Genomic DNA, 72,089 nt, shown 5'->3' on the forward strand with positions numbered 1-72,089 from the left:
TCGCATTAATGAAATATAGCAGGCCTGTGCACGTATATAAAGTTCACTGTTTGTTTTTGTTAAAGCTCTCCTATGTTCATTATATAATGAATATTTGCAATGTATGTCAAAATACAAATTAAACGTTTATATGTTAAAATGATTTTTCTTTGTTTTTATTGGTGAGCGCTCTAAAGGCTAAAGTATATCAGTAATCCCAAAAAATATTTTTTTTCTCAAACTTTTATTATTCTTCTTCCATTCTTGAGGACAGAACACATATGAATTGATACAATTATTGAGTAATTACATTCGAGCGTGCTCATAAAAATAGAGATTATCACAGAGGGTTTCTTAGGTAGTTAGTTTCTATATTATTAAAGAACAATTGGTGGTTTGGCCGATACCCAATTACTCCGGGCAAATCCTCAAAAAAAAAAGAAGTGTATTCCTCAAAATCGTTTTTCAGCCAATAGAGCGTTTTCATGCGACGACAGTAATGTTGATTGTGGCTATTTTTTTTTTTTTTTTTTGGGGGCTGAACATCCAAGTTTTGTCACAATGAAAACCTGTTGCTTATGAATATTATAGAAACTAGTATTGGACGTAATTGAGAGACCAACAAATAAAATGACTTATACCTTACTGTCTATCAAAAACCATTCCTCTATTCCCTAGTTTTTAAAGTATAATATCTGACCCTAATCATGGCATACATAAAAATATATTTAGTTTAATATTTTGTTGTCAGCTGCTCATTTTTCTGCTTCTTTTCTCGTATTCAGTGTTCTGAGCATTGATTTGTTAAATTAGCTTTTTTGAAGCTGTGAACAATTCCTAAAAATGATTCAATAATATTTCATTAGTCAGGAATAATTGGCTAACTACCAACTTATTTGGGGTCTTTCTTTCTTATTCTTTTTGGACGAAAGATTGCCTTACAGGGAGCGGGGATCAAATTGTCGCCAAAATATTTTTCTACAAAAAACAACACAAAATATACATTTTTTAACTTTTTGATTGAAAATCAAAACTATGACGAGCATATAGGTATAAAGTAGCCATTCATTCGATATAATCACCGTTGGCATCAATAACGGCCTCAATACGGCCTCTGAACCGGCCGCAGGCTCTTCTGACCATCTCATTGTCCATGTTGCCGAATACCTCCTTGATGGAGTCCATCAGGCTGACCTTGGTGCTATGGGGATGTCTATTGGTATGTCTCTTGACATAGCCCCAGACAAAATAGTCCAAAGGATTAAGGTCGGGAGAGTTAGGAGGCCACAAATCCTTGGTTACGACGTCATAACAGTTCTCGGTTAACCACTGCATTGAGATTTTGGACGCATGGCAGGGTGCTGAGTCCTGTTGCCACACCCAGGGCCTGTCTCCAGCCACCCCTTGGCCTTCATGGACCTGGTAGGGTCATCCTCAGCCATCTTCTTCACCTTGTTGACAAAGTCGGTGTCCCTGACCTTCCTGTTGGCGCCCTCCTCCTTGGGTGCCCTCTTCATGGTGGCATCAACATCCCAGGTGTCCTCTAGCTTCTTACGGATACGCTGAACAGTCCATAAATTCACTCCTAAGGTTGAAGCAATCGTTGAATTGGAGATTTCACCTCCATTATTAACCAATGCCATGACTACGGCGGACCTCGAAAGCTCCTCGTTCCACTTATAGCTCTTTATCTCCTCATATGATGACGGCATGATGCTAACTGAACTACGTATCGTCAGCTGGCGACAATAGCTTTCCTATTTGGTAACCGGTTTTTTATTTGATAATGTCGTCTTCAAGTTATCAAGGTTTAAAGTAGGCAACAATTTGATCCCCGCTCCTTGTATAGCCACCCTATTAAAAATATGCAATTACATCGTTATACCGAGTGGTCCATTAAAATCTGAACACTTTGAATTTTAAACTTCAATAAGATATAATCTCAAAATTAACATTAGAATTTCAACTAAATTAATACTATAAATAAATGTCTATTGGAGCTCTCTTAATCATTAATGTAGCCACACTTAGTGGCATTGATAAATTCCAGGCGGCGGCGCTCCAGATTTAGTCCTCTGTCATGGGGTCCCAAGTCTTACTGACAATGGCTTTGAGGACCTCGATATTTGGAAGACAGACACTGCAGGCCTTCCCCTCGACATTCACACAAAAAGGGTTGGGGCAGGGCTGGGGAGTCAGAATCAGAGTCGTGTAGTCAGAGTTAGAAGTCTGAAAATTTGAACCGACTCCGGCTACAACAATGATTATAATTTAGGTAAACAAAACTTAATTTATAATCTAAGGCTTATATTGAGTATTCGTAAAGTTATTTTCTAAATGTTTATAAATTAAAGGTATTATTACGTTTGGTAGAGCATAGCCACTAGCCGTACTTGTTCATTAATTAGACTTGGGATTAGTCAAAGTCATCAAAGAAAACTGTAACATTGCAGTGAGATGCTGTGTGTATTGTCGTTCCTCGGCTATGAATACATAAATTATTTTCCGAAACTTATGAATGTATTAGCAAAACATAGACCTATTTCATTTCTTGTGCATCTAGTTAAATATCTTATATTCCAAATATTTTCTTTATGCATAACACACTTATTTATAACTTATAACTACTTATAGCTCAGTAAATTAAATCTATATTTAGAGTATATAGACTCAATAGTACTTATATTGGCTATGAAACATATTATTAAAAAATAAAATGTGTGTTGGAGTCGGAGTTAGGGTTGGAGTACAGTATTTTGTGTACTGAGGCCGCAGCCCTGGGCACCAAGACAGTAAGGGTACCAAAAGTGTCAAAAAAGAGTTCAAAATAACTCAAAAGGCTTATTCAATAGAGTCTTGTAAATGAGAAGATTTCAATTTTCTTTCAATGCCGGTGTCAAAAGTGGTCTCTTCACCCTTACAAGGCTCTTTCCACGAGAACAAGAGGAAATAGCTTAAGTCAAGATAACACCACCTTTCTATCTTCCCAGGGAAACAAAGGAAGATGCCAGATAAATATGGATAGCAAACATATGGAATTTATTCGTAAACATGGCTTAATTGATAAAGGTTACTTGCAGATCGACCATGACTACAGCAAAGTGCCGAATCCTAATTCTTGCATAGCAATTTCGGACTATAAAAGAGTGGTCATCACTTACATTGTCGGATTTGTAGTGAAGAAATTGGAAAAACAATCTTTTGTGAAAAATGCAGTGAATCTTTTTGGTGTCATGACAACGAATTCAGGCTCGATTATGTCTTGATAAAACAAAAAGATTAGGGAGGATTGCATCAAACAGCACTAACATATCCTTCTAAGGATGTAATTGAAGTTTGTCTAGAAACTGAAAGGATGTTTGAAAGACTTTTAAATTCTCCAAAACGGGCATAGCTGAGGAACTCCAACCTGACTCTTAAAATTAACATTGTATTTTTGAAAAATATTGGCTTTCGTAAAAATTAGGTCTTTCAATGCCTTAGTGATCATATATTTGATTCATCTCCAGAATCTAATCTTGTATTTTCCCTTATAAAAGCAATTTCTCGATGTTATGCAAGTATAAAACTGTATCACTTGGGAAAGCTAGAAACTGAGACTATAAAAGGAACCAAGATTCATAGTGTCCTCACGAATCTTATACAGTTTAAGAATCAATAATTTGAAAAAATATCAATGATATGTTGAAAGACTTAATTTTATTGGTATATAATATTTTTTAGAATAAATTATACTTTATTAATTAGATGCTTATTTATCTTAAATATTCTAAAACATTTTTTATTAAAATTAGTATGTACTAGAAGAAACGGGAATATTTGGAATTTATAGGAAAATATCAATTATGAAAATGTTTTTCATTGTGTTGTTATAGGCTTTATAGGTTATGAATTGTGATACTCCTTCCTAAGAGTGAAAATTGATATTAATAATGAACTATTTCACATTTTACAGATTTTATATTTATATTTGTCATTTTGATAAGAGAATAATTTGAAGTAAATTGAGTAACCTTATTATTCATTAAGCCCCTAAAATCACATTATTAAGTAAGACGTAACGGCTATTTAGTATATAATATTTGAATGTTTTGATCCTTATGTTATTTGTATTCATCAGTTGTCTCTCCATTCAATTTTTTCATCAAGTAAGCGCTCTATATTTTTTATCTCTGATAGATATTTTACTATTATTATGGAAAGAATACGATATTTTTCTCTAGTTATCCTACTTTTCTTGTCCCTAATAAACCCTTATACATATATCATAAAGAAAATATATTCATCAAGAAAGTGTAAATACTATTTTATTTATCATTGCTAAATAGTAGAATTTTTATAAATTTTATTATATATTTAATTTGTTAATAGCTGTTACTTTTTAAAAGCTGTTCCTCGGTATAAAAAAACCCTGCTCTATAACGTTTCAGTACCATAAAAAAAGATATGCATAGTTCCAGAAGTATGAACATTCATATTTATATTCCTCTTTATAATATGATTTTTAAGCGTAAGAATTCAAATACGGATTTTAAATGTATCTTGTCTATTATGTAAATGTTTCGAAAAGTTGAACCTCAAAAAATAATTTTTTAGTTAAGAAACATAGTTTGAATAATTTTATGATACAGAAAATAGTTATATAATTAATAACCTTAACGATCAAATGGACTGCCCAAATGACAATTTAAAATAAACATTAATCGTTTTTAAAGAATAATTGAACCTTTTAATAATTAAATTTAACTAAAATTTACTATATGTCTTGTCTATAATCATTAATCACGTATGAAGTGTTATGTATCAATTTTGTTTTTATTAAGTTGACGTGGGAAATCTTTTGAATCATTAATGTACCTTTTACCTATAATTCTTACTTGTATAGATATTTTATGAGTGCGTACCATTTTTACCTTTTAGTCCCTAAGAAATGTAATTAATAGTGTATGTTTGTGCCCCAATGAAGTACTCATTATTGAAAACTCTTTCTCCGGTATCTTACTCTCCGGCCGTATCGGTAGCATTTTAAGAACACTATATCAAGTTTTCTTATCCAGCCAATATTCAACTTCAACTGTTTTGAAAAACTCCGCCATAAATGAGCAACTTTACTAATCAACCTATGGGAGAAGTAAATAGTAATCACTTAATTAAGTATTACTATTATAAATAAAACTGAAGTTATCCATAATTTGATATATTGCAATACGATGCATTATGTGATCTATTATTATTAATTAATTATTTCAACTTATGGAACAAAATTAAGTTCCCCCTTTTTTCTAGCTTTTTCTTCTTCTATTTTCTTCCTATATGGCCCTTTAATAATTAAATAAATGTACAAGATAAATTCAAAAATGAGCTTGTATCTTTCAAATATTACAAAGATATAAAGGTTTTTCTGAATGGACTAATCAACTTTAAACAAGGATATCTCAAGTTCTAAAGATAATAAATACATTTAAAACTGTTTTGAAGTTGTTTAAAATTATATGTTAAAATATATTAATACCATTTATCCATATCTTCAGCAACAAGTGGTTAAAAAACCATGGAATCGTAAAAATAGACAAAAAAAAGAAGACTTTTTCTGAAGGCCTTGAGAAAAAATAAGACCATATTTGGGATCAGAGCATCAAATTCTACTATTTCAATCTTGTGAAATTTTTGATGTTAAGCAGTCTTAGTAATTACTGCATATGTAAATGTCATTCACTGTAGTTTTTCTTTCTTTTAATTATATGAAGAAGGCCCATGTATGACGCGTCATCTAACTAAATTTCGTTAAGGGTTAGAATGTTTTAAATATTTTTTGAAGATTCATTTGAAAAAATAATTTATTTTTTGTCCTTGCCTTTAACTAAAGCCAGTATTTTAAATTAGTTTTGCGAATTATTTACGCATGGAAAATGGATGAAATTGTTAAGAAAATATTAAAAATTTAAATAGTGTAATTTTGGGTCAATGTCGACTGTGTATAATGTAGTAAAATTTTCTTAAATTTAACTTTTAACCACGTTCATTAACGACGTAAAAAAGGATGTTCACTAAAGGAGGGTTAAAAAAAAGATAAAATATTCATATCATGAAACATTTATCTATTGCCACGATTAATATCGTAGTGTGGTTTTCCACAAATAATGAATTAATTACACTCTTCGTATTGTATTAACCAGATGTGCTTCTTAAAACATGATGTATCACTTTCAAGAATTATAATTAAAAAAAAACTGCACATTGTATAAATATTTATGTCTGTCCAATTAGCAATATTTCCTCTAAAAATAATTAATTATTGACACTTTGACATGGAAGCATTATGTTAGTTTTTTGATGTTAATCTTCTCAAATATGTGTATAAATGTGTCAATATTTATATGCTATTCTAGAGGTGTCGATTATTCTTTAATATAGAGACAAATAAGAATTCTGCGAAGGGAAGAAACAGTTACGTAGTTTATGAGTAGTATTGGATCGGCCCATGATCAATAGGCGATACTGATGCATCGCCGATAAATCAGTCTTTCAGTCCTAGGGGCCTAGCTATCTATTTATTTACTTCTCTTATATTCTTGAATACTAGCAATAACGTAAAATAATACGCTTTAGTCACACACCACCTACTTTTAACTTCAGATATCTTGCCTCATTGAAAGACGTCATGAATGATGATAAATCGCATGTATGCATGCTTTAGACATAATCAAATTAGACATAATGCATTTATAATAATTTTCAATAAAATAATGATCCATTAAAGTGCAATTAATGCTATTGGCATATCAGTATTATACGCTTGTACAAATAAATTATACAAAAATGATCAGAATCCAGTTCAATGAACTATTTATTATTACATTGCACAATAGTTAACGGAACTTTCTTATGTATCAACAAAACCTATACTGAACCCGGTGAATATTGTATTCTTGATATTTTTATCTACACTGTTAATTTATTCGCCTCTTATATATACACATAATATTTATTTCTTGTAAAGAGTTAAGTTAAAAACAAATGTAAGTGACTTCTTAATTCAAGCAGACTTTTATTGGAAAATCTAAATAGCATTGTAATAACAAAAAGACAGTGATTTGGGAATCCTATTCCTCATTATTAAATTGCTATTCACCGTTTTGGAATATTATACTCTTGAGGATTTAATATCTCAACAAAAATAAATTATTAACTGATTGTTGCTATGTGTTTCTATTAAAAGTTTTTTAGTGTTTATTTCAATAGATATAAACAATTTAGAGCATACCCATTCAGTTTCTTCAATATTTGTCATGATTTTATACTTCTAAAGGATATGTCAGCATTGTGTTCTCATTTTTTTAGCATATTGATGAGGAAAGAGGTTGCGAGAGCATTCCTATTTGTAGTTTTTAAGATATTATTAGTAGAGATGTGATTATCACGACTGTAAACAAAAAGAAAAGTTGGCAAGTCTGATGGATAACATATCTCCTGACAGATATAAATAGTGATTCTAATTGTTTACAATTTTTAATTCACCGGTTTTTTTTTTTTTTTGAACTACAACCAGAACATTTTCTTCTCCTCTGGTGTTATCGTTATTATTTAATTTCTGAGGAGTGAACTTCCTATTTTACTACATCCGATTGAAATTATATCATTTATATATACCACGTCGTTACCTTTATTTTATCACGCAACCTTTCCCTCAGAAACATGTAGAAAAAAGGCCCTAAACCATCTGGTAGTTAGATAAATAGTAGTCATTCCCACCAACTGTTAGTCATCTCTTAAGTACCCCAAGACAATCATTGTAAATTTATTCCTCAACATTTTTTTAAGATGAATTACTCATATCCTTTTGAAAAGGGAGGATAAGTTTACTTTAATCGACAGCTGATAACAAAATACATAGGGTACTTTTGTGTTAGTGATGTAGCGCTATGATATGAAACCAGATTGAACATTTACATTTAGACTTAAAAGACGAAGAGATTTCAATGAAAAAATATTACTTCATAGATAGTAACCTTCAAGTATTTAATATATGTTAATTCGATCACAAACCATATTTATTCCTCCTTGTCCTATTTAGAAAAGTATAAAGTCAATCAACTAAAATAATAACTTTGTATATACGTTTTCAAAGTAATAAATAATTAAAATATTTTTCATGTTATTTTTCATGATTAAAGCACACAAATATGTGATAATTGGATAAACACTACTGATGACAGAGCTCAAACTAAAGTGATGATAGAACTCAAACAAAAGTTTTATACATAGATAAACATCAAAATATGTTGTCGAAGTTAAAAAAATAAATTTTTTATTTAATAGTATACTCGAAACATCCAATTCTTGCAATTTTCCTCATTATTATATATACGAAGGTCGTTTACTGGCACGTATTGAGGTTATGTTTAGTTAGTAGTATCTCTTGGAAGAACACACACCAACTCAACCAGATCAATGTATTTCTTACTGTTTGGCATTCGTTTGAATCGAGAAAGTGGAGTGATTTTCAAAAAATGGATGAAAAAGAATTTCCTGTGTTGATTAAACATTACGCCTCAGAAGACTTAAAAGAAGCTTGGTAAACATTTTGGAGACTCTGCACCTTCGATAACAACAGTTCATAAGTGGTTTAAACATTTTCAGAGTGGCAATATGGGCACAAGTGACACTTAACTTTCTGAACGCCTTAGTGAGGTTATTACTCCAGAAATAATTGATTGAATCAATTACATGGTGACGGATGAGAGAAGAGTAAAGGTGAGTGAAATTGCTAGGTCTGTGGGCATCTCGACTTGGAACCCTATTTCTATTACATTTGTGACCACAACTACTGAGGTGTGAGCTGGTTCATTGTCGTGAAGAAAGTAACTTGTGGTCCAATTGTGGGCATTTTTCTTAAAGATCAATTTTTAAACGGTCCAACAACGATGAATAATATGCACCTGTAATAGTTTTACCCTTTTCTATAAGGTGAATGAGGATTACACCATCCGAATCTAAAATACACTTGCCATAACCTTTCCACCCGATTCCTCGATTCAAACGAATGCCAAACAGAAAGAAATAAACCGATCTGCCTGAAAGTTGGTGTGTATTCTTCCAATAGATGCTACTAATTAAACATAACCTCGATACCCGCCAGTAGTTGACTTTTCAAATGACCCTCGTATTATTTGTAATACGATAAAACTGTTAAATAGTGAATGTTGAACTAATTATGCTAATTACTAGTGGATGATGATGTCATACAAAGAGAAAACTATTATGAAAGGGCAACTTTTTTTAAACACTATCTTTCTTCCAAATGTTTTGAAAGTTGAATATAAATTACTTGCAACTAATAAATCATTCTGTGTTATGCCCCTGTGAAATTCTTGATATTGAGCAATTTACTTTCAATTATAAAAACAGTTTCTTTCAAAAGAAAAGTATGGCTAAATAAGTCAGAATTCATTATACTATAGAAGGGGGTTCCGACTACCAATATACGTACATTCTACACCTTCACTAATATGAATTTATAGATAGCTTCACCAATAAAAAAATATACGTAAATAATATTAAAAATACTCGTTTTTGTATTTGTATGGAAGTTTGTAATATTTAGTAATATTGAATCCTTTTTTTATGAAATTTATTATTGACTTTTCCTCTAACTCCATAGACAGTTTTTCTTATGACCGGTTGTCCAACTATATTTGCATTTGATTCTGACACTCTACATTTGTGTTGTGCCGGACCGGTATTATTATGTATTCGTTCCGGTGTAGTCTTAGAACCGGTTCTTAGTACTGCTTATCATTATATTTTTCACCAAAATTCTTAGATATGTGGTAATTAAAAAAGTTGAATTAAAATTGAATTAGATCATTTTCTTTAATTAACACTCTCCCAGTTTAAAAACAGCTGAAACATGTTTTTGTTTTGAAGTTGAACAATTTATATATACATATATTAACTATTATCTTTCAATGGGAAATGCAACAGTAATTGGAGATGTTTATTTGTGTTTACATATTTCCATGTTTATATTATTTATTCAGATGAACTCATTCTAAAAAGATCATTCCCAGGTGTGGTTCTAGACCTTTTTTTTTTTTTTTTTTTTTTTGTGGGGGGAGGGAAAGGGGGGTGGACTTGAACAATTGATCTTCTTTATATTTATAAATATATATTTATACAAAACCTGATTGAATATTCGTGTGTGCTCAAAAAAGACCGAGAGTAACCTTAAGGATTTTTGCAGAGTTGTAAGTCCTTGTTGTACTCAGAGAAAAATTGAGGATCGACATGGGAGTAATTCTTGCCAATAACCTTGTTCATTTCTTTCTTCCCCTCTTCAGTCGTCAAATCTGATTGTATCTGATCTAATGAAACGTCATGATAGCTAAGCTGCTCTCCTCTAAAACATTCTTCAAATTGTTAGGGCTACTATGTCGATTTTAGGTTTCTTTTTTTAACATGCTCAAAATAACTATCCCCACCTCTAGTCTAGACTCAGAAACATATTAATATTTACGGGCATTTTTTTAAATCGTCATGATAATTCCTTACTTAATGGTAACCATAAATGAGTTTTCTTGGACAACCACTACTGAGGGCTTCTCTGAGATCCTCATCCTTATCCAGGAGGTTCTTTGACACGGTAAACAGTTGCTATAGAGCCATATTTGGCCCAACAACTACTTTAGAGGAAATTCCAGTGGCAAAGAAGGGAAATTCCAGTGGCAAAGAAGGGTCCCATCTTTCGCCTTTATTGTTCTTCAATTATAATAATAAGCACTAATGTCTTGAATTTAACATAAATAAAGTGAGGAGACTCTAGGCTCTCTGTACGAGGGTTGTTTGAAAAGTCCATGCAAAGTCCGAGAGATGGCGTATCAAGGTAATGTTTAGTCAGTAGCATCTCTAGGAAGAACACAAACCAACTTTCAGCCAGATAGGCCAATTTCTTTCCGTTTGGCATGTGTTGAAATTAAAGGGGGTGTAGTAATTTTCAAAGAATGAACAAAATAGATTTTCGTGTAATGATAAAACATTACTTTATGATAAACAAAGCGCCTCAAGAGACAAAAAAGAAGCTTGATAACATTATGGGGACTCTTTACCTTCAATTAGAACAGTTTATAAGTAGTTTCAAAAAATTTGGAGTGATCAAATGGACACAACTGACGCTGGAATTTCTGGACACCCAGCTGAGATTACTACGCCAGAAATCCTTTATAAAATCTATAATATGGTGATGGATGGAAGAAAGTGAAGGTGCGTGAGATTGCTAGTGTTGTGGGCATCTCGACTTGGGACCCTATTTCCAGTAATTTTGATACCACAACTTCTGAAGTGTGAGCTGGGTGCATTTTGTCGTGATGAAGGATGACTTTTTTGTGGGCCAATCGTGTCGTTTTTCTTGCAGCTCGGTTTCTAAACAATCCAATACCGATGAATAATATGCAAATGTAAAAATTCCAAACGACCCTCGTATGTATATTTACATACATCCCAATATTTTATAGAAACATTTGAGTCAATAGCAGGATCTGTATCTCAAATTTATAGGAATAGTTAATATGTTATCTATAGTTTAAAACCTTTATTTGATTCAAGAAACTTATATTTGCCCCTATATGACCGCTTTTTATATTAAATATATTCATTTTTCAATCTTTTATTGTGACGATCAATTTAGTTCTTTTAAGTTCAATTTGCAGCGCCCCCAAATTGTTGATCAATATTGAAGATAATTTGTCTAAGAATCCAAAAGTAATCCATACTTAATTTTCAGAAAAATTCTTCTAGTTTACTTTTGTGTTGTCAGAGGACATATTTGAGTCCATTGGCGCTTTTTATTTTGGGAAAGGGTTGGTCCTCAGCAGATTTTTTTTCAAGGGTATTGTTGAGTGATTTTTTTTTTTTTTTGGTCCTACAGAGGATTTTGTCCACTGGAGTACCAACATAAATGAAAATTAAGTAAACCCTTAAATTATATTTGTATATTTTGTAGATTTAGATTACTATATCGTATAATTGATTGATCAATAATCAGATTTTTTTAAACTCGTTTTTTTTTTCATACATGCAAAACAATTAAGAAAAATAAAATTCAAAGAAAATTGTTAATTTCTCTTTCTAACACTCCATGATGTTAAAGGTCATATTTTGAAGAGAGAAATGAACACATACATATATATATATCTTGATTTTTGTACACAAAAAGATCAGAATCCAACGACATCTCAGATGAAGATGAAGTTCATATCTCCGTTAGTTATTTTTGTTTTCGGTGAGGGGAAATTTTTTTTAACCTTATACATATTGATACTTATTTGAAACAATTTATCAAAATCATATTTCATTAGCTGTGGCGAAAGGAAATATCTTTGAGGATGGAATGGAATATACTTTTGATACGGAATCTTCAGCTGTGGTTGGAACCATGGATCACTCTCCGCACTCATCTGGGTTTTCTTACAAATATCAAACGAGAATGCAAGTTCATGGCGACTCTATCAAAATTTCCGTATGTTTTTTTTTGAAATACTATATTTTATATAATAACAAAATCGTAATTAATTTGAAAATATTATTTGCATTAGCTCTCTGATGTAAGAATGTCGCAGTTTAATGGTAAACATGAGGCTGGAGGGTATCCCTTTGAGAATACCAATTTCCTTGATGCCAATAAGGATATGCCTCCATTCGAAGTTAAATTAGATTCACAGGGTCTTTTTTCATCATTGACTCTTAGTCCAGCAATAACTATTTATCAAAGAAACTTCATCAAAGGTATTGTTCAAAAGTTTCAACTGAATAAGGATGTACTTAATGGCCACGGACATGGACTTATGTCAGAAGAGGTATGTCAACCCGTAATATTTGTTTGACTAAAATCCCGTATCTACAAAGATTTATTCCTAGGCATCTATTTTTGGAGATTGTAAGACTCTTTACACAATAACTGATGATCAAATTGTCAAATCCGTGTCTCACACCAAGGATTGTAAAAATAGGGTTCATGTCCTAATTGATGACTGGAAAGGTTATCGTTGCAACATTGATCCAACCAATCCTGAGAGTAGAGAAAATCCTAATGGACTATATTCAGCCTCCAATACTGTGTTCATATTTGAAAAGAAGGGAGATAGATTAAGTCCGAAGGCCATTGTAGGATCATCATCTCTTGTAGCTCAATTTTTTTGGAAGTGAAGGAGTTTCTTACATAGCCCACTCCAAGTAGGATTTTACAGAAATAGATTCACTAAAAAATTTCATTTTAACTATTTAATTCCAGCTCAACATCCATTCTTAAAAAAGTCCAAAGTTCCCCCGGAGACATTGCAGTCAGCGGAGAGACAATAACTGATCTCAAGTATGAGTTTGAAGACAAGGAATACACCTGGAAGAGTGAAAGAGATTTGAAAGCTAGAGAAAAAAATTTGGCATCTGGAGAATTTTTTGAGGATGAAATGTCTAATATTGCTGAATTTGTAAAGAAAAGATTTGATAAGGTGGCATTTATTTTCAATGAGATGTCAACGGAGAAATCATATACATCCAAAGCTCATTATTATGGATTGAATAACATTTATCCAGCTATGGTTGAGATGGATTACAATGCTTTAAAGGTAAGACGAGAGTAAAATAATATTCTCTTTGGACCATAATAATTAATTATTCAACAAATATTCCAGTCATTGGCTGAACAACTCCAAGCAGATAAGTCGGACGAAGGCGTTCGTAAAAATAATTTATTCAATGAATTATTGGGAAGTCTAGGTACAAGTGCCTCAGCCATTCTTATTCGTGACATGGTTGTGGAAAATAAGTTTGACAACTACAGGGATGCAGTAAGAGTTCTGACAGCAGTTCCATTTCATATCCGTCATCCCAATGTACAACTTCTTGATGAGTACGAAAAATTATACAGTTTCGAAGGACATCAGTTGTTGAAGGATTCCCTTCCTTTGATCCTAGGACATTTGGCACGAGTAACTTGTGAACGTGCCGGGGTTCCCCATTCTCCTGCTTCCAAGGAGTGTTTTACTTCAGTTGTTGATAAATACACTGAGAAACATTTTCAAAAAATCCTTTGTGAGTAATCCTGATACTCCCAATTTAGAATGAAACATTGATATTCATTTTCATTTAGCTTCTGATCATGTTGAACAAGTCAAGATTATGGGTATGCTGTTTAATCTCCGTTATGGAAACTTGGCTGATAAGCTCAAACCCATTATATTTGGGGAGACGGACATAAAATGTGGACAACTTCGAACACTGGCCTTAGAAGCCTCTGCTTGGGGTGCTATTTCTAATGGAAAGGGAGCAGAGTATTTCTTGCCGGTTTTTGCAAATACAAAAAACCCTCATGAACTACGTATTACTGCCCTATCTTACTTAATGGCAACCAATCCTTCATCAACTTACTTTAACGCTATTCTTGCCATCCTTTATAGAGAACACGACTATGAAGTTATCAATTTTGCCTTTTCTTTATTTGAAAAATACTCCATCAACATCGACCCATGCTTACAAAAAGTATCATCCCTTGCCAAATACTTTTTGAAATACCTAAAGCAATACAGTGACTTTCAAACAAGTTATGGCATTGGAGTCTCAAAGACCTATGCTCGTCAGTTCTATCAAAAGAAGTATGGATATAGTGGTACTTTTAATTATTGGATTGTCGGATCTCACAAATCAACTATGCCTTTGGTTGTGTCAATGTGCGTGGGAACTTCTTTGTATGGAGGTTATTCTGCGTATGGAATGTGCGTTAATCTTCGTATTGAAGGTTTGTCCAAAACGATTGTTCGTAAGTTCAAGAATCTGAGCGATGAGGTTTGGAAGTTGGATGAGCTAGAGAAAATTCTTTTATCAGACATGAACATTAAAGCTCGTCCTGACCAACCCCTCAGAGTTGAATTCAGACTCTCAGTCAAAGGCTCCCTTGTTGCCTTAAGACAATATGATGAGGATTCAATCAAGGAAGGAGGTACTTTAAGGAATCTTTTTGAAGATTTTAAGAGTACAGGAGATTCATATTCCATCAATCACCAAAGAGCCATTAGAATGGGAAGTCTGTTATACCAACAACCCTTGGAAAACGGTGTGCCTGTTTCTTACATTAATTCTTTCACGGGAGTTTTTGATATTCAAGCAAGTGTGAAGAGAGGAAACGCCAGAGGCCTTATGTATAGAGATGTTAAATATAATATGAATTTTTTTGCTCAAGGCTCAAGAATCATGATGATTCAAAATCCTTATCGCAAAAATTCATATGGAATTATCCAAGATCGTATCTACGGATCCCATTTCCCAAGAAACTTTGTTATTGGTGTTAATCCTCTGAAGAAAGAAATCAAATTATCTATTGAAAGACCCGCATATGACAATCCTCTTTTGATTATAATGCACTCATCTACCACAATTTTTACAAGATCTCAATATGTAAATGATAATCAAGACATGTCCAAATATTGTGATAGCTGTAAAACAAGATCTTCTCTCTCCTATTCTTCAGGGGAGTCAAAGAAAAGGGTATTCATGGATCATACCTCTGATGTTACAGGCTCTTATCTTCATGGTGAATATTTCGACTGCGAATTACCTTCAAGTAGAGGAAGAGTTCTATACCATTTATGGAAGGCAATGATGCCCTATAACAAAAGCCCAAGAACATTTGGTAATAGTATTCGAATGGGAATTCATCAAATACGTGCATACTTCATGTTTTTCCCCCGAGCTGAAAAATGCGGTGCTATGATGCGATGGTCTCAATCCAAAGACAAACCCGTCAGAGAAATTGAAATCACCATGCGTGCTACTGCTGGACCCAATGGTGAAAAACTCTTCTTCAAAGGTCGCAAATGGGCCATCACAACCATTGTGAAGGCAAAGGGAGAGCCTGAAGATAGAATTTACAAGTTTATTATTGGACATGAGTTCACTCCTGGGTATCTCGAGAATACATTGAAAGTCAAGTACCAAAGAAAAGGAATCTCCGGAATCATGTCTGATTACTCTATGTGTATGAATTATCAAAACAAATACCCGGACTTCTCCGAGGAATTCATGGACTATGACAAGAATGGTATCATGAAGCTAAGTGGAAAAGCCAAAGTTCAATATGGTCCTCATGAAGACTGCAATTCAGCGCCTGGAGAAATTAGAATAACATTTGAACATGCCACCACAGAAGAAGCTCGTGAAGATATGAAGAATACTTGGTATTACCAAAAGTGTATGGAACAAAAAAATCTACCTTCATGGCAAGGAAGAGGTGACCTTTTCCCCCAAACAGAAGCATGTTTCTTAACTGTGTGGGATGCAACAACTGCAAGGAAATACTCGTACAAGATTGATTTCTTCAAGGTAGTTAAACAGCAATCCACCAAAGCATATTATTTTATAGAAAATTTATTTTTAGATGACTGATCGTATGAACGCCATTGTATCTCAATTCCAAAGTGTTATCAAAATCGGACTTCTACCTTATTGGGACATTGATCCTGAGATGCTTTCCTCCTCAACTGCTGAGCCTCACATGAATTTCGATGCCACGTTCACTGACAATGATAAAATGGTGGATGTATACATGGAAACAAGTCAAGGAGGGCAACATTTCCACGACATCCCCCTCAATTTGAACTGGTATCCTATGATGAGGAATTTGAAGTTTACTTCCACTTTGAAACGTCTCATGAAATATAAGATCATTGATACTTGCACTGTGACAACTGATAGTGTGATGACTCTCGACAATGTGACATATCCGTACACACCAACCTCGTGCTGGACCCTCGCATCTGGTCATTGCTCTCCTCGTCCAAACTTTGCAGTCTTCACTAAAAAATCATCTGGGTCTCATATTGATGTCAAGATTTACGTCGGAGGTCATTCTGTCGAATTTGAATCAAGTGGTCCAAAGAAAATCAACGTACTAGTTGATGGTGAGGCTGTAATTGTTGGAGAAAAAGAATATATCCATGAAAAGGACGGTAGTGACATTTTCAAGTAAGGAATTGATAAATTATAAATCCTCCATGTTTGTGGTGTGACGATATCAATATTTGATCTCAATCAATGCACCAATTTTTCAGTCTCAATCCATGATTCTGTTTTTGTTTTTTTTGGTTTCGATCTATGGATTGATTTTGTTCCCTATCCTGATTTATGAGTTGTATAAATATGATTTATGCAGACCATTTAACTTTATAAAACATTATTTTGCAGATGTTCACATAACGTCATAAAAAATCATGTATAAAATTGATCTAGACCAAATTTTTAATAAGAACGTTCAACACCAATTTTTTCTGTGAGACAGGTGCAGACGGAAATTCGTTAAAGGAACGAATTAGTTCGATCCTCTAAAATCATGACGGTTTTAAAGCAGTATGACTTTCAAACCGAAACCCAATACAAGTATTTACTTGTCAATTCAACAGCATCAGAGAATCTAAGTAAAGTCAATTGCTATAATGAATGCCTCTTCCTGCTTAACAATTTTTTTCAAATGAGAAACAAAAGTTTTTGAATAAAGACAAAATGTCGAAACCTTTCAATTCTTAAACGACTCAAAATATAAAAGTTGTTAAGGGCATTTCGTATTCACTTGTTAGGGGTAGGAGAAACAGTATTTTTATATACATAAGCTTGTCCCATTAATAACAAAAATGTTAATGAGTAATTTAAATAGTATTGTGTGGCACAACTGTCAAGAGTCTTTTGAGGCCGTCAGGGGACTGAACCCACACGCTAAATTCAAGGATCCTGAGGAGTGCAACACTTTTAAGATCCTCATGTCTTCGTGTGTACGCACTATGATCCCTGACGCGCTGACCGAGATGTTTGCTGAGGCTGAAGTCAGGATAACAAGAAATATAGGCATCCGACAGGGTAAGTGGCGTGAGATGAACTCCCTTCTCATTTTTACGCCAACTTGGTTCGGATTAGGGATATAAATTCCTTTAAAGACAAAGTGTCCCAAATTATCATGGCCTTGCTAATACAGCCTTCACTTCGGGCACAATACTCTGGGGGGACTAGTTCAGATATTAGAAGACTTTATTAAATAGAATGTTCACTCTTACTTTGTAGTTATAAAGTACATTATTCTATCTCGTGCATTTAAGGGCTTACGCCATTGATAGGCCAACACTATTCTTAATTATTTGTCATTTTTTTTTAAACAGGATTTTGAAGTGGGGATCGATCTACAATGTATATTCATTCGCCAAGATCTGGGTCACATACGATGGACATTTCATGAATGTAATTCCTGCGCCCTCTTCTACTGGTCAACACTGTGGTCTCTGTGGAAATTATAACAAGAATAAATATGACGAATTTGAGGGCAAAAATAGTCAAAAGCTCTCCAATTCAGATGAACTCGTTGAGGAATATAAATGGAAATGCTAAAAATAATTCTCATTTAATATCATCCTTTTAGATAATTTTCCATCCTTATATTCGTTCAAGCCATAAAAAAGTTACATAATTAACATTCAATGTTTTGAATACTTTTATCAATAAAACATGGAAAAGACTATATAATGCATTTTTTTACAATACTTGTCCCATATAAATGTCCTATACGTTTATTGGTTGAACTCTCATTACTTCTTGTTATGTTGCAGATATTTTTACTACTATTACTTGAATAATGATACAACATTAGTCGTCCTAAATTGTGTCATAATTGAAACCCTAAATTGGGAGCCCAAGGTTAAATAAATACAAGGTGCACAAACCATTAAGGACAACACTGTGGCGCGCTATCTTGGACACTTAGGCAGATTATTATTGTTGTTAGACAGATTGTTAAACCTCCACCAGTTGAAAAAAATAGAATAAATTGAGGAATTTGTTGTGCAAATATTTGAAAAATTCATGGATCCTTCTTTGGAATCCGCCCAGGAGCGACAACATAACAATTTCTCGAACTCTGGGACTCAGTGAGACATTTTTTTGCAAGGTTATAAGGGAATTTGAGGCCTTTTAAGTACTTGGATCCCTCTTACACCACGAAAAAAAAGTTTCAAATGACTCCAAGACAATTTTGACAATAGTCCGTCCACACTCGCTGGATCATAATCCGATGGTGTTTTTTTTGTGTGGGGACACAATTAAATGGAAACAACATAACCTTATGCAACACCAAATAAGAAATAATCAGTTGAATTGTAAAAATTCAAGGATTTGCCATGAGACTAAGAGGAAAAGGCCTGCTCGCGCTTTCAGCCTCGTATAGTAAATGTAATTGAGGCTGGATGTCATTTTATTTAATATGCACAATCAATTAGAATCCATTAAACCTATAGAATATTATGAAACATTTTTTTTTTTTTCGATTTTCCTCTTATTTCTCAAAAAAAAGGTTCAAAGGGTTATACTTTTTTCAATCTTATAAATGGTTGTAGCGTTAAGAAGTGCAAATAAATATTAAACATCGGAAAATATGAAATAAACCTATATCTTAATTAGTGCAAAGGGCAGTGGTACTGGAAATCGAAATAATTTGTACGTTAGTGCATAAAGAAGGTGGTAGTTGTCCTTTTCAAAGTTTGGTGCAACAAATTTTTTGGCCCATCTGAGCAAATGTAAAAATACAATTGCAATATTTGCATGGAAGAACCTCAAAGCGCAGATCACCTTATTAACAGATGCACATCACTTTCATGTGAGAAATACCCAGCCATGCAAGAAGAGGATGAAAATCTTCGTATTCTTGAATTTATTAAATGTAAAAATTGAAACAAATTATAATTGGTTTGGATATTAACTATAAAATAAGTAAGCTTACAATCAATTTCTGCTGTAGTAGCACATATACCCCTTTGTGGGGCCGTGTTCTTTGCCGTATACGTATGTATAATTTTGTAATGCATGCACTATTCTATAATATAATTGTATGTACTATGGTAAAGAGCAATACATTCTTTAACTAACTAAACTACATAAATGGTTGTAGAGAAAATTGAATTTGAAAAAAAAAATAATAATAATATTTTTTGCGGCACAAATAGCTTGTGCACCTTGTATATATTCAGTATAAGTTCGGATGTATGTATGAGTTGCAACTTGTATAAATACATTGTACAAGTTGCAATTTCTTCGTACTAAAATATATTATTTAATTGCAACATAACTAATTCTATTTACCAACTATTAATTGATACTATCATTTCATTTTGATCTGTTAAAATTATATGGCTATTTATGACTATTGCAACTTTGGGGATTTAAAGTTCATAATGGGATATATAATACTTGTATTCTTGTAATTTGTATTAAAGTAATCAAAAATTACTGAAGCTTTCAATTTTCAAAAACCGTTTTTGAGAACTCTACAGCCATTTAAAAATGACATTTTTAAAAAGAAATTTTCCATTTGTAGATGGATTCAGAGGTTTTAAAGTTGGGATGCTGAATTTCATAAGTTTCATTTAATTTTTCTTTTTGCTTTCTTTCGACATATTTATTTAGTATTTATACTGTCATGATAAATTTTATACATTCCATGAATCAAATGTAATTTGTACTACAGTGTCCACGCCACGACAGCTTGAGAGAAAAAATTTGTTTAAGTTGCTAAAAACAAAACTTATATGTACAACTCACGTCGTAAAGAATGCTTAGAACTTATGCTGCTAAATATATGAACTGCATTTTTTTCTTTTTAATATGATGTGATGAGGAAGAAAGTAATTAAACCTCTAGAACACTGGTTTTTAATCTTGTTCTGGGTTCTGATCCCCATCAGTTTCTTATGAATTTTCAACGAACCCTTCTTAATTGTTCAAGTAGAGCGTGTTATCACAAATGATGTGTGTTTAGACCTCCGCCGAACTCATAGGGTTCGATCCAACCCAGGTTAAGAACCTGGCTCAACTTTACCTACACACACTCATCGCTAAACCACATCTAAAGTAGTGCCGTGTCGTTCGCGAAAGATTCGTTCTTTTGAACGACTCTATTTAGTGAACGTACGGAACTGACTCAGTTGCATGAGTGATTCGTTGGTGTATGCCGTAAGTTTGCCATATATTTAATATATCACTCAACCTCAATCAAATATTTCCATCCACTTTTACTTTTTTGTTAAGTATATATTCAAGTATAGTTCATTAGCTTAATACCTTGCGTGCCCTCTAATTCAAGCACACGAACAAATACAAAATCACATAACTCTGATTTATTTGGGGTTTCATACTCCACGAGGACTCGATTTGGACTAGATAAAATAAATTTTGTATTTCATTAGGACTCAATGTGAAAAACTCGTAACTCCACTAGAACTCGTCGACAATTCGACAAAGTTCAGATTTTAATTAGACTCAATGCTTGAAACTCACTTAGTTACCTGCCCCAAAAACTCGTGATTTTACTTGGACTCGTATCAAGAGATATTGGAATATACCTTTGAGACTTCCGTCGAGCATATCTCTCAATAATTTTAATATTATCCGTAAAAATTACTTGTGAAAATACTTATATTTTAGATACATATACCCGTAACATTGAATTTTTATTTGATTAAGAATTAACCTTATCGCATGCAATTGTTAATAAGGAAATGAACTCTGTTTGTTATTCAATTTAACATACATATATATACTATATATGTTTGAAGATTAGTCATTTGTCTGATTGAAAGAAAAAAATAATGTCCTTGTTTCATCATCGTTCATAATTTCCATACAAATTTTTACAGTGAATGCACAGGATTAATAAATTATATTAGAAGGTGAAAGAATCAACTTCTATTATTCATATTTTATCAATTTCCTTTTTAATGGTTGAGCTATATCAACATGCGCGCACATCATTGAATTAAAAAAATGATAGTAGGTTAAAGCATTTTTGGCATTGTGTTACTTTTATAATAAGCCTTGCTATTTATCCACATATGTAAAATACGACCCTTAAACAGCTCGACATCTTTAACATTGATGTCATTCACTATTTGTGGAAATTTATAGAGATCTTTTTAAATGCAATACTGCATTATTAGAGATGAGAAGATGGCAAAATGACAGTATCACTAGTAAAAAAATATCAGATAATAAGGGAAAGCGTTATAAATAACAACGTATAACTAAATTCCGAAAATAAAAATAGATAATTTTCCTGGATGAAGATATTAGTCGTTGGAGAAAATAACTAACACATGCTATAATATTATTATACAAATAGATTGATTCTGTGTAACTATGGATAGATACAATATAAATAATATTTTTAAGCAATAATCATATATATACTAATTTAATTGATGAGTTTCGATGTCACTGATACTAGAAGTATAATACTGATATGTAATTAATTGCAGTGATTGGGTTCTTGCACTTAGGAATAATTCTTCACTTCTTCACCTATTGAGTGACTTCTTTATTATATTATATACAAGATAATATATACAATATGACTTTGCATAAAATGTAACGCAACTTAATATACATAAATAAACACGCAAATCCTCATACCCTCGTAAGATTTTAAAAGAATATACATAAGGTTTTGAATGACATTTAAATCTTTTTCAAAAAAACATATATACATACACGATTTAGAAATCAATATTAAATTTAACAGTTTTCTTTCTATTCCGGTCACTCCTCCTCAACATTCTATGTTCCATGTTTTTTTCTCCAGATTTGAGATTCTCAGACAATATCCCTGATTTGTTTACCCTTAGGAACTTCCTATTTCAAATCAATTCACGATTGTTCTCGATCAATATATATGAGCTCCCATGATCTCGGATGTCTTTGATGACGGCTTCAGTGTCCCAAGTTTTGGAAATAGAGTTTTGTACCAATACATTGTTCACAATCTTGAACTCTGGTGGATCACCGTTTGAATTCTCGGTAGTTATTGTTTTTCTTTCGTTTCTCATAAACATCCTTTGAATCGATTTTTTCATAAGCATTAGGTAGTGTTGGCAAATAACCACGTTGTCTTCTGATGAACATCCTTTGTGCCGGACTAAATCCATCAAGGCAGATGGATTTAGTGTGTTTCTCCAAGCAAACAATTCTGCTTCTATATTGGTCTTATCTGTTTTCTTGATGATTGACTTAACTGATTTGACTGCTTGCTCTGCTAAACCATTACTTTGAGGATTATGCGGTGAACTTATCTCATGGATAATAATATATTTTTCACAGAATTTATCAAATTCATTTCTATACTGTGGTCCTCCATCAGTACGAATATATTTTGGGAGTCCAAACCAATGAAACCATGACAATATAATTTTTGTAACAACATCTGTAGACAACGAATTTAATTTGGCTACAGGAAAACCACTGAATCTATCAACCATTAGAAGATAGTGAACACCCCTATACTCAAAGAAATCGGAAGCCACATGTGACATTGCATATTCGGCCTCTGAATTAATGATTGGTTCATCTGGCTTACTTGCTAAAAACTTCTGACATGAATAACATTTTTCTATCATGTTTTTGATATCATTGTTGATATTTGGCCAAAAGCAGAGTTGTTGCGCCGTCTTTCTTGTTTTCACAATGCCTGCATGAGGTATATGAAGTAATTGTAAGATTCTTTCCCGCTCGGCCGAAGGAACAATAATACGATTGTTGTCATAAATGAGGAGTGTGTATTCATCATCATCAAATAGAGATAATTGATCCCAGATTGACGATAGTTGTTTTGCTGGGTGGTTGATTGGAAATTTCTTCATTTCTGTTCCCGACCTGAATTTCTGTAATATCATTTGATATTCACTGTCGTTTACTACTGCGTCGATCAATTGTTGCACACTAGGTTCTGTACACATTTTGTTACATAACACTGTGTTATCCTCAAATTCCTCATCCGACTCCTCAGGTGGGTCAAATACCGGAGTTCTAGACAAAGCGTCCGCTATCTCATGAGATTTACCTGGAACCCATTCCAATTCGAAGTTGTATTCAGTTAATTTATCCCTGAAACGTTGTAGGCGTTTATTTGGGTTATCCATAATTGCTTTTTTGAACAAACCAACAAGTGGACGATGATCACTAAGAATAAGAAATTTAGGTGAACCGTAAAATTAATACTTACAACGAGCAACTGCCCATTGCACAGCCAAACATTCAAGTTCCACTGTAGAATATCTGGATTCCGTTGAAGTTAGGCTTCTTGATCTACATTGAATTAGTTTTAAGCAGTTGTCGTTATCTCGTTGGACTAGAGTAAATCCTATTCCATTCAAACGTGAAGCATCTGTTAACAATTGAGTAACATTCGGAATTAAAATAACTGGCAATCAGCCTTGAACTAAGCAAGATTTTTTTTACTTGTTCAAAAGACTCTGTGTGGTCTTCTAGCCATCAAAATTTACAATCTTTCTTCAGCAATGATTATTAGTAGTCATGTGAGCCAAATCCAGTACAAAGTGTCCAAGTTGATTGATAAGCCCCATAAAAAATCTTAAACTTGATATATTTTTTGGTATTGGAAATTTACGTATGGTCTCGAGCTTGTCTTCATTTGGTTTTACACCTTCACCAGAAACGGAATAACCAGCAAAGTTAACACATAGTCCATAAAAAAATTCAAAAGCAATCACCTAGTAAGAAGGCTCAAGTAACCAGAGCTGTCTCCATATAACAAGTAATGGTTCCCTCCATACTCAAACAAATATGCAGACATACTCTCAAACGGCTTCATTGGTATCGGGTCCCTCATCATCGTTTCTTCTGGTAAACTAGGTAATATTTATATACATTTTCTACATGTTCTAATCATTTCTTCAATATCTGAGTTCATTTCAGGCCAATAAATCGTCTGCCTAGCTCTTCTTTTTGTCTTCTCGATACCTTGATGTGAACTGTGCAATCCCTGAAGAACTTGAACTTGCCTCTCTTTTGGAATTACCAGCCCATTACCATATAAAACAAGACCATTTTCAGTACTTAAATTATTTAATATCTTGGAAAATGGTTGTACTGAATCGTTTATACAATTGTCTTCAACTGCATTGACTATGTCTGTATATGTTTGATCTTTCATTGCCTCTTTTCTAATATCTTTTATTAATGGATCGACGAATCTTAATTCATTTTTTAAATGAGTAGCTCTAATAACAGCAACTCTAATAACTTGTCCTCTGTGATATTCAACATCTCTATCTAACTCTTCATCTTCCTCGGGATGAAAAACCGGTGATCTCGATTTTGTATCTGCTACTTCATGATATTTCCCCTTTATCCATTTCGTTACAAATTGATACATTGATATTCTCAATTTAAATCTAATTAGTCTATTCTAAATTTATAATTGTAGCTTATGTATACTATTCATGCTCGGATGATATCTAATATTTTACTTAATTATAATGACATATATCACATCAATTCTTTTATTTTATTCAATTAGAATTATAGTGTGTTGAAGAGGATGTATGACTTGACAATAACTAATTCAGCATACATATTTTATCATTAACTTATAAATCTAACTTTTCAATAATCTTTTTACAAACAATTTTCATGATTTTTTTATTTATGATAAATTTATATCTAATACATATATTACAATTTCATCTTTAAAAAAGTTTACTCAATTTATTTAATACAGGTTTTTAAAATATTAGTTTAAATCATTTCGAAAAATGGTAGGAAATTATTTGTATTGGAGGGGGGGAATGATAATTATTGATTGATTCATAAATACAAATTTATATATAGCATACGATAAATATGAGTTTTTGTATTAGTTAACAGAACCTTCTTCATTAATAACTTAAATCTGGATCTGGCCTTTAGAAAGTTTGCAGCAGGGTTACTCGCCCTGGTAAAAATCGTCTTGGATAAAGCATGTTGGGCGAAAGAATCACCTTCCTTGATTTTACGTAAATAATATAATCTCATTATGTCATGACTAATGAGTTCGAACCAGAGACAAAATAGGTAATATTCATTATTAATGATAAATATAAAATAAAGGAAAAATAAATAAACACAAAAGCAAGTCGAATGAAAGATGTGCTAATTATTAAACTGTAGACATAATGCATTATTCATACTGGAATAATAACTAGAAAAGTCTAACAAGTATGACATAAGCCCTTGTTGTCTTTAGAAGCAAAAATCCGGATGTTATTATTACATTGGGTGTCCTAAGCAGTGAAGGCCATGTTATGGATCCTTATTTCTTTAGGCTTGACGTCAGAATAAACCAAAATATTTACATGGATGTCCTAGAAAAACAAGTTGTAGGCCAAAGAAATACTTTGTATTCTCAAATGATAAGAACCATTGTACTTTTATCCCATTAGTGATAGCCACAAATGTTTGCTACAAAAAATTAGTACTTAAAATGAATGAACTTTATCTTGATTTGAAAACAATAAATCCTTGAGATATTCTAAATATTTCCCAGCAGACCAGTTTTTCAATTAATTCAAACATATTTTAAAAAGTTCAGAAATGTATTAAACTATTTCTTAGACAAATTAATGAGAGCATCGATAAATACAATTTGAAAGGTCCATAATGGTGATCGCTATGTGAGGTTAAAACTAGAATGAAATGACAACTTTTGTTGGATATTATTATCCTTCTCCTGAAAATTGAAAGATGAATAAAGATTAACTGGAACCAAACAATTATTCTGAATCATGCCCAAAGTGCTATATTTTATGAAATTGTTAATATTGAGAGATTTAGTTCCAATGGTAAATTTGGCATCTTTTAAAAGAAAAGTATAGACTAAATAAGTCAGAATTCAATTTATTTGTACGATGAAATAGGATTTCTGACCGTATATATATGGACATAGTTCATTTTCAATCATAACTAATCGGGATGCAATCTAGAAAATGAATTTATAAATAGCTAAATCAATCAACTTAACAATAATTTCTATTATTATAGCCGCTTACAATAACATTTCGGAGTAATCTCTAATACTTATTTGATTCAATTTGGAGGTCAGTAGAGTGGTTTTGATAGTTTGAGTATCCCAATTATTTCGTTGGGGTACAATTTTTTTTTCTTCAAAATGATAAATAAAGATTATATTTTAATGTATCACTTGAGAAAATGAACTTTAATGAAACTTTTGAAATTCAACAACATAACTTTAAAATTCAAACTTCTGAAAAAAAAAGTCATTATTAATGCCTATAGATAGAGTTAAAAAAACGCCTTTTTAATACTCAAAATTTACAAACATTTCTTATGATTGCAATACAACGGAACATCGAATTAAGAGGTAGCCCCAAAAATTGGATACCCTACTGCACAAGCTAAAATAAAAATTTGGAAAAAGTTGACCTTTTTGTTTGACCTTTAAATGACCTTAAAACTGTACTTTATAATTTTAAAATGTTATAAAATTATTGCTTTAAGCATAAAAAGATTTGAATAATCACGACATTCGCGATTTTTTTCTTATTATTGGAAAATAGATTAAAAAAATACGCATTCATACAATTTATCTGAAACAGTCTGTATTTTCAAAATCAGAATATAAAGTTTCAGGTCCACAGAATGGCTGGAGCATGTTTGATTAACATGTATAAACATCAATAGAAAAACTCTTAAATATAACCAACAAAAGTGGTCTGAAATCATTACATCATTATACAATTTGAAAATGGTATCCTTTCATAAATTTATAAATTTTTTTTTTAAATTGATATAAATTTTTTGAAAATTGAACATGAGCAAGAAGAATTTTTGTAAATCTACTTGTCGATAAAACGAGTTCCACTCATACTTTACTATATTAGACTGTAAAGAAATGATACCAGTTCGGAATTTGGTGTAGGAGGATATATTTTATTTATCTAAACAAGAAAATATCCTTCAATCGTTAAAAAAAAGTACCTTATGGAGGGATTTTGATTTAAACATATGTAAAATATTTAAAAAACAAGTATTATTTTTTTTTTCATGTTATTCCTTAAAAATTACTCAGTCAAATCGAGATCCAGCCTGTTACACATACTGAATCATAATGGGCATATATGAAAATAATATGATGATGGAGGAGGGCCTGGATTTTTGTACTTACTACATGATCATATATTTTTTATTTTCCAATACTGTTATCATTATTAATATTTTTTCAAAGAGAGAACATATAATATATATTTATAAAGTAGCCACTAGTGCATGAAAAACAAAAAGTAATTCTTAGGATTTGGTGCAGAGTGATACCTAGTGGTCCATTAAAATCTGAACACTTCAAATGTTTGTGTTAACTCTCTTAATCATTCATGTAGCCGTCCTTAACAGTAATGATAGATTTTAGACGCTGCAGATTTAATCCTCTGTCATGGCGCTTGCAAAAGATGTAGTCAAAAGTGTCAAAAAGAGTTCAAAAGACTCATTCAAAAGAGTTTTGCAACGGAAAAGATGGGTTTCTTTCATTGCTTGTGTAAAAAGTTACCGTTCCACCCTCACAAGGTGGAACGGCATTTTTGATAGGCCGCTTGACAGTCTGCCTTGAAAACCCGAGATCTCTTGCATGGGCCCTCTTGGACTTGAAGTATTAGGCTGAGCTATTTTCTTTAACTCCTCTGGGTCCATTTTAGTCTTTTCGACAGATCCATTCTTTTTCTCTAACGTTTTGGACTTACTGACGGTGTAGATGGTGGTCCTAGAGAGGCCCAGCGTGAAGGATTACCCTAATGGAAATGTGTTGATGACTTTCAAGTGTCATTTTCATGGACCACCCGATAGGTGTAAGTCCTTATTGTACCCGGAGTAGAATTGAGGATCGACATTGTTGTAATTTCCGACTATTTTATTGCTTGATACGGAGTGGGGTTCGAGTTTATTTCCTTCATATCATAGCTGCTCACATCTAATTTAATGAACCATTATGACATCTATGCTGTTCTTCTACAAAACATTTTTCTAATTAAGAGGGTGACCACGTTAGTTTTGATTTTTTTTGTAACATTCTGGAGGATAATATCATATTCATCTATGATTATGAGACTACTTCTCTCCAATTAAAGTCAACTAAGCTATCGAAGATTTTCATATTAATCAATACTTTTTTTGTAATCATTTCGAAGAAAACTACTAAATGAAGATTATTTAAATGTAGATAATTAATTAACTTTTTACATAATCATATTTAGCAATTACTCTAATTCATGATAATTTGTATGATAAAATTAGAATTTCGATGAATTTGTTATAAATTATGGACATAGGTATTTAGAGGGTGCACAATATATCTGTGCCGCGAGAAGGATTTTTTTCAAACACAATTTTCTCTCCAACCACTTGTCAAATAAAAAAATAAAACCAGACAGGATTCTTATAAAATTAACTCCCGCCTTAATTACAGTCTCTAATAAAGGCCGATAGCGCGAGTAGGCCTTTGTCAATAAACTAATTTTTTTTATATAACGTGCAAGTTTGAACGAGGTATCTAAGTTCCCGCGTTTGCTCAAAAGAGCATGCCTAGTGGTAGCGTAGATATCATGCACATCCTATATTATTTTGAGATTTAACTAGGGTATATAATGTTTCTCTATTTGAAATGTACTTCCTTCAACAAATTACTTTTGTAATTATGTAGTCCAGGGGAAAAATAACCCTAAATTTGACTGAAAATTTAAAATGTCAAAGGAAACAATTTTCAATTGTATCCCTTATCTTCACAGTGTGATCTGATTTTTACTTTCATATCTTCTTAACTCTGTGTTGGTGAACGTCATCCTTACGACGTGTTTAGTGAACCGGATATCAAATAAACTCCAAAAATAAAACATATTTAATTACATGATAAATAGTTGATCGATCATAATCATTACTTCCTTCTTTATGGCTATTTTATAAATTTTTAATGGTAATTAATATGCTAAGAATAATTGCATAAATAAAATACATCGATATTAGATAAATTTTTACATTTTAATAATCTTTATATATCCGAATGTTGGATATCAAATTAGTACACAGTAGTTTGGATGATATTGCGTGTATTATATGTAATATTAGCTATTACGCCTCAGTTCTCATATTGGAAAAAAGAATAATATCCCTTAATCGCTTAAAAAATATGAAATGAAACAAAAACCCCTGGAGATGCATATTTTTTAAATATATCTTTCTTTAAAACTATACATTGAATATTATCTATAATTTAAGCTATGATATTCCTCATCACTATGTATTATGAATAAGCTATAGGGGTCTAAGGATAAGTATTGTTTTCCATCATTTCTCAGCCTAAAAATGGATATATTGAGTTCAAATCAAGATACATAATCCATAATAACACTATATAATCATAAAATCCACTTTTGCATAAGCTTTATTAATGTTTTTTTCAGATTGGGAATTCTTTTAATGGAAAAAAAAAACTCTGAACGATAATAGTCCTGAATTACTGAGAGTAAAACGGAAATCAATTTTGGTTTCGGCGCTCATAGATATATTCGACTACTGTCATTAATTCATTTGTACAAAATCTGACTCATTAATTGTTCCCCTGTGACAATCAAATAAATCAAAAGTAAAACAACAAAAATAAAAGTTTTAAGCAAACGGTTGTTCAACTACTAAATATTTTGTATTTTTCTTCATAAAATATTTTTTGAGACATATTTTTACAAGTTTTATTAATAATACTATTATTTTCACATTGTGTCCCAGACTTTTAGCTGCTTTAATAATATAAAAACTGATTTGCAACTTCATAAATTTATAATAAAAAACTAAGAAAACATTTTAAACAACATAAAGGTTTAGGTTTTGGGCTATACAATTGAATTAATGTGATCTCTTTCCGCCAAAAGGTTAGAAAAAGGTCTTTAAGGGCATGGTTATTAAAAATTGAAATTTTATCGCTGAACTTAATAGGAAATTAAACATAGTTCCAAAATGTGATATTTATCATTCAAGAAGTTAGGTCACGATATGCAAAAAAATAATAGAGGGGTCATGAGCTAAATTTCAATTAACATTATGTTAGACAATTAAAATAACCTTTTTTTCGAAATAATTATTACATATATATAATTACAAATTTATTAAACTCAATCTTTATACAAAAGTTTTAATTTTCAAACTAATTTCTACAAATTTTATTTTATCTACGAATCCAATATTTAATTGGAAATCCTTTTTTTTTTTTTTTTGCACTTGAAAGAAATGAAACAGCAATTTCCACCGATTTCTTTTTTCACTCATAACTTTTTTGATTTTGAATAAATTTAGAAAACGGCTTTATTCATATAGTTACTTTTTAAGACGCTTATCACTTTTTATTAATAAAATTAACCACGTATCTAGTCTCCTTGATCTTAAAAAACAATTTATGTGTTTCGGTTATAGAATAAGCTCTCTCCCACGAAAATTGGCATTTGTTTTAGCCTGATTAGGTTCAAAGAAGGTACCCATGCAAAATTTCAGATTCCTAGATACAACAGTGTGGGCGCCTATTAGGGACACAAACTCTATTATATATATATATATATATGGATAATGTAATTCACAATATTTATATACAAAAAAAAATTAACTTCCAAATAAGACCCCTTATTTTACACATACTTAATTGTGTTTGACTGAACCCATTTTGTGGGATCTCTATTCCAGATAACTTAACAAAAAAATTATATTTTGAATACTGAATATTTTTTTTATCAATTGTTATAACTTTTAATTTTCATCTATTTTACGTTTTAATTAATATCAATAAATACACTTCAAACACTTAGGACAGACTGACTCTTTATTTCGTGCATTACTACATATTTAAACATACTTCCTATTTACGCGTTGATACTTATATCATATCATCTCTCTCCCAGGTTCGATCTTACTAGAATTATTCTCGACCTTCTGACTCCTAGTTCATATGTATCACAATTGTCTTCCACACATTCCATTTCTTCCCTTTTCTTAAGCCTCAAGAAACGTCTATTTCTTTAATCGAACTTGGTATTTTTTTCCCTTTCCAATAATCCGTTCGTCATCCGACCATCGATTATTCTTGTAATTTTGCACTATCACCCCAATTCCTATTTTCAAGTCCCGTAAATCCCTCTTGTTATTATTATAAGGGAGTTTCTTCTCCCTTTGCTCCTCCATTCTCCTCAAACAGTCTTTTCTTTTTCGGATCTTGGGCCATAGCTCTTCCAATAAATAAGTAAACAAGATCTTACTTGATGACGAAATAAGATCTCATTTGGTGATCGTACATCTGTCTTTGAAGTGTTTCGAAACTCCAGAATTCCATATAAGAATTCATCAGAACTACATTTTCCTCCTATTTTCACTAATAGATTCTTCATACTCTCAGCATGTCCATTACTTTGCGGAAAATGGGGTGAACAAGGTCCCCATGTTACTCCCCATATCTTCAAGAATGCCTGAAATTCCCTGGAACTAGACTGAGGGATTTGATCTGTTCTTTTTTTCACTGGAATCCGGGTTACAGAAAATATTTTCCTTAATGTCACTATTACTTCTCCCGAAGATGGAACTCTTTTGAATTCCTCAACATATGGATATCCTGAAAGACGATCTCCATATAACAAGTAATGGTTTCCTCCATACTCAAACAAATATGCAGACATGCTCTCCAATGGCTTCATTGGTATCGGGTCCCTCATCATCGTTTCTTCTGGTAAACTAGGTAATGTTTATATACATTTTCTACATGTTCTAATCATTTCTTCAATATCTGAGTTCCTTTCAGGCCAATAAATCGTCTGCCTAGCTCTTCTTTTCGTCTTCTTGATACCTTGATGTGAACTGTGCAATCCCTGAAGAACTTGAATTTGCCTCTCTTTTGGAATTACCAGACTATTACCATATAAAACAAGACCATTTTCAGTACTTAAATAATTTAATATCTTGGAAAATGGTTGTACTGAATCGCTTATACAATTGTCTTCAACTACATTGACTAAATCTGTATATGTTTGATCTTTCATTGCCTCTTTTCTAATATCTTTTATTAATGGATCGACGAATCTTAATTCATTTTTTAAATGAGTAGCTCTAATAACAGCAACTCTAATAACTTGTCCTCTGTGATATTCAACATCTCTATCTAACTCTTCATCTTCCTCGGGATGAAAAAACGGTGATCTCGATTTTGTATCTGCTACTTCATGATATTTCCCCTTTATCCATTTCGTTACAAATTGATACATTCATATTTTCAATTTAAATCTAATTAGTCTATTATTATCTAGTTTATCTATGGTATAATGATTAAGAATAGGAACAAGTGGTTTATGATCCGTAATTACACTAAATGTAGGTAAGCCTGCTAGATATATTTGACATTTTTTTATGGCCCACACTACACCCAAACATTCTAATTCTCTCATAGAGTATCTTGTTTCAGCACTTGATAGAAATCGGAATTAATTTTCATTCTTTTTTGTACTTCTGACAACACATATCCCAATCCATTTATACTCGATGCATCATTTTCAAGTTTGGTTTCTAATCTTGGATCGAACGGTGCTCATGTTGGTGATGAAGTTAAAACTTCTTTAATTTCCTTCATTGATAAAGAATGATTTTTGGTCCACACATACTCTACTTTTGACGATAAAAGCTCTCTCAGTGGACCTACAACTTCACTAATTCTTTGTGATATCTGTACCAATTGATTCATTAATCCCGAAAAACTTCTCAATTTCTTTCTAGATGATGGATCTGCAAAATCTTTAATAGCATTCAATTAACTTGGATCCACTTCAAAACTCTTCTGGGATAAAATATAACCACAATATTTTAATTTAGGATATGCAAATACGAATTTAGATGGATTTAATGTTATTTTGTTTTCTCTACATCTTTGTAGGATTATACGGACATTCTTAAGATGGTCTTCAAAATTTTGTGATACAGTAAGAATGCCATCTACGACCTTGTAAGTGTTTGATAAACCTTCCAATGCCTCATCTTCACGAAGACAATATGCGTCCCCCATTGCTATGAATCCCATCGGAGCTCTCTTAAAAAAATATCTACCCCAAGGAGTCATAAAACACGTAATTTCTCTTGATTTTTCTTACAGTTCCATCTGCCAATATCCCTGTTTTGCATCCGATGTCGTCAAAAACTCAATGTTTATTGGAATACTTGATATTATGTCCCAAGGTGTTCTCATGGGATGGATTTGCCTCTTAACTTGATCATTCAGTTTCTTTAGATCCACACATATTCTCACTTTTCCACTAGGTTTGGGTACACCTACTAATGGATGGCACCAATCTACTGCTTTATCACCGACTTTACTTATTATTTTAATTCTTTCCATTTTGTTAATTTCTTCCTTCACTTCTTCTCTATAGGTAAATGGTATGTTTCCTGCAGTATGAATAGCGTATGGTTGATAATCTTCTTTAAGACTGATCTTAATATGTTGCCCCTCCATAATTTTCAATTCTTCCTCATAACAAAATACATCTCTAAATTTTTCCATCAATTCTTTTTTTTAAATCTCTATCTCTTCTTTCTTCACAAATTGCACCGCAGCTACACCCATTTGTTTTGGAAAATCCTTTGATATGATTCGCAGTTCTCTACAGACTCGTCTGTACAAGAACATTTCAGGTTTATTTCGACATATAATTACATTTTCTCCACTTTTTACTGAATTTAACGATAAATTCAATAAGATAATTCATAACTTTCCAATAATTTCTAATTGCGATCCATCAACACCTGAAATCTTCTCTTCTTCTTCGTACTTTTTCACTATTTTCTGATTTAATCCCATCTTCTTAACAAACTCTATTCCTCCTACAGTAACTTCTGCTCCTGTATCGGGAACTGATTTAATTTTACCAAATACCTTTCTTTCACAAATTACATCCCGTAATACCATTTCATTATCATTATCTTCCTTAATCCCATTTATTCTTATTGCAGCGAATCGTTTATAATCTATTTTGGACTTGCAAACTCTTTGATAATGTCCTATTCTTCTGCATCGATTACCTCCGCAATAAGAGCATTTAATGTATTTTTGACTTGTTATCTCTTAAACATTTTGTTTCTTTATACTAAATATTAATCCTAATGATTTTTTAGCTAATGCCTCTTCCTGGACTTTTCTCTTCTCTTCACTGCGGCAGATAAAAATTACTTCTGCAAGGGATAACTCGGGTGATTTAGATGATAACAATTTCTTTGTATCTTCATTTCTTACCCCCCAGTATAATTAAATTTGACATCCAAGCATCAAACGTCATCTCACGTAACCCAGCGTTTTTAGCTTGAACACATAATGATGTGTAGAATGAATCAAATTTTTCATCGTCTTTTTGTTTTCGTTCCACTAATTTTATTCGTTCTAATGCCCTATTTGTTTGTTTTCTTAGATAATTTTCTATATGTACTATAATTTCTTTTATAGAATTTTCATTTTTAATGTTGATTTCTATGGCGTGATTTATTTTATTCAACATCTCCGGAGTACATAATGATTTAAAAATGGTTTTTTTCTCAACTTTTGTTTCATCCTCATCACCATAACATAATTGTTTCCAATTTATAAATTCTTTGAATTGAATATCTTCTTCAATCTGAGATGGTGGGTTTACATATGTGAATTTTTACTTCTCTGATACTTGCTGATGACCTTCCTTCTGTGACTTTCTCATCACCTTTATTTCCCGTATGATTAAGGAAATTTTCGAACATTTTCTCCATGAATTGTCAGTTTACATCTCGAGTTTGTTTTTGTTCTTCCATCATCATTTTCATTATTGTCACTGTAGATTCTTGATTTGTTAATTCCACATTATTTCCAGCTTTTGAATCCGCTTCATAAGTGATTGATTTCCCATTTCTAATTCGCTCTTCGTCGGCTTCCTTATCAATATTTAATTTTCTCACGTACGTTTTTTCAAAATTTCTTAATTACTGTATACTGCCCCATCTTACATTTTAATTAATATCAATAAATACACTTCAAACACTTAGAACAGACTTACTCTTTATTTCATGTATTAATGCATATTTACATATACTTCCTATTTTCACGTTGATACTTATATCATATCAATCTATAGTTATTTAATTTCAAAATAGAGCTCTGTTCTAAATGAATTTAAAGGCTAAATCTACTTCAACAAAAAAAAATTGATGATTATTTTCCTGTTGTATGACTTAAACAACGATGAACTACCTCTGTTTTCAATAATAATAACATCTTTTTTTTAAAAACATTTTTAATTACTAACGGCAGTACCCAGCATTGCCGCAAGTTAGTAAGCGTCGTCAAACAGACAAAATTTGCTGAAAAATATCGGGCATAACTACCCAAGAAAATGATCATTGTTATTCATCATTGTTCAAGAGCACACTCACATGTAGTAAGTCAAAACATAGACGATATATGTTTTTCTCCTAAAAAATGAAATAGTATGACGTTATGACTGATGAGCCAGGAAGTACCCTAGTCTCAACAGCGCTACTTGGTAGAGCCATAGTTCCTCAAACTCGATGTTACATGCAAAACGTCAAAGAGATTTATTTAATATCGATTCATTGATATTTCGGAGATCAAATATATGTACAGGATATACAACGGGGAGTATTATGTACAATGCACCCTGTATACGCTCAATACTACATGCAAAAAGCCTGCGAGATGTCATACCTATGACTATACTGTTATTTCTGAGATTTAAAATATGTATATAAATATAATATATTTTCAATATTATCAGTTTTTCTTGTACTTCGGTTTTCAATAATAATGAATATGCACTTGTAATAGTTTTACTCTTTTCCAGATAGTCGATGTGGATTATTCCTTGGGAATCCAAACGGCAGTTACTATAATCTTTACAGCAGATTTTTTGATTCAAACGAATGCCAAAAAGAAAGAAACAGACTGATGTAGCTGAAAGTTGGTGTGTATTCTTCCCAGAGATTTTACTATCTAAACATAATCTCGATACACGCCAGTAGTATAATCTCGGACTTTGCAAAGACTGTTCAAATTACCCTCTTACGTTGGATAAAGTTATGAATGAAATTTGTATTCAAACCAAAGGCATGAAATTAAATACTTTAAGTAGGTTCTACTCTTCTCATCTCTAGGGTGAATAAAGAAAGAATTATTATATTTTATATGATAAAATGGTTATGATCATAAAAAAAAGAGATACATCATAGTTGTTAAATTGGTTTTTTTTTTCTAAATAGAGGTCACACACTGTAGGTCCTTTTTGGACTCAGAGTAGAATTGAGGATCCACATCAGAGTAATTCCTTCCAATGTCCTTGCTTGATAAAGAGAGGGGTGTGTATTTATTTCTTTGCTCTTACAACTGCTTGCAGCTGATATAAAAACAATGTAATAACATTACAGCTGCTCTCTTCTCAAACATTTTTTTAAATTTTCAGGTTGTCCACCTTCATTTTCGGCATTGATTATTTTTACCTGCTCACAGTTCATATTTTATGCATCACCACTAGTCAGTGTTATACTGTTGTTATATATGGAAGAAAATTTAGTTCGAATGTAAAACTAAAGTAATAAAATATTGAAGATTTATTTATAAAGTATATACAATATTCGTAAAACCTATGGTAGATACTAAAAAGGGATGGATTTTAATATATTCTGAGATCAAGAAAAAAAAAAGTTTTTGTTAACACACGAACATCCGTCTTAAAGAATTTAAATGAATACATCTACAAAGTTTATCTCTATTTTTGTATTCTGAAAATAAAAACCTATTACATTCTATCACACAGGGTGTGTAGCTATTTTTGCCGCCACATGTTCAAACTTGCACACGTTGGATAAAAATAGAATCAATTGACAAATTTGTTCTCACAAATATTTGGAAAAGGCATGGAACCCATCTTGGAATCTGCAACTAGAGCGGCAAAATAACTCTAGGACACAATAAGACGTTTGTTTCCATGGTTAAAAAAGAATTTGAGGGCTTCCAAACACAATGGCCCTAAATCTGATGTGTTTTTTTTTGTGTAGGGCATGATCTAATGCCAAGCCAACCGAATTCCCTGCAACACCAAAGACGAGCTTATCTGTTGGATCAAGAAGGAATTCCAGGATTTGGCAAGGGACTATGTGGCGAAGGCTTATTTCTTTCGGCCTCGTATATAGACCGTAATTGAGGCTGGAGGCTTATCAAGTAAAATAATCTAAAATCTGTGAAGCTATCAGACATGGTTTTATTTTTTTGATCTGATCACTGGTTAGAAAGAAAATGGTGTTTGAAAAAAAAATCTTTATTCCAGTACATATAGCTCTGGCACACCCCGTATTAAAAAAAATTTATTTCCATTTGTAGTTAAATTATGTTCATCTACTAAATAGGTATAGCTAATTTTACAAATCAAGAAAAAAAAGAATAATGAATTCAAATCAATTTCCCTATCGCACATTCTCTAACCTTTTCCTTAAAGAAGCAAAAATATATAAATGTCAAGAATGACGAACTTATTTGTTCTCATATGAATAATTAGTATATAGGGGAGACTGGTGACAGTTGTAACACGGTATAGTTTGTAACTTATTAATTTTTTTTTTTGGGGGGGGGGGATTAAAAATTCATTAAATAAAAATAAAAATCATGTTCTCCCTATTTCTATTCTATAGTTTACTTGTAACTGATATCATATGAGTTATTGATTCTTTTGCTCACACTTAAATAATTTCTCCTTAAAACTTTTTTAAGAATTTTTCACATTAACATATCAATAAATACGTTGCTATTTAAAAAAAAAATTGAAATTGATGTTCCCTGTGAATTTTTAAATCGAAATATGTATTGTTTGTACATTAAAAAGCAGAGAATGGTTTGTTTCTGGTGGAATATTTCTGCTATTATGTCCAAAAATGTCAAAAATACCATCCAAATCTCACTCAGTAATGATTTTAAACCAAAGGGTGCTCCAGATAAACAGGGAAAATATTTTAAGGCTTATAACACACTAGATGAGGAGGAACCATAACTTTTTATTATCAGAAAGCTACATTTATTGACGTTAAATTATTTTAAATGAAATCCACCTCCCTTGATAACCTCAGCCTCAGGGGTCAGAAGCTTTTGCAGATCCGAGTGACCTTTTGCAGATCCAGATTTGATATTGTTCTGTTTCTGGTTTTGATCTTTTAATTTGCATTCCCTTCATAGATGTAGTAGTCCAAGGAAAAAATTACACCTTCCAACAAGACAGTGCACAAGCCAAAAGGCCAAAAAAGTGTTGTATGCCTTGCCAAAAACGTGTTGCAATTGTCTTTGGTATACCCTACCTTGGAGTTTTTGTGAATTAAATATAAACATATTAATGAAAAATCAATATCTTCATAATTCATTAATATCGTTGTATTTTCAATTTGATATGAAGATACGCCCTGGATGGTTGGTATACTGCCTAGTTATAAAATCTATTTTCAAATATAAAATCAATCATGTAATGAGAAAAAAAAAGTTTTAAAAAAATTTCAAAATATAGCTGTCTAAATACGTAATATTTTCTATTATTTTGATATCGAAGAAAATAGATGTAGGGGTTCTCTTTTGGGATTCTAGGAAAGTTTGGGGAAGTATCTTTATAGACTCATAGCTCGGTATTGAGTAAAGATATTCACTTGAAACTTTAACAGAAGCCACTTGAGGTTTTTTTTTATTTTTTTTATTTATGTTTTGTCTCTAGCTTTATGTAAATGAAAATTAAAAGCCATTTGCTGAAACGATTGAAAATGGATTCTTTCTTGCAAAAAAAAAATTAAAAAAATAGCAAAGCGGATGGAGGCAGGTGATAAGCCCAAGGACATCGCCAAGAAGTTTAGCGTGAACGTGTACAAGGATGGGGAGGATAGGTTGATGAAGGGGGGGCACGAGTTTCAGAGATAAAAATATATCAGCGAGGGCAAGAACAACATGAACACCAGTTAAGATCGTTGCACCCATAGCTCTGATTGAATTCAACCCTTCAACGTCAACCAGGAGGTTTTTGAGAGAGCAGGAAATCCCTGAGAAGACCATGAGATAATGGCTGAAGAAGGAATTTAGTCACAAATTAGTTTTCTGAAAAAAACAAAATCCGTGGAATTTCCAAGCGCCCGGTAATAAATAGAAATGCATTATTTTTCCAATAGATAGCTTTAGTAATGTGAATCTTACGTTGTATATAAGTGCAATAACTTTAGGCTAGAACGCATTAAACGGATAGGATTTCGTAATAAAATTATTTGACTCAGTATCATTTGAGCAAGGGTCTAAAATGGACACGAGCAAAGGGAATAAACGCTGTATTTTACAGTTTTTCTTTGAACAAGGAGAAACGAGAGCCAGTTGGATGGAATTGTGACTAGTGTTTATGGTCCTGATACTTAAATATCCAATTACGTGCGACTTTGGTTTCGTCGATTCCGTTTCAATAGCTTGAAATATACATCACGTTCGTCAATTGTCGAAAATGTGGATAAAATAATGGAAATCGCCGATTCTGACTGTGATGTAAGCACTGCTTTGATTGCCAAAGAGATTAATATTAATGAAAAAAAAATCAAGTTAAAATAATAGATTTATTTTTACTACAGTTATAGCATAATTAATTAAATTAAAGCATTTACGGTTTTTGCTTTGCAACTGACGCGGTAAATATAACACGTCGATCATAAATTATGGACAACGAAGCACAAAAATGTTTCGAATAATATAACTTTACTACAACAGCACCATTTAACGTTCATGGGGTCCTTTTGTATCCCATATAAACAGTAAAATATCGTTGGGTGCGATCCCAGTTACAAATTTCCATAAATTGGGACCTGTGGGCTCTAAAAAAACCCAAACAGCACAATATTAGTGATTTTTAAAAAATTACAAAAATTAGCTTCCAATTTATTTTTTCTCTTTAAAATATTAATATGTTATTTCCCGGGATCCTGAAATTTAGAAATGTAACAAACAGATATCAAGAATTATCTCTTTTTCTTCTTCCTCTCCAATTACACCGGCTTGTACACGTAGCCCCATTTGAGAATCACTTTATTTGAACATTTATTTTATTTATGCGACTTTATATTGGAGTATATCCCCGGTCACTTATAGCCTTTTAATTTCTACTTATTTTATTGTACGATTAATTTTTTTACTTACTTCCAATTTTAGGGGCCTCCAAAGGATGGATTGGAATATTTTGTTGATCGAGGATTATTTGTTAAAGAATACAACATATCCAATGAAAACTCAATTTTGAACTGGCTTTTGTTTGCAGTCGATTTTCCATGTTATTTGTTACTACCTCTATTGATAGTGGATCGGTCCTAGGACTTACTTCATCAGTCCGATCTTTTTTACTATTCAACGGTCCTAGGACTAACAAAATAAGAAGTAAATTAGGTTAATAGGGTCCCTGGAGTTTTTATCATATATATATTATAGTATTATTTTTTCAGGCTTAAAATGGGTCTTCCTTCACTCTAAATCATTTGCAATTCATTTTGTTACATGGACAACATGAATTCAACAGAAAAATCAATCATATAGGATTCCGGTTTCAGAGCATTATTTTGTACATTCAACGCTAGGAAAAGGTGGTGGTATGTCTCCTGCGATTTAATTGGAAGTAACGCTAAAAGTCCAATAACATAACTTAATGTAAAAAGCTGATAGTATATGCTTGGGCAGCATTTGAAAGGTCCATTACAAGCCCAATGCATGTAATTAACAAGGAGAATGCTCCCAATTTCTGCTCCAAAAATTATTATACAATCCTTATCGAATTGCTCACTAACTAATAACAAAGGATTTATCTGCATTGGCTAGCAAGTTATACTCGAGAAGGAATTCAAAAATGTATTACTAATAACTTCAAGTGGAGGGAGACACATTTTGAGCCTTAAATTATTTGTGAAAAGATACATGTTTGTCATTATATATATGAGGCGAAAGTTCCCAGGGCGAAACATCCTAGAACCGACTAATATGACAGCAGTTTTTTTTTTTCAAATCAATCCAACACTTATTTCTACCTTTGGTATATTATAATTAACATACATATTGAACTCATCTTATAACTCACCTACTTAGTTGTAAACAAACAACCAAAATTTGACGTCACATCACTGCTTTTCAATAGCAATTATCAAATAATTAGAAAGGATTTGAAAGGCAATCATATGTATATTTGGAATAATTGATAAATTCCATTTAAAAAATAATTTATTCAGCTCAGTTTTACATCTTTGCCTAGAACGCCAGTATTTAGGTTGAATATGGGGAATTCTAACTTCCCTCAATCAAACTTGAGAGTATGAAAAAAAGATTGATTATATATCAAATAATTATGATCATATAATATTCATAAGTGGAATTGAGATATAATATTTTTGGATTAAAATATTAAAGAATATTTTAAATCTTTATACATATATACATACAAGATTGTAAAATAATCTGCTTATGATTATAACTTGACATGCTCTTTATCAAGTAAGGCATATTTTTAATGGACATGTAAACGAAAGTTCTAGAATGATTTTCTACAAAAGGGATTTCAATAACATAAACTATGACGCAGAGGGACATTTGTAACATTCCTAATACTGTGTTAGTCCTTATTAAGGACTGAAGTCCCGTCTAGTTGAGTCTGGGTCTATCCTGCCCAGTCCTTAAGAATGTATAAAGTTCTGTTCTTGATAACGTCACACAAATTTATTTCTTCTTTTTATCAGTACTAGTATTAACAGTCAGAAGGGCCCAGAGTCTTAAGGATCGGTCCTAAGGCTGGACTGGACTAGGCCAAATATATAAGCACTGAAACAGCAATTTGTATTCAGAATTGTTACTAGAATCGCATTGGAATCTTCATAGGGATATTTTTTAGAAACGTCCCATCACCTGTTCCTATATATCTTCTATACAGCATTTTCACTGACGTCAGTTATACATTGTATCATAATTGATGGAGGTGTCATCTTGGGAGATCGAACTATATATTTTTACGACATAAAAAGTACAAATTTCAAATTAACCGCCATTAAACTTCATCAAATCCCTTTATGAATAAAAAAAAGACTTAACACTTCAGGGGCGTCCGTTGGGGGTGAGTGCATGAGGGGCTGAAACTCTCCCCAAATTGAGGAACTTCTGTTGTTTTTTTCAAGAAAATTTAAAATTTCATTTTAAAATTTTTCTACAAATTTTTTAAACTATTTGTGAATAGCAGTGCATTTTGTTTTTTTTTTCAAAAAATGTAATATTTCCAATTTTATTTTTGAAATATTTTTCTAAAAAATTTATATTTTTTTGAATAGCTGTAGATTTTTGAAATATTTTTCCAAAACTTTTTATGAATAGCTGTAGATTTTTAATTTTTTTTTCTAAAATTTTAAAATTTGTTATATAATTTTTGAAATTTTTTTCAGAAAATTTAATACACTAAATTAAATTTTTGTAAATTTTTTCCCCAAAAAAAATTCCCAACCCCCTAAAAAAAAAAAATATTTATATCATCCTAAAGATGCCCCTGGTCTTGCATTTAACACTGATATTTGGGCGACATTAAAATTGTGACTTCAAGTAAAAACGCTGGTCCAAGTAATCAAACCACCTAAATGCTCTCTTCCCAATTGTGGCTGGGCTAACCTCTTTTCACAATTGAAAAAAAACATGTATTAACGACAAGGTTTTTTTTTACACTGCTAAATAAAAAGTGAAAGAAACTAAAACTAAAAACAACAAATAGATAGCATGATTATAAACAAAACAATGAACACCGAACAACTAATAAAATAAATCAACTCTGTATCTCTAAAAAAAGTTATTTTTCTATATTCCTCTACTCAATTTTATCTGAATATTTATTGCAACATTCGTTATAAACACATTAAGCCAAGACTGGACACTTAGAAGAAATAAAATATAGCCATTGCCGATAGGCCACAACACTCTCGGACATTGAATATCATGAAAGAAATTCAGCATAAGTTAAGAAGAGTTCGCGTTTTTTAAATCTTAAGAATAAATATTGGAGGTTGTATCATAAATAATCAGCCTCATCCATTATAACTCAGGATTTTCATCAAATTCATAAAAAAACATCTATATTAGAAAATATAATCCCCTCCAGCTGCGATGACGTCGTGGCAGTGCTCCCGGAGCTTCTTGAGTTGGTTGAACAGCTTGTCTTCGCTCACTCTCCATCGCCCACTGCACGGCAGTAATTGCTTCTTCATGCCCCAAACTCGTCATTTCGGAGCAGATACTTCAACTTCCAGAACCGTAACCGGTCACATAGGTTCAGATCTGTGTTGTAGGGGCTATGTTTGACCGGTTCCACATCCCTTCGAGTCAGAAACTCCCATGTTTCAGCGGCAACGTGAGGACGGCCATTGTCCCCATCAGGAGACATTCCTTCGGGTGAATTCTGTGCTGTTTGATGTTGTTCTAGCGTTTTCCCGGTCGTCTTCAGATACTCTATCATGGTTTTGCAGTAGGCTGTGGTCCCGGGAGATACTGCACGGATGGAGAATCGCTTCGGTTTGCTGGTGAGCCCCATGAGGATCATCGTCTTCCTCGTCGTCAGCTTCACATGGGATGTTGACAACCACACCCCCGTGGGCTCCACCCAGACCTGCCTTCGGAACCCCTGAGTACCAGTAGAAATAGGACTCGTCCTGGACTAACAGATGAGATCCCAGGTAGGCCTTCCTGTGGTCCTGGAACAGCTTCAAGTGGTCCTGATAGTACTTCACTCGTTGCCTCTTGTTGGTTTCTGAGAGCTGGTTAGGGACGAGGCAGCTGAGGACGATAATGAGCCCAAGATCATCCTTGATGATCCTGTTGATGGTTGTGTGTGGTAGGAAACCCTCAGGAGCAACCTCACGAGTGCTCATTTGGGGATTCCACTGGATCCGACTCTTCACTTGGGTGACGTTCTCCTCTGTCCTTGTGCCCCGGTACGTTCAGGGCGTGTCCTCTTCTCCAGGGCAAAACTCCCACTATCGAAGTCCTTCTTCCATCTCTTGATAGTGGAGAGGCCAGGGCAGGTGTCAGGGAAGGTACAGACGAGGTTTGTGTGGATCTTGTTGACTGTCTTGCCGAGCTTGTACCGGATCAAGAAGTAGGAGCATAAATAAGTGTCTCCATTTGCAGCGGTGAGAGTGGTGATAGATAGAAATGGTGCAATTGTGAACTATTTATACCACTTGTGTGGCATCACCCAACCTCTCCCAGTAAAAAATATATGATAAGAACGATGCCGTTGGAAATTTTGAGCTATCTTTTTTACTTTTCGAAATAACGAACCCATCTCATTATTTATCGTACACCCATAAATAATGCGACAAAAGAATCCGTAATGATTTGGGCCAAATGCCGTAAATGAGGCTGGTCACCCCACAGAAGAGTATGCCACCTGTGTAGACAACTTCAATATTTCTTAGATGAAAATTCTCAAAACCATTAAAAAACATTTAGAAAATCTATCTATCTGATGTGGCCCCAAACAGTTGGAATGATTTGAACTCTCCGTCTTATGTCTCCTGAATTGTTCATATGAAGGTTGAAAAAGAGCTCATTTGATGTATCCACCTCTAACATCAATAACATGCTGGATCCATCCCTGGAAGAGGAAACAGGCGTTGACGAGGGTGTACCTTGGCATGTTGGTCATTTGTCTCTTTGATGGAGGTAATCAGAGAGTCCATGATGGCATGAAATGTTCGATTTGCTTAAATTCAACATAGCCCAAGTCAAAATAATCCAATGAAGTCATAGAAGTGTGCAATCAGCCACGTCATTAGATTATAGAAGATCCTTATGAATCTTTTGCACGTTCTTGATTAGGACACCCGTCACATTTGAGATCCCCCGTTTTAAAATTTCCAAGTTGTCAGGAAAAAAATAATAGTCATTGTGCAACGCCGTTCCTCCTCTGTCAATTCAATCTTCTTTATATACGGAGCAGATATCACCATGATGCCCAAAACATCATAAAATACACTCTATTAGACAGTTGCATCACAAAAAAATTGCCTGCACATGCAAGCACCGCTTTTATCTTAAAGCCTTTTACGTATATATTGGTCAATAAAGCATTATGTTATAATAGCAGTTTAAATATTGAATTTTTTACCTTGATGATGTTTTAAGACTTTCATAGGTACATATGTACACCTATGATAATCCTGTATGAGTTGAACAATAATCCTTGTAATCTTTTTCATATGAATGTTAATTTAGATTCAGAATTGTATTGGCAATAGTAGAAAAAATCTTTATTAATACAATTAATTATTTACATATTCAAGTTTCATTAATAAAAATGTCCACCTTCTACTTCAAAAATGGTTTCAATTCTGCCCCTGAAGCCACTTCAGGCATTCACAACATAGTCATCCGGCATGGCATCCCATTGCTCTTCGAAAACAGCTTGAAGGGCTTTGTCAGACAAGTGGAGGTTGGCACAGACTCTACTTTCCACATATTCACAGATTTCATAATCTAGGGGAGCAGAAGTCAAGGGATGATGGGGGCAAAAGTTGGAGGGTGCAATCCCGTCTGCTGATTCAACGTTTCCTTCTGACATATAAGTTCATATAAAGGTTCCCAACTTCTCTGCGCACTCTGGCCCGAGAGACACTGCTGAAAGTTTTCATGTTGACCTGGTTGGATTGTCCTCGATGGTGTCCCCAATTGCTCAAAAAAACTCATCCGTCCTCACTTTGTTCTGCCATTCACTCCCCAGCTTCCTCTGAAGATTTACTCCATCTTTTATATTGATTCAACAAATAAAAAGTGTCAGGAACTCGTTTCCTTTTTGCTTCCATTTCAAACATTTATAGTTTTTTTATCAAACCAAAAAATCATTTGAATGCTGAATTTAAGATCATTGAAATCTTTATTTTACAAAACCTCGAAAATTTAGGTTTGTTAATCTAAAATTGGCTTTAAAGATCTCTTCATCATTTGCGGACACTTGGTATACAATAATAACTGCAACTCTTTTTCTTTCAGGAATGATACAGGTATGGAATACAGGGGTTCCCCCCTCTCTTATTGTAGTTTTTGGCAGCCAAAAAAAAAATCCACATTTTATGAAGTCCGCTTTTAAGAAAACTTTTTTTAGTACTAAAACCCGTCAAATGGGGTAAATTATTTTTCATATTCTACTTTTTACTATTTTTCTTCATTCTTTAGTATGTCTACGACAATAAAACATTTATTATTCATAAATCATTTACTATAATGTATGCCCCGCAATATAGTTGTAACATTTAATCTTAATTAGATATTTATTTAAATTTTAATCCGGTCATTTCAACACTGGGAAATTTAAATAATCGGAACTTACGCAAAATTTATTCAGCAACCTTTTTTATTGCAAATTTGTAAAATAAGTAATTAGAAAAGTCTTAAGTCTAGTTATCAAATGAAATACTTAAAGGACACTCCACCTTCCCCTTATGCCAAACTAAACTATAAACTTATATTATCTATATATATAGATAATACAGTTTTTGTGTGTGTGTCCTCTTTATGAGTGTTCATACCGTTGGGCTTAGGAAGCTGAAACTTTGGACGTGTGTCTATTTTGAAACTTGTCAGTTAAAGACTGGGCTAATTATTAATCAAAAAAAAATTTGATTTCTCAAAAAACATTTTAAGGTAACTACTTTTTCTAAATTTATTCCAAATCTCAAAAAAGTTATGGGTAAATACGAAATCAGTGATAATTGCAATTTCATTATTTTCAGTAGCAAAAAAAAAAATGAACTTCCAATAGAATATTGGATTCGTAGTTAAAATAAAGTTTGTAGCCTCCCCTTGATCCTACTTTATATTGCGAAGTAGAGAGGGATAAGATCAAATGAACATGGCGGCCAAAAGTACTCAAATTGTTCTTTTTACCATTCTTGAACATCATTATTTTTTGGAACAAAACGCTGTTGCAGTATTTTTTTGACTCGACTAGAAATCTCTGAATAATATTTTTAATAGAATGACATTAAAGTTAATTGGACTCTAATTCCGGAACATTCTTTATTTTAAATATGTTATAGAGGGAATAAAATGAGCAACTCCTACATAACAGCAAGCGAACAAACCGTCTGTAGGGAGTAGCCTGGAGGGGATATATGCCCCCAAACACAATCTTGGTTTCGTCGATGTGGGATTTGAAATGAATAATCTTGGACACACCTTTTTCAACTGATAAAAATAAAAAATCCGTCTAATCCGATTTTATTTTGCTTATGATCAAAGGTTTCTTAATAGATGCAGAATATGGGTGTTAATAGATTTATAAAAATGATATTACTGAAGAGGAAAAAAAAAAAATGAAACTGAACCAAATTTTTAGAGCAGGGGATTTAAAGTTCAAGATAAACTAAAAATCGACGATATAGAGGATCTATCAAACTCAAGGTTGTATACGCCAGGATAAAATAAAATGCAATTGTAAACAAATTAGTCTAAAAAAGAAGGATGGAACCACAGTGCGAGATTAAAGGGTATTATTCTGAACTATATACATCTTTCGTTTGTGGTAATCAAGTTAAATGTAGAAGTTGTGAGTCGAATGGGGTCTCCTTTTGCAAAGAGTTAAGATGTGAGGCAGACGATGATTACAGAATATCTTAAGAAGACCAAAATCGAGTAGAGAAAAATTTTACATGCAAAGAAGTTAAGAAAGCTATAAACAAAAATGATAAACACAACAAAGCTCCAGGAGACCCAGACCTTCTAGTACTCTCTTTTTATGAGAAGGCGATGCATGTTGGATTTTCTCCAGAATTTGCACCTGATGGACATATAGTCCTTTTTCCAAAAGTAAATAAATACCATGGATATCTGAACAAATACCGTTCGTTAACGATGGAAAATTGTATTTATAAGATTTTCTCGTATGTCTTATCTAACAGAATAAAGTACATAAAGAGCACTTTTCTCAATTTCTCTCAGTATGGCTTCCTACTAAACAAATACATGGCCAACATACCCTTCAGCTTACAAACTTTCCTGAAATCATGGCAGGATATCTTCCTGATGACTATAGATTTTGCCAAAGCTTTTGATACATTATCCCATAAATACATAATCTGCACATTGTTTAGGAAGGCTTTGAGGATTTCATAATACGGATGGTCGGGGTAACAATTTCTATTTCTCACACACTTATAATATATGGAAAGTATGAATCATTCTTTCAAAACAAAAGCAGGGTTTGACAAGGAGATCTAGGGTGCGCGATTGAGTTCTCCAGAGTATTCAGAAGCATGGTCAAATGATTGGTTCCTCATTTATTATGGGTAATCCAAAATACCTTTGCTAAACTGATGACCTAACTCTAATTGTTTGTTAGAAACTGTTAGATCTATCAAGAAGAGTATGGTAATACTTAAAGAGTTTTTGTATATATCAGGATTGAAGATCAACTCTAATAAAACAGAGATAATGAGCCCTTACAGCAGCCTTATCAGAAAGGGTTGGCCAAGTTTCCGAATGTCAAGTTATATATTAAATTTATTGGATCCTAGATTGAAGTTGGTAGTATTCGTCTGAATAACAAATGAAATTATCCCCAAAATCAAATGTGGGAGTTCTTATCTCCTCATACTCAACTTGAATATGTGGGACATAATCAAATCGTGGAATGTACTATATGTAATCCAAACAATAATACATCTATTAAAAGTCACGCCATATCAAAACAAAATAAGTAATTCAGTATATGAAATACAACAATCCTTTCTGAAATTAGGAAAGAAGAAAAATATTTTCTATGAGGGGATTCACGGTAGACTCAAATGGGGCGGTCTCTCGGTTATGTGTGTCTCGGATATGTGGAAGATAATGAATTTCTTCTGGGTCAGGAAAATGTGGAGTAGCGATGAGTTTTGGAGTAAAACTCTAATTGATTTTTACAGAAAAATAACACTCTTTTCATGGACAATCCTCCTGATAGTAACTAAAAACTTCTTGAAAAGCTAGAAATATGTTCTGAGTGATTGCAGGGTTTTTGTGAAGGCGCAAGAGGAGACATTGAAAATCTATAGTCAAACCATAAGTCTATCTGAAATCCGAAACAGTCAATGCTCATGGGGGGGGGGGGCTATATCTTCAGCTAACTCGATAGACAGAATAGCCGGAGAAGCATTCAATGCCAGATTCGAAATCTACAAATTAGTTCAGGAGTTTTTCTCCTTTTCGAATGAGGGTTTGTCAGCTATAAACTGCAGATATGATAAAAATGTGGAACGAGACCAACAATGAAAACGTTTCAAAGTTATTTGGAGAGGAGAAACATAAAAAAAGACCCAAAAGACAGCATCAATACCGTACGACACGAATACTTAAGAGCACCTGAGAAGTGGTTTTAAATACTGCCTTTTATCAGGAACTTTTTAAATACCAAATACGTTTCTGCTCATTTTGGAACACTGATAAAATAACAACACACCACCTCTTCTTGGACTTTGACATATGGAAGGACCTGTACAAACGTTTATTGCAGCTTCTTGTAGATAATTTTAAGGGCAAGACTAATTGGAAATACTTTTTATCATATTTTAAAAGTAAGGAAGAAGATGAACTATACACCATAATAACAAAAACCCAAAAAATATTTATTCTAAAAGGACGACAAAAGGTACAGATCCTTGAGATGTAACTCCCTACGATTAAATCGTCGAGTAAAGTTCTTAAAACAATGAAATAACTGTTTTAAATTCTTATTTAAATGTCTCTTTATTTTCCTTTTAACCTGTTTATTATGTTATTTTTATATGTTCGTTATGTTGATCCTTTTATTATATTTTTGAGAGTATATTGTAAAAATGAATTTGTGATGTTTTTGATATCACAATTAATGAAATATAGAATACCATATGGCCAAAAAAAAAAGCCTCTGAGCTTTTGAACACAAACATGAAAAGATTAGAAAAAAGATAAAAAAAATTATTTGTTATTTTTTCATCAGTGACGTACAAAAAAAAAAAAATATTTCGACACATACAATGACCTCATTATAACATAATTAAAGAAACAACTGCTTCGTATGCCATCATTATATAATACCTTTATATCATGCTATCTACATATAATCGTTGGTTTATGAAATTAATATCCGTGTGTAAACTGCTCGTCATAAATTATATCAGGTAAGGAGTTTCGTGAACTCAATGTTGATTTTGCAAATTAATTATATATTTAGGACAACATATTTAATTATTTTTCCCCCTTGGACTGACATGATGTATCACTGGTTGTTTTTAATTCTAGAAAATTATCTTTATAACACGAAGCTATTAGTTTTGGGGCCTACAGAGTGACTCTGTACTTTGTTTTTTCTATACATATATCCCCTCTTTAGTTATACTATACTTATGCTTCGTTTCCAAAAGGACAGGAATACAATTTCTTGTTTGATATCTCGTCGTATATATTCATATGACCATTTCAGTATTTCTATGAAGACATTTTGGCTATTTTATAGAATTACAAATTTACAACAAAGCTTTAAGTAAAATATGACATATCAATATTATAATACAATATGGAATGAAATACTAAGTACGATATTATGAAATACCTATATACAAAAATGTGGGGAAAAAGTATGACAATGTTGGTCTGGGATTACTTAAGAGATACATTGCAGTTGGTATGATTGACTTATTTAGCTAAATACGTGATGATTTCGGGCATTTTTTCTGTTTTTTTTTTGGAATAAAGGTTATGTGATACATTAAAGGGAACGATGTGCTCACAATCTAGCTAACAAACTTGTACAAGTATCCTTTGAAGGTTGAAACACTTACTAAAAATCAAATGATTTAATTTTACCGGTCATATCTATGTGTCAGCCTACGAAACTTTTCACCATAACTAATACTTTTATGTCCATTATGCATCTGTTTCCATAATTAAAAAAACTAAAACATTTTTATTGTTATCAAGCTTGGTTATCATTGCCTCTTTCAAGATGGCGTACTTCACGCTATATCAAAATGATGCGTATTTATTTATTACTGTAGCATTTTTATTTGTTATTTTTAATATTATAGATCAACTTAGCTAAAATGAATCATTAAAGATACTCTGAATATCCCATTTAGATTCTAACTAAAAATATAAGTAATGATCAAACTGATAAGAGAGGATAATTACCACGTGCGTCATAAATCGTTGAAAACTTTTTCAATCTTAGGTTAAGGCTTTCTGGAAGTTGAGAGGTTAATTGTCATTGATATTGATCATTTTGACATATTTTGTCCATATTATTAGTATATAGAGTGTTTAAAAAAATGCATTAAAGACACAATTTTAAAATGGCCGATACTACTTCCGTGCATTTTTACCTCAGACCAACCATTGGCATTTCCAGCACCTTAAGGATCTTTAAGAGTACCTTCTTTTTCTTCAAAAAGATGTATCATAAGTATAACAACTTGGAAAGGAAGCCAGTACCTGAAAAACCCCGATCTGTTTATAATAATGGCCTTATTACATCTCTCAACTCTGGGATATTTCAAAATCGTTAAGTGAAGAAATGTGACCTTGATCACAAGATTTTCCCATCCCTTTATATCCACTACAGCAATGAAATAACATGTTATTTCCCAAGACACTACACTTCCTCCTACATGTCCCGACCATCCAAGGTGTACATTTTTTTTCTATGGGAAAAGGCATAGCTGTATTGCATTAAATAGTCGATAAAATACATAGCACAATAATATTGAAATTCTTAAAAAAGAGTCAGATAAAAGTAAAAACAGATCTACCGAGTTAAGCAGAGAAAAATAAGTATGAAATAATCACAAGTGTGTGAAAGACTTAGAATAACTACAAGGATTTGTTGTGGCGTTATACCGAAATTGAATTTTAAACTTAAATAAGATATACAATATATAAATTTATAATATAATTTCAACAAACTCAATAACATAAATAGATGTGTATCTGAGCTTTCTTAATCATTCATGCAGCCGCCTGTCGTCTGTCATGGCGTCCCAGTGCTGGCTGACAGGGCCTTGGTGTTTGGATGAAAGACACTACAACCTTCCACTCGAGATGCACCCAAAAGGTGTAATCGAAGGGGCTGGCATCAGGGCAGTAAGGGAGCCAAAAGTGGCATTAAGAGTTCAAAAGTACTTAAGAGGCTCATTCAAAACTTATTAAAAGGAGTATTGCAACGGAGGAGATGGGTTTCTTTCAGTGGTGGTGTCAAAAGTGGCCTCTCCACCCTCACAATGCTCTTTCCACCTCCTTTTTGTCAGCTTTCTGTGCAGTCTGGTGTGAAACCCTGAGATCTCTGGCATGAGCCTAATGGGTTTGAGGTGATTTGGCTGGGCTGTTTTCTTTAACTCATCCGAGTCCAATTTGGCCTTTTTGACAGAGCCCTTCTTCCTCTCCAACGTTTCGGACTTGCTGACTGCGTAAACGGTAGTCCTGGAGATGCTCCACTGCTTGGAAGGCGCGAATGAAAATTCGTCGATCAAGTTCGAGTTTCATTTTCTCAATTTGTACGTCAGCTAAAGATTCCAGGTTTGTTTTGTATTGTTACTAATTGTTTATTCTTTAATATATACAAATATTAACTAATTTCAATAACTAAACCTTCATTAATTATTTAATTAGTTGGTGTTCAGATTTCCATGGATCACTTGTTTAACGGGTGGTGGTTGACAGAGGTTGGTGGTCCTTAAAATGCAATATAAAATAAACTTAAGATATAAAAATAAATATTTATAACATTCTAACAAATGTGATCATTAAGTTTTTTTTTTTTTTTCAAAGTTTAACTGTTGATAAAATATCTGAAATGCTAAAATCGGAGAAAACTCACTTTGCGTGTACAACATTTTGTGTCTACATAAATATATTTTTTCTGCTTTCCAACGTAGAAAGAAATTAAATTTCATCTTTTAAATGTTTAAAACTTGAAATTATTATTTATAAGATCACTAACAAATTGATATAAAGATTTTAAAAATTTACAATCGTATAGAAAATTATCACTACACTCATCCCCGATACGGCAAAAACAACACTAGTGATATTTATCCGAAAAAACTTTAACCACACTTCGAGTGTATTGGAAAGTATTCGATAATTGAACTACTTCAAGTCTGAAAATATTAGTTGGGAAGGCATGGACCAATAGGAAAAGTGAGAAATCGGGGAAGGTCTTCCATCACGGAGTGGAGGATTGAAAAGGGAGGAATATTAAAAAAGATACGTTAAATATATTCCCATTCTATCTTATTCCCTATTAATTAGTAATCATTTGTTTTTCTTTTTCTTTTATATATTTAAATATTTTTTTTTATAAAAATGGCTGAAACAATGGGATGAATAATACTAAATATTTATATATATTTATCCCCATTCATAACCACGAGTATTTCTTGCATAGTAATAATTTCCTTAAGGAAGTCCAAAGAATTGAACGACTAATGAAGTACAATGTATATATCTATTTGATGTAATTGGCTAACCTCCAATTGATTTTGGCCCCTATAGTTTTCCTGCAAAAAAGGCTCATATTTGACCCCAATTGTAATAGTATGTTGTTTAATAACAATAACTTGAAAAACTATAGCGAACCATCGTTGACCTTTTCACGATTTTATTCGAGTAAATCAAATACTTTTTTAGGGGGTAATTATACCGGATGTAGGAATAGTGCTGGGGCCTACTTCTAAGTAGTCATTAAAATACTCGTAAGTGATCAGGATGATGTTGTAAATACAAAATTTTATTTTATAATGTTTATACTATAACAATGCACATTGATTATGAATCTGGCCACCATCAGTCTGGCAACATAGTCCTTTTTCATTATCCTCAACTGCTGGTTAACGGAGGTCTTTAGGGCATCAATATTCGGGTAGCAGACCTTGCAGGCCTTTTTCTCAATTTACCACCAAATAGAGTAATCCAGTGGTTTCAAATCTGTGGTCTAAGGGAGCCAAGGTTCTTGGACCAGAAGTTAATGTTGCTACCCATCCACTTTTGTATAATATTAACAGAATGGACTAGAGCCCTGTCATGTGTACGTGCCCTTGTTGGACTTCTTAATGGTCTTGGTAATACATGGTACCAAATTTTCCTTCAACACCATCAAATAGTCGGCCGTGGGTAACCGGTATCTAACAGGAAACCAAATTGGAGGCATTTTTCTCTCCAGTTGATGCCACAACCCCCAACATCATCACAAAGGCTAGATGGTCGGTCTTGGTGGCTGTCCTGATGCTGTTGTCACCCTTGGTAATGCATAGCACAGGATCATTTTGCTTGTTGTAGACGGGATCAACAGTAAAGGTATTTTCATCAGAGAAAAAATTAAACAGATATTTTTGAGTTTCAGATAATTCAAGAGTTGTTGACATCGCTAAAGCAGGAGTAATTTTTGACGTTGAGTCAGGAGTGGGCTTTCAATTCTTCTGAGCGACCTTACTCCAGCCTTTCGGATGGCCTTGTCGGATGTACCTTCTTTTTCTTAGCGTTCTCTGACATATTCATCGTTGGGTTGACCTTAAAGACCTCCAAGATGCCTGCAAGCTTCACTCTGGTGGGTATTCCACTCTTGAGATTGTCGTTAAGGTTGTCCCCATCAGCCAAATGATTTCTGACCCGACATACTGTGGCCTTGCTGACGTTTAAGGACTTCATTTTGGCCGGGAAGTAGTCATCCCAGCGTGGATTAAATTGCCTATAACTGCTCTTCTTGCCTCCATCATGACATATACAGAATTTTTGTTTAAAACATTTACATCAACAAAGACTTAGAGTCTAATCTTTTCAAAAATAATGGTAAAAGGATTTTTATGAATAACGTTTGAGGTGCCCTAATTAAGTTGAGCTCCGAATCTCGAACATTTTCTTTGGACTATTTCAGAAGCAGAGTTCTTAATTATGTTTGCCACCAATTTTTCAATTTTTCCTTGAGCAGGGTAAAGGGCGCACCACTCAGAGCAATAAAGAAGGTAATTAGGGGCCATCGGTTTTGGAGCTAAGCCTTGACAACATCCGTTTAATTGCATTTAAGAGAACAAAGTTCTTGATAGATGTAGAGGGCTGCAGCTCCCCCACTGAAGTAATATTGCACTCCTTAAAAAAATTTCACCTGAGCGAAAACATGGCTTTAAGTTAAGAGGTTCATTTGGTACCATTTGGGGTAGAATTATCCAAAATTTAACTCCTATGATCTTGACATTTTTGCCTAATAAAAATATAAATTTTTGATCATGTTAACGACCTCTGTTGGGCCTTCGAATATCCTATTGCTAAATGCTTCCACGTTGTAGTTAGTGAAAGTGTCCCTGAGTCTCATTGCCCAGGCGTCTTTACTCCCAATGTAATTCTTTAGGCAGCTCAGATTTTAGGATTTCCACATAGATTCGAAGTCTATCGATCCATGTCTCCACTCCTTTTTTGACTCAACCATCTTATTTTCTGAAATATACATCCTTATGCAGCCCCGAACAAAAGAATTTTCCATTGAAACGATTTGATTGTTGATTCCCTATCAAATGGTACATATCTTAAAATATGTAATGAATGTGGGAGGATAAGTTTGTCCCATATTTTAAACCTCTGTAGCATATATAATTAGTTGTATACTCTGATCCCCCCTTCGGGGGTAGAAATGTGTCTTCTATAGTTTTCTCACAAGGCGTGAGCCTGACTCAATGAGGGTATGTTGACCTCAAGAAAGTTTAATGATTCAACATACTTAAAAGATGGGATTTTTTTTGGATGTTATCTTTGATTTGGTGAGTATTTCTGATTTTTCGATGTTGACTTTGAGGTCAGACTTTTTATTAAACTTTTGCAGAGCCCTTCCAACTTCACTTATAGCTCCATTAATTTCTTTTGTTATGCCGGTAGTAAGCATAGATACATCATCTGTATAGAGTAACATTATTACAGGGGGGGGGGATGAATGAATTACTCCTCACTATTTAAAATTTAATAAATAGTCGTTTTAATTAAAATAATAACATTTAGGAGTATCCATTGTCCAGATTTAGAGATTGCATTAAAAATGAGCGATGACTCTGTTCGTTTTGGCACGTCTAAACAGGAAAAAACAATAGTTGTTCATACTTAATGGTGTATAATAGAACTCCTACCGGTTTGCGATATTTTAAGAAATTTAAGAAAACGTCATAAAATGAAATCATTACTAATTACGAGTGTGTGTGCTCATCAAGAGAGTAACACTGATGATTTGTTGGAAACAATAATAAAACTCGCACGCTCAAAAATGCTTAGCAGTTACAACCCTAAAATATTTACTTCACCCTTTCTTTTCTCATATGACGTGATAAGCCAGGGATTACTTTAGCCACTAGAGGCCTTTTTGGCTAAGCTTTAGCTAAACCCGCTCATTGATAAACCTCATCTTAAGTTCCATTTGTTATTTCGTAAATGTGTTTGATTTCTTTCCTTTTAATATGACGCTATGAGTAATAAATACACACCCTCGTCGCTAAAAATGAGTCTTTCTAGACAATGAAACGGAAAGACAGACATACAAACTTTGTTTTATTTTACATAGGTAGTAATCCAGGCTTGTAAATCTCCCAGTACTTTTGTTCCATTTTGCTGTGATCCCATTTTTTTAAGGGGTGTTCTAGTAAATCGTTAAGATTACCACTATATTTTTTCCAACTTCATGACGTCATGTCTTGTTAAAGAAAGATCAGGGCAATCGAAGGAAAATACTTCTAACTTCAACATCCATCTCAAGAGATGTTCGAATTTGGATTCCACGAGGGATAATAGGGAGAGAATTCATCCAATGAAAACTGCCAGATCTCCTAAGGGAGTAGAGTGGACTCATTCCTTGGGTTATATAACTCTAACGAAGAGTGTCGCTTTTCATAATATTTCTGCCTAAAAAGGAAACATATTGAATTCAGTGCAAGATACAGAATCAATAAAGCATTTATTAATCTTAAAAAACACTTTTACAAAAGTTTATTCAATCTACTTTTAATTGGGGATTGTTTTAAGGGTAAAAAAAAATCTCAACAATAATAGTCTCGAATTACTATCATTCCAGGTATTTCAGAATTCAAGTGACCTAGAGAAAAACTAAGATCCTTTGTGGATTCTGCGCTCAAAGATAAATTCACTTTTTGGCTTGAATTAATTTGTGCAAATTAGTATTACCTTTTTTAATTAAAGAGACCACTTAACGTCATTACCTTTATTGTATCACGCAACTTTTTTTCCAAAAATAAACAGAAAAAGGAGTCAAAATCATGTGGTAGTTAGTGAAATAAGTCAATTATACCAACAGCTAATAATCTTTTATGTACTCCCAGACTATCATTGTCATATATTTCTCCACAATTTTAATATTTAATACTTATATACGTTACAAGTAGTGTGGAAAATCGGGCATTTTGCAAAATGCCTTTCTAATCGGGCAACATTCAAAATGGCCGGGCAATCTTTAAAATTTCCGATGGATTTGTCAATATTCATTTTAACAACATTTATGTTGTCAAGTGAAATGATTGTGGGTAATATGATTATTAAACAATTCATTGCAAAACAATTTCATCATTAAAGATTTGTGCTGGGATGTCCAACCTGTGGATCGCAGACCCCATTTCAGGCCACCTAATGTTTAAGTATGACCCACTACCTATTCTCACTTCAAGTAGTAATTTTTAGCAAAATTGTCAAAATATCATCAAAACACGCAGATCACTCATAATACATTCAAACAATGAAAAATATTTGACAGTATCTTGTATTTTCTGAGACTCTAACAGGGTTGGCATATTAGTTTTTTAAGCAGTTTGGCTTTGATAAATTGATATCACCTTTATTAATATTTGGTCTAAAATTAAAATAAATTTGTATGTTCAGTTTAGTTTTATGTAGCCATTTTTCAAGAAATAAAACTTAATAGATTATGCACGAAATTCAAATATTTCAAGTGGCAATACAGCTCATTATATTAAAAGGTTAGACTTCCCTGATCTGGTTTATTTTCATTTAAATTTATATTAAATTCAGACAATCTAACTATAGTATAATAAGAAATTGTCACAAGTGACTCCATTTTATTTAGCAATATATATCTTAGCTAATAGGTTGTGTAGCTAACAGCTGGTACCCAAGGGGGATCAAAAACTATTTCTACCACTATCCTGAGTATCAAGGACTCCTTCCAATATTTTATAATACACCCCAGCCCACAAGTTACAGTAGTGAACCACATGTCCACATAAATCTATCGCCACCCCTATCCTGACTGTCAAGTGTCCCTTCTAATATCATATGATACACCCCAGCCCACGCGTTGTGCAAGTGAAGCACTGGTCCAAAAGGTGGATAATTACCCATTGTCACCTCTTCCCTGTGCATCAAAGACCTCTTTTGATATCCTATCATACACCTCATGCAAGTGAAACACTTGTCCACAATATTTGAGCTTCATGGATGTATATTGCATCTAAATTTTATTACTTTCTTCAAAATAGACATCAACAAAAAAATTATTTAAGTATATTTTTCAAGATCAACTGTAATATTTTCAAAAATAATCTTTTTGAAATACCTAACACAGGTAATTTTACCTAAATATTTTTACTTAATATATCCTAAACATAAACACATTATGCTATTATGTCATTTGCTATTACAGAGGTGTCCTTTTTTTTTTTTTTTTTTTTTTTTTTTTTTTTTGCAGATAGACTTATTTTTTTAGAATCTGTACAATTGCACTGCTTAAAAGCTTGTTCATTTTCATTCGACAGAATTGATGCAATATAATTTCCTACTCTAGGGGAACTTCGTCGACACTGAGGAATGACTCCTTGCAATACTGAAACTGAGCTGTTTTAAGATGATATTTTTTGCCCCTCATCTATGTACAGGGAGCGGGGATCAGATTGTCGCCTACTTTAAACCTTGATAACTTGAAGACGACATTATCAAATAAAAAACCGGTTACCAAATAGGAAAGCGATTATCGTCAGCTGACGATACGTAGTTCAGTTAGCATAATGCCGTCATCATATGAGTAGATAAAGAGCTATAAGTGGAACGAGGAAGCTTTTGAGGTCCGCCGTAGTCATGGCATTGGTTAATAATGGAGGTGAAATCTCCAATTCAAGGATTGCTTCAACCTTAGGCGTGAATTTACGGACTGTTCAGCTAGAGGACACCTGGGATGTTGATGCCACCTTAATGAGGGCACCTAAGGAGAAGGGCGCCCACAGGAAGGTCAGGGACACCGACTTTGTCGACAAGTTGAAGAATATGGTTGAGGATGACCCTACCAGGTCCATGAAGGCCATGGCGAGGGATCTGGGCTGCTATGAGAAAACAATAAGGGACTGTGTATCTGAGGATTTAAGGTGCAGGAGCTACAAGATGCAGGTGGGCCAGATCTTGACCCAGAAGGCATAGGACAACAGGCTGATGAAGTCAACAAAATTGCTCAACAACCTCAAGCACCCAAAGCAGCCCGGGATGTTGTGGTTTTTCTCTGATGAAAAGAATTTATGTCAAGATAAGAAGGTCAACAAGCAGAACAACAGGTGGATAGCCACCTGCACCAGCCATGTGAGGAAGGTAATGAAGACCAAGTTCCCTGCAATGGTCATGGTGTTCGGGGTGGTCAGCAGTGAAGGTCATGTTATGCCTCCCCACATGTTTGAAACGGGTCTAAAGGTCAATACAGAGGTCTACCTGGATGTTATGGAGAAGGTGGCTCTGCCCTGGATCCAAGGGGTGGCCGGAGACAGGTCTGGGGTGTGGCAACAGGACTCAGCACCCTGCCATGTGTCCAGAATCTCCATGCAGTGGTTAACCGAGAACTGTTATGACGTCGTAACCAAGGATTTATGGCCTCCTAACTCTCCCGACCTTAATCCTTTGGACTATTTTGTCTGTTGGTATGTCGAGAGACATACCAACAGACATCCCCATAGCACCAAGGCCAGCCTGATGGACTCCATCAAAGAGGTATTCGGCAACATGGACAATGAGATGGTCAGAAGAGCCTGCGGCCGATTCAGAGGCTGTATTGAGGCCGTTATTGATGCCAACAGTGATTATATCGACTGAATGGCTACTCTATACCTATATGCTCGTCATAGTTTTGATTTTCAATAAAAAAGTTAAAAAATGTATATTTTGTGTTGTTTTTTGTAGAAAAATATTTTGGCGACAATTTGATCCCCGCTCCCTGTATATTATCTGTTCTCTGTTACATAGATCACAATAACCAAGACGTAGTAGGGATTAGTCTTTCCACGGTCAATAATTAAAAAAATGACTTTGAAGCACTGTCCCACCTCAGTCTCCTTAAATGGCAAATGAGGAGAGTCGTATCATCCTATTTGCTTGTTCTTCTTGCTTGTGATTAGCTCATTTCTGTTATACTTGACCGTCAATCATCTATATTTGCCCCTTGGCAACGCTGGAAGGTTCTGAAGCGTGGCATTGAAGGGCAACTATGGAACTATTTGTTCTTTAGATACAGATTGTTGACAGAATGTAGTGTCAGGGCGTGCATTCATTTTTAAACATCTTTATTTCTTTTTAGAACTATATATTGAAACCAAGGAATAAAGAAGACGAGTAACTATTCCTTCTACGCAAAAATAAGAAAATAGAAAACAAGAAAAAAGATAAACTCCAGAAAATTTAAATAAATATTAAGCATCAAATTCACTCACTACATACTTCCCCCCTTAGATTGTTTTAGGCTTTAAAGTATATATAGAAATGGATTCAGCTTTTTCATCCTTCTCAACACTCAAATGTGTCCTTAATTTGCGTGTCAACTTGAACGGGCCGGTGTAATAGGGAGTAAGGGATGATCTAATTGGAGGGTTTAAGATATATACTTCATTAGGTTTTAATACTTTTGAGAGTATGGTGTCTGACTGTGACTTTATTTTTTTATATTGTGACTCTCATTTAACTTCTTTTTCTCACTGGAATACTGTTCCAGTAGAACGAATTCGTTCATCGGAAACTAGTTCTGCCGGTGATTTTTTTTTTTCAAATTTCACGGTTGTACGTAAATCCAGCAGTATTCTAGGTAACAATTCCACCCAGCTTTGACCAGACTCCAGGATTTTGCAACAAATAGCTTCGATATTCCTATTCTATCAACCCATTTCCTTGAAGACGATAAGGAGTAGTTTTTATATTTTCTATGTGATCAGTTTTTACAAATTTTTCCTAGATAATAGAAGTGTCCTCCTCGATCAGTAGTCATAAATTTTGTATCACTAAATTTTGCAATCCATTATCTTTCCAACTGTGAAATAATACTTTTAGTATTTCGAGAAGGCATTGGATAGACTTTGAGGCACTTTGTATGTCTGTAGATGACTGTTAAGTTTTCCCTTTTACTTTTCGATTTTTTACAACTATCACATTCTTCAATCTGTTTTTATATCTGTTAACATAGTATGCCAGTAATATTGTCTTGGGATTTTCCTATTAGTCTTTTTAATTCCCTGTGTGATTCATTGCGATAAAGATTAATTAAATCTCGGACTAAACTTTTTGGTACTATTGATCTACCAGTTTTTGCTCGGAGGTCACACCAGATATCTTGTTAATCTATAACGATTTTTTCAGCTAATGAATATTTATCAAGAACATTCTCCTTTTTTCCTCCCTTCCATTCCCTCTAATTCACAATGTCCAATTTTAATAAATTGACCCTCGATAAAAAGTCAGCAGGAACATTATTTTTTCCGTAAATGTGAGCAAATGTAATATCTCTTTCGCTTAATTCGTTGAAATATTTAAATATTTATATGGTCTGCTTGGATTTTGTACAAACTGTGCATAAATTAATGGCATATGATCAATGTAGCAAACTACAATACGGCTCTTAATTACATGATTATTATTATTTCTCTGACAGTCAACATTTCTTCCCCAATGCTGAGTCTTTTTTCCCTTTCCGTTAGAGCTCTGCTATAAAAAGCTAATGAGCAAAAATGTACAACCTTCCCCTGTTCTAAAACAACACCCATTCCTTCGTCTGAAGCCTCAACACAAACTCTTAATTCCGGCCCAGGAATATAATTAGCCAGAGTGGTGAGTGAATCCAAACTATTTTTGAATTTTTTAAAAGCTCAACTTTACTGTATGGACCAGTTTACTTTTTCACTTTTATTTTTTAGTAATTCATAAAAAGGTTGCAATATTTGTCCTAATTCCGGTATGCAGTGTTAATAGTTTGCCATTCCTATCAACTTATTTACATCTTTGACGATTTTAGGTTGAATAGTTTTATATCTGTTATCTTTTTGTTCATCATCTATTGATGAATCATAGATTTTTTTCCGAAAATGGTGGGTAGCCTCTTTTTTCAAGCGTATCTACTTTTACTTTTACCGATATTAAATATCTCACGAAGGTGTATCTCTTTTCTTGGATTAATCTCACTTGGCTTTAGTCTTATCCCATTTTGTAATATTATATTTTATAATATTTATAAGTTATTACGATATTGTTACTCTTTCACTCTTTGTAGACTCCGGCTCAACTTTCCTCTCAAGGCGGAAATCACCAAACCATCTTATCAGGACAAACTACATCAGATTATCTTTATCCCGGTTGGTCGGGAAAATCATCTAGCTGGAGTATCTCTCAATCAATAATCAGTGTTCTCCTTTTTATATTTCCTGAGTTTACTCTATCACACTCCAGAAGGATTTTTTCCCTATTTGGAAACCTGCTTCTCTCAATCAAGAGGGTTATATTGCCAATTTTGTTTGGACCATTGTTTATTAGAAAAGACGTCAGCCTTGGAAATTACAATGTTTTATTTACTCTAAAGTTCTGGAATGCGACTTTTTATCTCTCAATACTTACTCTATTACTTTTATTTAACGTGATTTTATTATTTCTATGGGGTTTTACACCATCATCTTGAAATCTTGGGTTTTAGTTTAGAAAATGTGTTGAATCTTTGGTTTATTGTATATAATAATTAGACATAGGATTTGTGAGCGCAATTTTTTTATGGGAAAATTGCTCATTTTTTTAAAATGGCATGATATTAATCTAAAAATTTTGGGTTCCATTTAGATTACACAATAGGTTTTGATGATTATTTCATAATATATATATAGATATATATATATTTTTTTTTTTTTTTGGGGGAGAATATATAATTAATAAAATTAAGGTTATGATTGTATATGTGAGGGAGCCAGATTCCGACAGAAGCAAATTGCAGGAAGGATAAATTAGGGGCAAAGTTGACTGTTTAATAGTCCCCATTGAATCTAGCATTAATACATTTGCGCAAAATTGATCTTCAATTGATGCAGAAGGTTGGACGTAATAACAGTGTTGATAATGATGAAATGCCTGCATCTAACAATACTTTTGAAGATCCTGCCAACTTCAAATTTCCTACAATTAGTCTTTTAGTATATTTAAAACTAGCAATACTGATTGAAAGCAAAAATTGACGAAATAAATTTTTTCTAAATATTGATTAATATAGAAAAAGTTATAAATTAATTATGAAAATTATAAAACAAACTCTAATTACTTTAAATTATTCTTAGAAAAACTATATTTTTCTTTAAATAAAAATTGCTCAATTTTGATATTTAGGGTACTCCTTTTTCAAAAAAACTTTATTTTCTTTTTGCTCATTTTGGTAAAAAAATCGCTCAAAAATCCTAATTCTAATAATGTTATAAATGTTTCTTTTTTACAAAATAAATGACATTTAGTTATTTGATTCAAGTCTTAGCTGTGAATGCAGCTTTGTACTTTATATTACAATTTTACACGTTTGAAATCCTTTCAAACGTGTATGGTTTAAAACGTTTTGAAGAAATTGAACATTCAATGAAACATTTTCAAACTATAGTGAGGCTATGGCCACCGTACCGAAACAAGATTAAGACATTTAGTGTTTGAAAAGCTGTTAATATAGTGGTCCTCAGCCCATTAAAATGTAAACACTGTGAATTTTAAAATTCAAAAATAAATAATCTATTAACTCAAAATGGAATTTCAACAAAATTAATAATATAAATAGATGTGTGTCTGAGCTTTCTTTGTCATTAATTATGTTTTCAGCCTTAGTGGCAATGATGGCTTCCTTCCGAGCAGAACTTGAAGGCCTGGTACACGCTGAAAATGTATTCCTCTGTCATGGCGTCCCAGTGCTGTAGTCGAGGGGGTTGGCATCAGGGATGTAGTGGACCCTGTATAACAGATAAATGGATGTGTGTCTGATCTCTCTTAACCCTTAATATAGCCGCCCTTAGAGGGAATGATGGCTTCCAGGTGGGAGTAGAAGGGCCTGGCACTAGCTGTAGATGTAGTTCTTGGCCATGGCGTCCCAGTGATGGATGACAGGGGCGTTGAAGTTCCAGTGTTTGTATGAAGGACGCTGCAGCCCAGGCCAATCCTCTCAAGTCTTTGAGGGCCCATGCAAAAGATTCTGGTTTTTCCCAACATAATGTCCAGAGAGCTATGAAAAAGTGGATGGAAAGCTCCTTGTGAGGGGGGAGATGCCACTTTTGTCACTAGGAATAAATGAAACCTATCTCTTCTCTTACAAGACTCTTTTAAGTTCTTTTGAACTCTTTTTTTACACTTTCGGACCCCTACAGTCCGGATGGCAACCTCCTCGGTTACCTCTTTTAGGTGAATGTCGAGGGGAAGGCCTGCAGTGTCTTTTATCCAAGCACCTATTCTCTCAAACTCTCATCCAGCACTGAGCCGTCACGATGGATGACTACATCCGTAGCGGGCGTCCTTCCTCAACCATCTGGAAACAATTATTGTAGCTAAGGACGGCTACATTAACGATCAAGAGAGCTCAGACACACATCTATTAATAGTAGTTGGAATTTTGTGGAAATTCTATTGTTAATTAATAAATTATATCTTGTTAAGTTTTAAAATTCAAAGTGTTCTGATTTTGATGGACCACTTGTTACTCTTGAGCACGTCTAATTATGTAATTTGGATACGGTGTTCTGACTTTCGTTTTACATTAATTGCAGTAACATTACATTCGACATTTTAAAATAAAGTAATGAATAATTTGGTTAAGGAGATTGTACAAATTACAGTCACCACAGCTCCTGTTTTGATAGAGCAGTCTCCATCTATTTTTCCGAGGAGCAATTAGCGAAAGCTTGAGTGGCGGAAATGAAACGGAAATGAATGAAAAGTGTTAAAATCCAAAGGAGTAACAACAAAGTGGTCAGTGCTGGAATCTCTAAAAAAAAACCTTTTTACCGAAAGGTGAAGAAAGTAGGTTGGGAAAAGAGCCTCTTTTTCTTTCGAAGAAGGGAAATAAAAAAATCAGGAAAAAACGATATAACATATACAAATGCGGCAATTCTATGGACCCAAGTACTAGGTTGAACCTACATGACCTGGATTCCAAATATATTAGACGCCTTAATAGACCCCTATTTACTTCAGTCAGAAGTAGTGTGTAGTGTGTAGTGAACTACTTCCAAAAATCAAACTTCCATACTACATTTAATTAAAAGACAAACATGGAGAAATGTTTGTAGGACTGGTTGAGTCAAGAGAGTTGATGAAAGCCAAAAACTTGCCCATACCCTTCGAAGTAAGGGTACTTGCAGTGAGGGGAGTGATTCAGTCTGACCATGTAAAACATACAATTGGACTCTTTGCAGAAGTTACTGCTTATGGAAGAGCACGACAGATAATTGAAGTGAAAATAGAAGCCTCACCCACAAGAGTAATAAAAGATTGGAACAAAGAAACACTCCAAAGGATGTCATCGAATACACCATACATGATAGTGAAAGACATTCGAAGACTAAAAAATATATCATGGTTCCTTCCTATTAGAAACCATATCCATACCTTTCAGTGAGAGAATATGTATGCATGTAAGAGTTATATGTATGCATGAATCAATGGGCTAAGTCACCATCTGAATATAGAAGGTGGCTATTCAGAAGGATCAATAGAGTAGATAAAAGGGGCAATAGATTACCAATATAATTTAATCCCGAGCAAGATTCAGTAATGGAGCAAGACAAAGTAGGTTAGTGTGAGGGAAGTGCGAGGACACAAGTGTGAGCAAAGCATAAATTAAAAGGCATCTCTAGAAAATACGAAAGAAATATTCTTAATTTTACTTAGAGAGTAGGAACAAAGATCTGGATTTTATTGATTAATTATTGTTATTCTTTTTTTTTTTATGTTACTGATTACCTTGGGAAGAGGGAAAAAAGAGAGAAATAAGGATGGTATATTATTACGAGTCACTCATTATTCATAATAATAACTCATTCATTTTTCAGAAAAATCAAAAAAATATATATATGTATATATAATCCTGCGGTTGTTCCTGGCACTATGTTTAAATACATTTTTTTATCCAATTTCCTCCTAAATAGGCTTCTCTGTCACGTCATCAAAATAGCTAGTAAACAAAAGCAAAGAAAATTTGTTATCGACACAGCTTATATATAGTCACCTTGCTTATTTGTAAGATGAACTTAATTTTGAAAATAAAACAGATGTTATCCCCCCCCCATGTACTATTTAAAGACTTAGGTGTACTTAAGGATAAAATCCACCAAATATTTGATCTCGTCCATTAGTTTTGGAGAAAATTTCACAGATACGCCCCATAAAGAATTTGACTGTGCTTCTTACTACCCTTGTTTATCGAACAACTTCCGTCAGAGTTAGCACGGTGTGCAAGATAGGGATCTCGATCCGTTTTGTCCACACTTTTTAGGCGTTATTGATCACAGGCAACTTCTTCATTTTTAAAAGTTGTAACTTATTTACAAACTACTCAAATTCATATTTTGTTAACTGCTCCTACATTATGTGGGATTTTGCTAAGTTGAGTATATAATTTTTTTCCAAAATTATAGATTTTGATATATATATATATTAGCTTTTTCAGCATTTTTAATTCGACTATTTTTTTTTCAGACAGAAATAAAATAAAGGGTTAAAGAAGATCCTCTCAACTTTAATATCAATGCAATACGTAATTGAAGCTGATGAGTATATAAAAGTAAATAATGGAAACTTGATTTAATATTTTGAAATATATAATTGATTGATGTTGTTTCAAAATTAATCTATGCCACGAGTTCTAATTGGAAAGATTTATACGTATAAAATATTACATATGCTGCTGCATTATCGTCATTTCATACGTATCAATCTATTGTAATTACTTGCTCTACCATGGGGAAATACTTCATTGCAAAAAATAAAACACAACTGTCTTTTTTAATCACCTTATTAGTTGCCAATAATACATACTTTAGCAACACTTATCAAAAATACATCAATCTTAATTAAAAAGGATGATTTACTTATACTTGTATTGCATGCAGTGTTACTAGGTGGTTTATGTAAAATCAGCTACATGTAGTTCTAAAATAGTCTTAGAAAATTTAATATTAACTTGGGAAAATAATAATTTCCACTCTTTTTTTTACTAAGTATATCTTGTTCATTATAAGTCACATACATAAAAATAAAGGTACCGATTTAAAAAATGTCATTAAAATAGGTAGTCTTTTTAACGGCTTCAATGAAGAGTACGGTTTCATTTTTATTCTGCCAATTTTTCCATATTCCCCTCCTGATAATTTCCAGGGCATCACACTTTGCTCATAATTGAATTGGAGTATCTGTTGTATCTTCACAAAGTCTGCATGATCCATCCCCCACCATTCCTATGTTCTTTTGATGCTTCCTTAAGGGAATGTGTCATTTAATGAAGGCATTTATGATTTACATAGATGTTCTCCTATTTTTTCTGAACTAAGCGCCTTCAGTAAGAATTTTGGTTGTCGACACGTTGTGTCTTCCATCTATTCCTGTTTTCCTTATAAAATTAGATTTTTCAATGATAGTTAGCTCATTCTTTGCAAGCGCATCCGTACATTCATTTCCTGTATCATCCCAATGCCCCTCTATCTAAATTATTCTCACCTAATATTTGTATGTATGTATATTTTAATTTTGAGCAAGCACATTGATTGAGTCGTAGTAATATGATTATACATTCAAAAGTTAATTATTCAAGTGATTTTTTTAAGCTTTGAAGTTTACAGAAATGATTATTAGTTATTTTTCGTTGTTCTTATTTACTTTTTTGAATAACACAAGGCAACACTCATTTTGTGCAAATAAGTTCAAGCCAAAAAGGAATTTATCATTAGGTGCAGAATCCAAAATTGACCATAGTTTTTCTCACAGTCATCTGAATTCTGAAATATTAGGAATATAGTAATTCGGGACTCTTATCGTTCAGAGTCATTTTTTACACTTAAATCAATCCTAATTAAAAGTAAGATTAATAAAACTGATGTGCAAGTGTGTTTTATGATTAAAAAGTGACCTAATTGATTTTATAGCTTGTTCTGAACTTCAATATATTTCCATTTTTAGGCTGAAAAATGATGAAAAACAACACTTTTATTTCGACCCTTATAACTTATTCATAATACATAGCGATGAGGAATATCATAGCTTATATTTTAGAAAAATATTCAAGATATATTAAAAAAAGATCCATTTGAAAAATGCATCTCCAAGAAGTTTTGTTCCATTTTGTATTTTTTTAAGGGATGCCATTTTGGAATATTAAAATGAACTACTCATCGTGAATGGATCGCTTTATTGTGTCAATCCTGGTATCTCATTCCCAAAGAAGGAGTACAGTGTACACTCAACTCCCTTATGAGGTCTGGTAGTTTTCCTCGGATGAAATCTCCTCGCATTATCCGTCATGGAATTCAAAATCTGAATTCCAACATCTCTTGAGATGGATGATCAAGTTAGAAATATCTTCTTTCGATTGCCTTGATATTCCTTTTATGAGGCATGACGTAATGAAATTGCATTGAAATCGAAAAAGTATGATAATAATGTTGACTACACCCTCATAAAAATTAGATCACTACAAAATGGAACAAAAGTCCTTGGAGAGGCATATTTTTCAAATAGATATTTTTTTAAATTATACATTGAAGATACAGAATCAATACAAAAATACTTTTATTTAAGTTTTATTAGTCCTACTTTTAATTTGGGGATAGTTTTAATGGTAAAAAATAACTTTCAACTATCATAGTCTTGAATTGCTATAATTCCAGATATTTCAGTATTCAGATACTTGATAGAAAAAATAAAAACAGTTTTGGAATTTGCACTGAAAGATAAATTTGATTTTTGGCTTGTATTTAATTGTACAAAATGAGTGTTCCCCGGGTGTTTGTTATTAAACTGATCCTGCTTAAAGAAAGTTTCACGGAAATGAGAAACTTTAGCGCTGAGACTCGGTCTTTTCTATATCTATTTGGTTCTATATTTCGTTCAAGACTACGATCTCAGACCATAGACAGTAATTTAATCGTTTTCATGTTGTGGATCTATTTTTCACGTCTCAGTATATATATATATTTTTTTTTGGTTTCCATCTATAGCCCAATTTTCTCCATAATCTGATTTTATATGCTTGCTCTAAAAATATGATTAACTTCATATGACATTACAATTTTAAAACTTAACTGACGTCATCAACAATTCATTTATAGATTCTGTTGAGACTGAATTTTAAATGAAACCATTCTGGAACAAATTTTTATTTGAGGCTGGACTTTTAAGGACCGAATTAGTTCCGTGCATTATACATAATTTACCGTCTTAAACCAGTCTAGGTTTTTTGACTGAAACCCGACTCTGGTACACTGTATAATAATGAAACAACTATCTGTTGTCTTTCTAAATGTAGCAATATCCCAGCCACGTCTGCGGAAGACATGTGTGTAAGTGAAGTTAGAATTGTATTATTAGAAGACTGTAATTGCTGTTTAATTGATAAGATATTAAATTGTAGAATTGATGTTATAAAGATAGTATTTTAGAATTAGATCGTCCTTAAAAATAAAGTACATACACCTGCATCTCAATGATATCCTATTTTTTTATGTATGGATAGAATAATTAGAATGCTTCTCAAAATTATAGTTTATAGATATTTTTTGAAATTAAAATAAATATATACTAGCGTGAACAAGCTATCTTAAAGATAGCCAATGAAAAATGAAAAAAGATTTTTTATATATATATTTTGTTTCTGTTACTACATTAAAACAATCTACTATAAACTATAAATATATACTATTATTTTTTATTGTTTTCTATCCATTTGATGTAAATTTAATGAAACGTGGAAAAAAACGCAACTTTTTCTTTTGTTTGACCTTGTGATTTATTTATTGTCATTGTTAGGGCTAACTTAATTGGGATTTTTTTTTATAAGTGAAAATGGAAACTTATAACCACCAGAAGTACAATACAATAATTATACAAGATGCTCCTTCTTAACCCATAATGAAGATACATACCACGCATACGTAACTAAGAATTTTGAACAACTTTTATTTGATGTATAAAGTCTGTCTCCATTTTCCATGAAAATGTATTATTTTAAGTGAACCAAAATAATTGAGTCCACTAAACAGGGGCGTCTATAGAATTATATTGGGGGGGTCTTGTTTTTTACTATTTTTTGTTTTAAATCGAAAATTTAAATTCTTTGGATTTTTTTTTCAGAAATCCACAGCTATTAAAAAATTTTTTTTTTTTTTGTGAAACAGTTTCAATTATTACATTTTTTCGAAAAAAAATTTAAAAATCCATAGCTATTCACAAAAAGTTTAATTTAGAAGATAATTTTTTTTGCTCTACAGCATAATTTGCAAAATGAAATTTAAGAAGAGAAAACATTAAAAAAAATATTACCTTTATATTCGCCTAAAAAATTTTCTTCCTTACGTTTTTTTTTTTTTTTGAAGAAATAAAACGTTCAAAAAAAAGTTAGAGTGAAAAGCAAAAATTCATTCATGGGGGGAGATACAGCCACTCCAGTCCACCCACTGCCAACGCCTCTACTAAAGCAGTTTCGGTCTGAACGAATCTCAATAAAAAGTTCGATGTAGATTAGTCCAAAAGGAAAATTTGGTCGTAGTAGGTCTTTCAAAAAATTTTTTTGTATCAGTGATCTAAACACATAATTCTAGATAAATTACTTAAGACCAAACAAAAAATAAAAATTGCTCCTGGACCGAGTTTCAACACTTATGCATTTTAACTAAGCT

At 32.8% G+C, this 72,089-nt stretch overlaps 2 protein-coding genes across 2 annotated transcripts; one reads left to right on the forward strand and one right to left on the reverse strand.

The window, feature by feature from the left end:
- The first annotated feature begins 12,100 nt into the window (after window positions 1-12,100).
- LOC121123583 (uncharacterized) lies at window positions 12,101-18,531 on the forward strand. Its single transcript, XM_071890739.1, is given in 10 exon segments — window positions 12,101-12,256; window positions 12,333-12,493; window positions 12,570-12,830; window positions 12,892-13,164; window positions 13,166-13,206; window positions 13,265-13,598; window positions 13,665-14,064; window positions 14,123-16,347; window positions 16,403-16,989; window positions 18,171-18,531. Coding segments are annotated over 10 exon segments (4,620 nt in total). The 5' UTR covers window positions 12,101-12,144; the 3' UTR covers window positions 18,397-18,531.
- Window positions 18,532-22,687: 4,156 nt separating this feature from the next.
- On the reverse strand, window positions 22,688-34,359 carry LOC139906254 (uncharacterized). The gene is made up of 4 exons (XM_071890812.1): window positions 33,998-34,359; window positions 32,126-32,594; window positions 24,848-25,191; window positions 22,688-24,005 (listed from the first exon to the last, which is right to left on the reverse strand). Exons 1-4 carry the CDS (start codon window positions 34,357-34,359, stop codon window positions 22,688-22,690), a joined length of 2,493 nt encoding a protein of 830 aa, XP_071746913.1.
- Window positions 34,360-72,089: the final 37,730 nt, after the last annotated feature.

This window comes from Lepeophtheirus salmonis, chromosome 8 (assembly GCF_016086655.4).
Source record: "Lepeophtheirus salmonis chromosome 8, UVic_Lsal_1.4, whole genome shotgun sequence".
Taxonomy (NCBI): Eukaryota; Metazoa; Arthropoda; class Copepoda; order Siphonostomatoida; family Caligidae; genus Lepeophtheirus; species Lepeophtheirus salmonis.

Coding starts and splice junctions, on each gene's coding strand:
- LOC139906254 (XM_071890812.1), bottom strand. CDS start 34,359: ATGGAGGGGCAACATATTAAGATCAGTCTTAAAGAAGATTATCAACCA. Junction 25,192..32,125: donor AGATCTTATTTCGTCATCAA/GTAAGATCTTGT, acceptor AAATGGATAAAG/GGGAAATATCATGAAGTAGC. Junction 24,006..24,847: donor CTGGTAATTCCAAAAGAGAG/GCAAGTTCAAGT, acceptor TCTTATTCTTAG/TGATCATCGTCCACTTGTTG.